Source organism: Pinus tabuliformis, chromosome 8, assembly GCF_031772625.1.
Source record: "Pinus tabuliformis cultivar Carrire ecotype Pingquan chromosome 8, CPIR1, whole genome shotgun sequence".
Lineage (NCBI taxonomy): Eukaryota > Viridiplantae > Streptophyta > Pinopsida > Pinales > Pinaceae > Pinus > Pinus tabuliformis.
The window spans coordinates 1021774014-1021846102 of NC_142294.1; the positions used below are offsets into that span (position 1 = coordinate 1021774014).

The following is a 72089-nucleotide window of genomic DNA, read 5'->3' on the forward strand; positions in this document are numbered from 1 at the left end:
CTAGCCTAGAACTCTAAATAGTGTGTGCTATGTTCCAATGCGTTGTTAGGTTTATTCAGTTCATTTTAGAGTTGATCTTGAATTATGTTTCAGTTTTTAGGCCTTACTGTATGTATACAGCAAATTCTATGATGCAGCTAGAATGAGCGAAATATCCTTTTACTTCAATGAACACCTACCTACAGAAGGGTAGAGATATCATTCCGAAACCAAGATAACCAAGATAAACAAAGACAGTTACTCAATGCATACAGACATCAATTCCTAAAGTGCACGGATACTAATAATGAGAGATTCAATTATTCGCTTTCCAATATGCAAACTTGAAATGCAAATTCAATTTCACTTTCATACACTAAATGAACGCAATCTTTTTGATTTTGATGTCTTTAAATCTAGAAGAAACAAATAAGCAAACAAGCAAGTGTGGAAAAATCCCGGTTGATCCAAACAATCGTGATCTGTGTTCGGTAGTGAAAAGAAATTGAATCAATACCAATGATTGGTTCAATAACAGTCACTAATCAATCAACCAAAAATGAGAAATGGGGAAGGCTCAACCAAACCAACAAGAAAGCTGCAAATGAACCTCGAGCAAACCAGCAACAAAGCCAACTGATTCAAGAAACTTGAAATAATGAACTAGGTCACACAGGAGAAAAATGCAAGATTCATTCAACAAAGCCAAAGAAAGAGTGCCTTAACCATAAACAGTGAAAAACAAGCTACTGAGAAAGCAAAAAAAGTAAGGGACCAATAGGACTCATGGACTTAGGAGGCAGAATTGAAAAAAATCAATTCTTAAGGAATAATCGCGGGTGATACACAAGCAACTAGCGCTGATAAAGAACTAACTGAAGCAACAAAGCGATGTCGTTGCGGAAGTACATGACTTTTCCGCGATGGATGGATTTTTAGATTCGTCGCGACTGTGTGACGTTATTATGCGATGCACAAGATCTTACAAAAGGGTGAGCGCGATGACAACGCGATTGTTAAATTTGAATCCGCAATGATGTTCAAAACAATGACAGGCGAACAAAAACTCCCAAACCAAAAACAATCAATCCTTCAATCAAATAGAGGTATTTCCCAGATCAACCCAGGAAACTCAAAAGACTGATAGTTAATCCCCAAACTTCAAGAGAGACCAAATCAAAATCAAAACAAGAGCAAACAAGAGAAAAACATAGGCCAAACTCCCCAGCGGAGTCACCAATTTGTGATGCAGGAAAGTGTTCCCTCTGTGGACAGAGGCAACCCCTCTAGCCCTAGAGTGGGTCTAGTCACAAACAAGGATAGATCAACAATAACTTTCCTTAAACAATCATAGTTGGAGGCCTACCTCAACCGGTGGTCGATGGAGTTCCGTTGCGCTGCTCCAGCTTCCGCTTCCTTCTCCTAATGAGTGATCAACCTGAAACAATGCAAAGGAAATACAACAAAGCACGTAACCGGGAAACAACGATGATCTATTTACTCACAAAATCAAGAAGTCATGAGCTATCAATTAAATTACATACAAGACATAGGAAAACATCATGGATTGTATTAATAATGAAATAAGAGCAAGCTTACAACCAAAGTCTTGACGTCACAAGCCTTCTCAGAGGAATCCAGCGAGCATGTTCTTCAAGCATTCACTCTTTGAAGATGGATCTCCCAACATACAAATTTCTCTCTCACTCATACATTTTTCACAAAGTTAAGGGCACTTCACAACCTTCCACAATCTATCAACAATCCCACACTTGTCACTCTCACACCAGCTATCTAGCAAACTCACAAACACTAACAACACTGCTCAATCCAAGAATTTACCAACTAGCCAACTATCCAACTAGCAGAGCATAGCAATGGTGAGAGTTTAAATAGGAGAAGGAGTCTCCATGAAAGGTGGAAGAGAGAGCTTATCTCCAAGGAAGGTAGCACAAATGACGGAACTGCCATACCAGAGGAGGAAAGGCGACACAACCTATGCCAACAACCAAGTTTGGAGTCATCCAGAAGGCCGACTGTTGGAACAAATTCGCCCAATCTGGATCATCGTGAGTGCATAACTGAGCTTTAGTGCTGACATCGCTAGTGAGAAATGTAGCTAGTTAGATCATCGCTAAAGATAATAAGTAACCTCATGTTGGAGCATGAAATCGGACCATCGCAGGAATCATATGTACTTCTGCGCTGGCAGCGCGGCTGGACTATTTATGAGCGCCCTTCAGCGCGTATATTAAGTCCATAGTCGCGATGAGGCAGATAAATTAGGAAAAGTGGGTCATTTGGCAGCACAAGAGAGCATTTGTTCAATATGAGCATGTTTGACTTGGACACATGACATAGTAGAAGGACTGGGGTGAAGGCAGTGACAAATAACTGTGTAACACATTGAGTAATTTTTGGAGCTCTTCTTTCACAATTTCCCTAAGATTTGGATTCATTCTTCTTTGAGGTTGTCTGATTGGTCTACTGTTTTCCTCAATATAGATATGATGGATACAAGTCTTAGGATCAATACCTTGCATGTTGGTGTACTCCCATGCAAATGCAACAGAATCTTTTTGTAATATTTTGGTTAGCTCTTCCTATTGTAGTTTCTCCAAGTTTTTATTTATGTTTAATGTCCTACCTGGAAAATTTTCAATTGTAGAGCTACCAAACTCTTCCATAGAATAGAGAGACATCTACCTAGATGACAAGTATTCAATATTAGCTATTTCTTGGAATTGTGCATGATCATATTCTGAAGATGTTACAAAGTTTTCCAATGTGTTCAAAATTTGACTATCTTCACTAATTTCTAACATAGTAAAGAGAGGTTGAATATCATCTTCTTCATCGATCCATTCCTTGTCATCTATTTCTGTGATTGCTTTTGCTGGAGGATACAAACTAAATTTATTTGTTGAATTACCATCAAAAATATACATGTCACCAGATCTACAACTAATAAAAGCCTCAACTGTGGCTAACCAAGGTCTTCCTAATATGAGTGGGTGTCCTCCTAGATTATTCTTGGGAGTTAAAATCATGAAATCAACAGGATATTCCCATGAATCTAAGGAGACTGAAATGTCTTCTAGCACACCATCTAGTTTGATTACTAATCTATCTGCAAGTTGTAGCAAGGTAGGTGTGTAAAGAAGATAAGGAAGTTTAAGTTGCTCCATAGTTTGTCTACTCATAATGTTTATTTCTGCCCCTAAGTCAATCAATGTGTTTGGAATTTCAATCCCATTTATATGTGTCTTGACAATTGGACTTCCTAGATCCACATATTTCTGCATGGCAATCTTTCCCATCATGATGTCTGCTATCTTTCCTACCAGGTGAATTCTTTTTGTTTCTCTTGGTTTTCTTCCTAGTCTTCTGATGCTCAACTCCTTTATTGTCTTGGCTAGAATTGGAATTTCTCTAATCGCTTGTAACAAAGGAATTTTAATACAAACATTCTTCAATTCATCTAGAAAATCATAATTGGGCAACAAGATATGTTTTTCTACCCCTCTATCAATTTGTAATCTCTCAGGAAAACGAGGTGTAGAAGTAGATGCCGATTGCTCAATGATAGGAGTTGTGTTTATTGATTCTTTTTGTTTTTATTTTTCAATGTTTTGGTTTTGGAGGGATGTCCCCTCAAAACTTTTATTGACTTTCAGAGAATCCTCCTTAGAAGTGTCTTGTTCTTGAATGACTATAGAAGGTTTTTCTTTTTCTAATATCCTACCAGATCTAAGTTGAACATCATTAAGATCTAGAGGAGTAATCATGTAAGTTGGAAATTGTTGTCCTTCTACCATGTAAGCATTCTAAGGGTTTTTATTATTAGGGTTTGGCAATGGTTGGGCAGGTAACTGATTTGGTTTTTGTTGAAATGGAAGAAAGAGTTGAGGATTTTGACTTCGTTGTGGAGGTTGTTGTGGAAATGGAAATGAAAGTTGAGGGTTTTGATTTGGAAGTTGTGGTTGTTGATTTTGCTACTGATTTTGTGGGGGAGGATAGCTCTGATAAGATGGAGGACATTGATAATATTGAAAAAATTTCCCATAAAGATTTTGTACCCCTTATGCCCATGGTTGAGATTGATACTGTGTTTGAGGTTGAGGCCAAGGTTGCTACCAAGAATTCCAGTTTGGTGGGGGCTGAAGATACATTGGATTGTTAAATCCTTGATTTTGTGGCCCCTGTGAAGGTCTTCTTGGAACAAAACAAAGAGGTTCTGCATGATTTGGGACTATTCCTCTTGAAAGATAGCCTTAAGACCTGGGATTGAGGGACAACCCTTGGTCTCATGACTTTCTGAATAAATAATACTTTCTACAATTTTTGCATCTAAAGGGCATTCCCTTAGAGCATGTTTCTTTCTGCATTTTGGCAAAAGATGGTTAAAGCATTAGCTTCTGTTTTTTGCTTGTTTTGAATTTTAAGGGTGTCTAGTTGCTCACTAAGGCTCCCTAAAATGTTAGTTTTAAATCATCAAGCATATTGCCAATTTATGCCCTACTTACAGATCCAATTTTAGATTTGTTTGTTCTAACAAGAGAAGGATCTCTCGGCCCTTTCTCGATTTTTGATTTCCCTCTTGAAAGATGAACACATAGTTCTGCTATGTCACTCAATGGAAGTTGCGATATATCTCCTTTCCCCATCATGTTAAGAATATCTATCCATTCATCTATAATGGCCTTTAGCAAAAGAGCTTTCAAAGTTTCTTCATCTAAATTGTTCATTTTTTCTCTTTTCAAATTATAGTTAAATCTCTCAAACAAATCCTCTAAGTTTTCATCTTCTTTTTGCATCATTTTGAACACCTCATCTTTATGGTTGGTAGGCATACAATAATCTAAGTATCTATCCAAAAATTCATGTTTCATGTCATTCCAAGTTCTAATGGACTGAATGACTAACCCCATAAACCATTTCAAAGCAGACCCTTTTAGTGTTGAAAGGAACACTTTGAGTTTTTGAGAGTCTTCTAGATAGTCATAGGTTCTGCACAAGACTTCCAACTCAAACAAAAATGTTTCAAGATCCTCACTTCTCAACCCATAAAATTTTGGGAGGACAGATGGTGAAATGTTTTTCATTGTGGTATGTGTTTCCTCATCCACTATAGGGAATCCAAATGAGTTATATACTTCCCTATTTCCTCTGCCTCCTCCATTATTACCTCTACCTCCTCCATTATTTCCTCTTCCTCTCCCTCTACCCCCTCCTCCAAACAGTGATAATTCTCCATATTGTTCTTTTTCTACCATTATAGTTTCTTCAGAGTCAGTATAGGGCTCAACCTGCAAGGTTATTCCCTCTTCCTATGGTTCTTCTATCAATGGACTATGAGAGGGAGTTCCTACCTTTTCTTCCCCACCGGGTATTCCTAGCTCTTCAACTACAATAGGCTCCCCTATAGAGGTGAAAATGGTCTTCTCTCCTAGGACTATTTTGGTGGATGATGTAGGAGAATCATCTGATTGAGTTTCTGCCCCACGAATTCCAAGAATCCTATGGCTGGGAGTATGAGTCTGGGATGGAGGTGTGTCTTTTCTAACTCTTGGTGGAGTAGGTGGAGTTGTGGGAATTGAAATTATGCCTCTATGCATGTCATTGTTTTGTTTTGTTGTTTTTTTGTTTTTTTTCTATGAATGTAAGAGATAAGGCTACCTAGTTACACTTCCCTGGAAACGACACCAAAATGTTTGGTCAATTTAGTGTCCTAAATTTCTCTACATAAATTATCAATCCGGGTATCGTAAACTGATGAAGTGTAGTGCACTATATATGCTAGATGGCCCTTCCTACTTCAGTGTTTTTGAGTTTTATGTTGTTTTTGGGGGTCTGATCTTTTAATTCCTCATGTTCTGCAATGTACTTAACAAAATCATAAATCTCCTGCTGTTAAGATTCTAGAGAAATGAAATGAGAGCTAAAAGTGCATAAAGCCTGATTTGGAAGTAAAGTTTTAACCAAGAAAATGAAAACAGGGTTTCTCTTCTTGCTATTATGATTTTTTCCAAAACGAGAACTAAAAGGACTTAAGAGTGAAATTACAACTATTATCTAATCAATTACAAAATCAAAGCTTGAATGATATTAAAACTAAAAATGAGATTGCAGCTATATATGATGAACCAAAAATGAAATATTGAAAATGAGATTACAACTATTTTCTAGTCTATTGCAGAATCAAAACTTGATGAAACACTGAAAATGGAATTGCAACAAAACTAAATGAAAAACTATGATTGAAAATGAAATTGCAACTAGTCTATCATAAAAACTAAATGAAGTGTTTTGTCACTCTGCTACACAATTTTGGGAGAACAACCTCCTTGTGATAACATTTTGAGGGATTCATCATTGTTCTAAAACTAAAAATGAAATTGCAACAAAATTAAGTGAAGGACTAAGACTGAAAGTGAAATTGCAACTAATCTACTATAACAGCGAAATGAAGTGCTTTGTCACTCTGCTACACAATTTTGGGAGAACAACCTCCTTGTGATAGCATTTTGAGGGACTCCATACTTCATTATTCTAAGAAAAAGTAAACATAAAAATGCAAAGAAAGACTCATTCATAAATGAAATATTTCACCACTCAGTTTTAAGATGAACCATCAACTGAAAGGGCTTTCAGAAACATTCACTTACAATGTGAGTTACTAAACTAACAACAAAATGGCATTGAACGGTTTAATTCTAAATCTAAAGACTGATGAAAAACAAATGAAATGAATCAATTTATGCTATTGACATCAACTTCAAGCTACTGATAATAAACTAAAAAGTAGTGAAACAAAAGAACTATTCTGTGCTGAGATAAAACCATCTTGAGTTAATAAGAAGATGACACAAGTTGCATTATGAACAGAGTTAGAAAATGGTAATAAACATCATGGAAAAAACAAAGTGAATTTACAGTTAACTATGAAAGACAAAATAAAATGTAAAATGTAACCTTAACCAGTGCAGGGGCCCTCTAAAAAGGTCTCAGATTATAAGCACTTAATCAACACTCCAACAACGCTTCAGGTATCCATGAAACACAATCTTTATATTAAAAGCAGAGAATGAGTTCTTCAAACTACAGAGTGAAAAATCTGAACTTAATACATAAGCAAAAACTAAACTTCTTCTGCTTTCTTCACATAGGTATTTATAGAGAAATTATATAACGGTTTTAAAGAGAGAAATAAACAACAAAAAAACATGTAGGCAGGCAAGTATGCAGAATTATTGTCCCTGGTTGCTTGGAAACATAAATCTTATGGTAATGGTTGTTGGATTCCATTTGCGCAGGTGGCAGATAAAGTTCGTGGCCTCAAGAAACTGCTTCGGATCTCATCACTGAGAAACGTGTACAGAACAAAGTCCTATTTACCATAGGTTTCTATGTTTGACTTCCCTTTGGCCGGAGTCTTCCACGACGATCTAGGCCAGATGAATAGGATATGATCCATGCCTTGCTATTTTCCAAGCTACCCATGTAGTCCTTTTCCCCTCTTGACACCTGAAACCTACAAAAGCGTGGAAGTAGCTGCGGAATAGCCAATTAGCTGCAGAATGTGGCTTCGTTCCATAGCTAAAAGACAAAAACTTATTCAAATAGAAAACATAATAGTATAACATGTAAATCACTGAAATATACTCCATGAGGCAATGTATAATGGTTTTTGATGATAAAGATGCATTTTTCATGGAAAAAACAGAGAAGGAAGGATGAGAAAAGTAGCTAAGGGAAAGGCAGTTTTGGAACTCAACACCAGTATCAACACTTTTCATTTTTAGGGTGTTTTTCACAATTTTTGCACGAAAAATTTGTTTTCACTGTCATTTTTAAAACATGTTCAAAATTGAGCCTAAAAAATAACCTTTCGTTCCAGTATACACCCTTTTCATTTTTAGCACTGTTTTTAATGTTTTTTCGTGGTTTTTGGCCATAGTTCCTATTTGAGTTTATAGTCCCCGTTTCAAAGTTTACATTATTATATGAAGATGACTCTTTTTGGTTTCCCACCTATTTAGGAAAGACCGACAAAAGGTAGCAAGGTCAGCTATACTACCTGCTGCTAAATTTTTGAACCATTTTCGTACCTCTCCACCTAAGCTCTGGGCAAAAAGCCTCAACTTTACATCATTCTCATCTACTTCTTCAAGATCAAAGAAATCATTCATTTTATCTACGTGTTGTTGTGCATTGATAGCACCAGTGCTATTGAATTGGGGAATTTTTATTTGATAATCTTGGCGCATATCATGCAATTGGGCAGGTAAAACCAAGGGGGCATAATGAGCAACCACGTTGGGTTGAACAATGCATGGTCTTAAGGGAGGTGTAGATGTAGGATTTGTGGGAATAGGTCAGGTTATTGTTTGTGTTAATAATGGATGAGTAGTAGAGATTACAGAAGAGGTAGGGCCAATTGATGTTGGATGAACAAATTGGGAAGAGTGAGATGATGTTGCAATAGTAAGAGCAGAAAGTTCAATAGATTGTTGAATATAGGCTTGGTGTACAACTTGATCAAGTGCTGATACAAGATTCTGCAATTTGTCAAAGTCTTGGAGGGCTTGTGGATCCAAATCAAGTTCAACAGATGGTTCTACAGGTTTGTAGGGTTACAGAACAAATTTATCAATTACAGTTTGATCAACAAAACTTTCATATTTGGTGCCAAATAGACTATGTACAAATGCTAATTCAAATTGAATATCTTGTATGGTATCGAGGTTTTCAGGAAGGGAATTCTCCCTAGAAAGGGGGCTATTACTTCCTTGACTTTCAACTAAACTTCTTTTCCTTAGTATCTTTTCAGTATCATCCAAAATTTTAGGAGGTTCTGGATCAAGATGAGATCTGGTGTAAATTCTTTCTGGAGCCAAATCTTAAAAGTGAAGAACAACCTCTAATCCTTTATTTCTAAAATTTTGATCATTACTCTTCTTGAAATAAATTTTATAAACTAGGGAAGTTTAACCTTATGAAAATGAAATAAAGGATGGTTTTAAGTCCCCAGTATGGTCACCAGAATGTTACTTAGAAATCTGAATTGTTCGATCCCTAGTATGGTCACCAGAATGTTAGCACTCTATAATTTTCCAAGGTTGCAGAAGAAAATCACAAAAGTAACCACAAACCACTTTGGAAGCTGGGATGTAGCCCTATGAGCTTCAGAGAGGGATCTCTCTATGAGATTTAACTTTGTTGTATTTAGATATTAGGCTAGTTATGAGGGTTGGGAGTTTGATTTTAAAATTGATTGGTTGAGTGCTTGAACCTTCCATCGGGCTATGGAGTTTACAGTTTAAAAGGGTTTTGTTTCAACTTTTAAAAGGAGTTTCATAGGGCAAGGTAACTAAACTAATCGAATCATTTATATTAAAATGAAATGGAGTGGAAGAAAAGATATAAGTTCAATTGAAGTTAAAGAGCAATTAAGAATTCCTTAACATGATATCAGAAGAAAACATTGAAATTATCTACAGGCATAAGCAAAGGGTATTTTTCAATAAATTTTGTTCATCGATTTTTTGTAAAACAATTCAAATTAAGAAAACATAAGTATGGAAACAAAGAAATAACACATCAACAGTGAGAGAATCACATCACCAGATAGTCTAACACATGAATCTTGTGAAGAATGTCCTTTTTATCACTGACGAACCCATAAAATCAAAATAGTACAACAACATTCTGGAATGCAAAAATCCAAGCAGAAATCAACTCTTGATACTTCTAAAAGAGAAGCATCTATAAGATATTTACAAAAAATCTTGTCAAAACTGACTAGGATTTATTTAGGAATTCCTAAACTGAATCTACATTAACTTATTACAAATATTTAGGAAAATTTGAACTGTCTGAAGTGCTCGCACTAAATATGAGGAATTGCTGACTGTCTGGCCCTTTGAATCCTGTTGTGTTGTTGATGCTAAGCTGTACAACCAAATCCCCTGCTTACTTCAGTAATTCACATAATTTATCCCAATGCTGCTTAACTGGGATAGTTGTCTGCAGTAACTTTCTATAAACCTCACCCACTTTAGTGTATTTAGCAAAATCCGGTTTAGAGGTAAATATATGCTTAATCTTGTACTGGATATCCAAATCATATGTCAACTCTTCCAGTAATTCTTTTCCTGTCATGCTGATCCTTCCTCCTGTAACTTTAGAATTGTCTTTAGCCTTGGTAATCAATTTCTCATTGTAATCGGACCACACATTGAGCTTATCATTTATTACTAATAAATTAGGAAGTCTCTTTTTGTAGAGGGCTTCCAGCTTGTTGAAGAATCTATGTACGGCAATGTCCATAATCTTACTCTTTTCTTCAAGTTGCCTCATCAAATTTCTCTTAGTCAACAACTTTTTAACTTCTACTATATTTTTTTTCTATCTTCAATCTCTAGCGCTTCTAATTCCTCTTTAGTTTTAGAGTTAAGGAACTTTATGAGCTCAGTAGCTTCACTCAGTTTGTCACCCAACTATTTTTTGACTTCTTCAATGGATTCATTAGACCTTTCGATCAGTTCCTGTTGCTCAAATATGATTTATATTGAAGGCCAAATATCTATCATATCTTCATTGATCCGTTTCCAAATATTTTCTTTGACCTGGGCCAAGGTATTACCCATGGCAGTGTATTTTTCCATCTGCTGCAATCTCTGGGACAATGTTGGGGATTTCTGCATCTCTATCATGAGAGAATTCTCATGTCTATTTCTATTCTCTTGTAGGACTTTCACATCCTATCTTAATTTCTTTATTTCTTCTCCCTGTATAGACATTTTTTCCAGGGATCGAGTCAATTGAATTGAATCATCTGCAGTTGAAGAAGGAGGCATTGTGCAGGAAGATGTTCCTATTGTTATAGATGGTGTAGGGATAACTGTTTGAAGTAGGGATGCAATTGGCACTCCATCAAGAGGAACCAATACTAGTTGAGAACTCTACTCCTTCTCTTTGATCAACTTGTCCATCTCTGCTTCCATCTCCTTGATCTGTGCACTCTACTCCACTAGTAGCTTCAACATTTCTTCTTTCTATAACTATGTCTCTCCTAACTCCTTTTCCTGGGGATCTTTTGTTGCAGGCAACTTCAATTGTTTCTTCAGGGATGCTATGTCAACATTCTTCTTCTTAATAAATTCTTACATGGCCTTTGAATTACTAGGATCAAAACCTGCTTTGATCACTATTTCCTCCAAATATTTAATTATGTTGTCTTTGGAAAGAGAGGAAACTTTCTCCATTTTGAGCTGAACATTGTTCAAAGAAAGTTGTAGTTTGGAAGCAATCAGGGAAGTTTGTGTGAAGGTCAAGTAGACCATTTCTCCTGTTTCCCTGTGCATGTCCATCTGATCCAAAGGATGAACATCCTTTTCCTCAAACTCAAATGTAGTCTTCTTGAAGTCAGCTACTGATTTTGGTTGTGGAACCTGTGCCTATAATAATGCCATATGCATTCTCACTTTCTTTGGGTCATAGGCTGATATGAGCCTGTGCTAGATTGAGGAAGACTGCTTCCTAAATTGAGCAGAGATGTTGTCATGAAGGGCTTCATTTCTCTATTTAATTTCTTTATATATTTGGAAAATATCCAGCTGCCTCTATTCTGTGAATGTCTCTGGTGTATGAGGTGTTGTAGTTGGAGTCTCTTTATTAGTCGAGGATGATGGAGAATCGGTAGTACTGCTGTCAAACTTCAAATTTTGAATTCCCAAGAGCATAATGGTACCCTGTGTTTCCTATAGTAGTGGCAAATATATCTTAGAACTTGTCTTAATCTTCTTTGTATATATCTTGAATTATTTGGCTAAGACTTATGTTTCTGAAGGAGAGTCCTCCTCCCTTGTTCTCTTCTTGGTCTTTTCTCTGGGTATAGGAGTCTCTGAGGCCGTCTTAGAAAGCACCTACTCTTCGGCCTCCTGCAATGTCTTCTGTACCTAATTTTGCTGGTTCATGTACTTCTCTATTTCTGGTCTTTAGGTATGCACATAGGGAGTTATCTTATGTTCCAGTCTTAGCTTAGAAGTTACCCCAAAGGGGTTATAAGACCATGTAAATCTAAGAGGGAAATTCATTTGTTTCAACAGGAGGTCTGCTTCCTCTCTTACTGCTATATTGTTACAAATAAAAGGTCTTATCTGTGTCTTAATTCTGAATTGAGAATTCTTCTTAGCTACAACAAAATGGATGCTGCCTTAGTGGATTATTTTCCTCATGCACTCCAAGGAAAATACCCTCATTAGAAGGTACTTGGGCAGCTTATATGGTGGAAGCTCCAAGCCATAAACTCTAATCTCTGTAAGTGATTGGTGTAAATACCAATCTCGTGTCTTCACATGTTCACTGAGATGTAACACTTTTTGAATATCCTCATTGATTCTTGGAATTTGCTGGCCACTCAGCAAACAAGTTGCTAGATACACAAACTTATCACCAAACTCTTTAAAACTGAATTCCTATGATTTTGTTTTGATGGTGGAGGCCCAGAAAAGAATGGACTGAGGCTCTGCTTGTTAATTGAGTTTCTGCAATGCAAAGGGAAACCTGTATGTCTGGAAGAAAATGAACATGTACATAAGAATGGAAGAATATATGAACATTCCTTCAGTTAGGAACTGAAGGAATTGTTCACGAATTACATGTGGAAGGAAGTGATCATAGTCAAAGGTGATTGATAGTCCTTCTTCTGTAGAAAGGGTGGATAGAAAGCCTAAAACAGGCTCATCTACCCATTCATCTGAAAAGTAACCAAGTAGGTAGGACAAGACATAGATGATTTGGCTGGTTCTTTGGGGGAAAATATAAGAGAGATAATGGGGATTTTTCTCGGGGAGTTAAAAATCTTCTGGTAGGAAGACCTCAAAAATTCTGGCTCTTTGGGGAAAGGTGAGTTTCTGATAAATTTATTTAAGAGCCTCAAGGGAAAAGGGAGTTAGGGAGTCACTGTAAGGGACCTGTAACATTTGGTTTATACTTTCATAGGTAATGGTGAACATGATTTCACCATTAAGGGAGATGATAACCCTCTTACTTGAGAGATAAGAGGCATGACAGTTGAGGAAGAATGCGGGGAAAATGAACAAGGGTAGTCTAGGTCGCCAGAGGTTAATCTCGTCATAATTGTTAAGGTAAGTGTCAAGAAACTAGCAATGTAATTCAAAAAGGTCGAATTCACACTACGTTTCAGCGATTTTCTAATCTCGATCAATTAGGGGGATGTGGCCTAAATCCGCAGGGGGAGCAAGCATGGGGTTTACCAAAATGGCAGTTTTTGGGGCCATCGTGGTAGCATAATGAAATTACAAAGGATGAAAAACGAGATTTGTAGAGGGTCACTATTAATTTCGTAGGAAAAACTTGGAGAGAATTCCTTTGTGGGCAGTCACTGATATGCAAGAAAACAAAGGGCTCAGGAGTAGTGTAACAGTAGGAAACTAAGAAAAGGATGTGATGGTAGGAAACAAAAAGGCTTTATAGATTCATACATGGATCGGGATAGTTGGATAAATGGTTGTTCGGGAGCTGCATTTACTCAGCGACAGGGTGGAGGCAACGGGAGGGAGTCGTAAAGGTAAAGTGTAACGGTCATCGACGTAGTGACAATGGATAGGCAGATGAAGGCATGGGAACATTGGTAGGAAGTGATAGGTAGGAAGGGCTACATGAAAATAGGGGATTAGAGGTGGAGCAGAAGCATAGGGTGACGTAACCAGAGAGTGGATTGTGGCGAGAGTGGGGAAAAACGCTTTCGGATGGGGATCCAAGCAGTATATGGTATTAGAGGGGGGGTGAGAAATGATGCGGGGAGGACACTTAGTGGCGGGGAAACCACTTTTAGGACCTCCCTTCCTTTCCGATAAAGAGAAACATAGTGTGGGGGGGGGGGGAAGAAAAGGCCTTAGATCCATTGGATTAAAACATGATTGTGATTGGGGGTGTGAACTTGTGTAAGGTTTATCACCAGTGGGATCAAAATATTATATTTTGCATATCTTTTTTTACTATAAGGTCCAAACTTTGGAAAAATAAAAATATTACAAATAGCCCTCCTTGAGATAAATTTCACTTTTTCCTAAACTAATCTATCTTAAACCAATTATGGTGCATTAGAAGTGCAAACCCTGATTTATTTTTCCATTTTAACGAACTACAAATATCTATTCAAACAAATAGACTAATATAACAACTGCATTAATCCATATTAAACTATTGGATTAATTTATTCACCTATTATACCTATCTAATCTCAATCAAGATTATACTATTTGGCTAAGTTATTCACCCTAATCTAATTGACATAAATTGAAATTTGTTTGAACATGATTAAACTGTATGTTTCAAACAAAAAGAAGTATTGTGGCATTTTAAACAAGCTACACACAATTTCATAAATTTATTCTCTACAAAATTATTGTACTATCAGTGGCACTTCAACTGGCATCACTTACACATTTTTCATTTTTTTGTGGGGTTATTTTATCATTTATTTTTTCCTTTTCTATTTTTTCTATTTATAGACCCTCTTTTCATTTTTTTCATTTATATATCTTTTTTTGGAAATCATTTGTATAATGCAATATTATTTACAATTTGAAATTCTAAAATAAATCATTCAATCCTATAAATTATAGGACACTGATAGTGGCTCCAATTGGGGATGACACTCTCCTTGTGAGGTGTTAAGAACAATGGACTAGTAGCCTTGAATCCTTGTCTTCAGTGTTTTACTGCATCTGATTTTTTTTGTAGTTGTTGTAATTATGGTGGCAAAATGACTAAAAGCTCAGGGCCTTCACCATGGACTTAACTTTCATCCAGAAGCTACCTAATATTAACAGTACAAAGGAAATGGTATCTACAATGGGTAAGACGAAAACTGCTTTTATTCCTGAAAAACATAATGTTTTGGCATCTTGCCATTGACAGGTCCTCCAAGTAGCTTTGTTCCATCAATATTATTAAGAAAAAATGCATTATTCTCTCTGTAAGCATGAATTATGTAAGGTCCCATCCATAAATTATCAAACTTGCCATTTTTTCCTTTCTCTTCTCTTATGGAATCCCATTTCAGAACATGATTTCCTATCTGAAAATCATATGCCTTAGTTCTTCCGTCACATATCTTCTTAATACTTTCCTCGATCAACTGAGTTTTGTTGTGAACTTCTTCTCTTGACTGTTGCAATTGAATTGTTTGCTTTATTCTTCTTTGTAGATCATTTGGTTCAACCTCTAATTCTTGAAGCATTTTCAAAACAGGAATTCCCAACGAAGTTGGAAAAACAACATCTATTCCATAAACTAGCTGGTATGGAGACATGTTGATTGACTTCTTGGTAGTAAGTTTGTCTGCCCATAATGCATTTACGAGCTTATTGTGCCATGATTTATTGTTATCCTGCAACAAATTTTTAATAATATTAACCAAGATTTTGTTGGAAGATTCAACCAATCCATTTCTCTGAGAGTAATAGGTTGTAGAATGTCCCAAATTTATCTGATATTTGTTGCAAAAATCCACAATTCTCTTTGATTTGAATGCTGCAGCATTATCTGTAATGATTTTCCTAGGGCATCCAAATCTTGAAAGGATATTGTTCTCTAGGAATTTAATAATTACTACATCAGAGGCTTTCCTAGACGGTATGGCTTCTATCCATTTGGTAAAATAATCAGTGGCTGTAAGAATCCACTTATGTTGGGAAGAAGAGGAAGGGTGAATTTCTCCTATAAAGTCAAGGCCCCATTGTTGGAAACGAGTTTCAGCTGACATGGGCTTTAAGGGTAAATGCAATAGTTTCCTTTTGCCTTCAAATATCTGGCATTTATGGAATAGGTGACTTTCTTTTGGACATCAAAAATAAGGTTGGCCAATAAAAACCTGATCTTAGGATCTTGTTGGCAGTATTCTTTTAGTACAGGTGTCCACCAACATCTTTCTAATACATATTTTTATCCAAAATACATCATTTCATAGCTTTGAGTTTAATGAATCTAGCTTTTGTTTTAGTCAAACCAGGAGGAGCTTGTAAACAATGTAGAACAAAAATAATGTCTGCATACTAGGGAGAGGTAGCAAAAGCTTCTTCTACCTGTGGATTCGCTTGCTCATCTGGTTCATTGATTATTTCTAGAAAATTTATATCCAAAGCATGTAAATTAGATTCAACCATTTTTGCTAACCCCTGACCTTTAATGAGTTTGGTAGGTCTGATTTCAATGTCATATTCTAAGATAATGGAAATCCACTTACCCCTTTTCCCATCAAGGTCATTTTGGGTTAGTATATCTTTTACCACTGCATTTGGAACAAAGCCAATTATATGTGAATGGAACATATACACTCCAAAATATTTAATTTCTTTTACCACGGCAAAATCCTATGTTTCCAGGATATCGTATTTCAATGCAACATATCTTAAGGCTTTACTAAATAAAGCAATTGGTTGTTCATGGACTTCATTATTTTTCTATAAGAGAACTGCAACAATAGAATGCTCAAAAGAAAATGAGAAAATGAGAAATTCTTTTGTAAAATTTGGACTAATCAACATAGGAACCTGAGTTAAAGTCTGTTTTACCTTGTCAAATGATTGTTTAGCTTCAATGTTCCACTTTACCTCTATATATTTCCTCAACATGTTTGTTATATTCTTTAAAATCTCTACTAGATTAGGAATGAATCTCCTCAGAAAATTGATCTCACCAATGAAAGATTGAACTTCCTTTACATTTCTAAGGGGGTTAATTTTTAATATAGCTTCAATTCTATTGGGATCTATTTTGATTCATTCCTTTGAAATGATGTGTCCTAATAGTTTTCTTTCTTGTAAACCAAACAATGTTTTCTTTGGGTCGAGGGAAAAAATATCCTACATTTTTCAATGACTCTCCTTAGGTGAAGTAAGTGTTCCTCATCTGTTTTCGAAAACATAGTGATGTCATCAAGATATATGACTATAAAATGACCCATTTCATCCGCAAAGGTAAAGTCCATTTCTCTCTAGAAAGTGGCACCAACCTTCATTAGACCAAAAGGCATCTTCACATACATAAAAGTACCCCAAGGTGTAGTAAAGGTTGTATTTTCTTGGTCTTTAGGGTGTACTAACCAGAAAAGCCATCTAAAAGTGAAATTCTACTAGATCCAAACAACTTTTGTAGAATGTGGTCCATCTTGTGCAAAGGGTAATTATCTTTTAAAGAGGCTTTATTTATATTTCGTAAATCAAAATAGAGTCTGATTTCTCTAGTCTTTTTCCTAGTTGGAACTAAATTAGACAGGCATTTAGAATATCTTAATGGCATTATGATCTTGGCATCATAAATTCTTTTGAACTCCTTTTCAATTAGAGGCATAAGCATTGGTTTTATTCTCCTTAATTTTTGTTTAAAAGGCTTGTGGTCCTCTTTTAAGGGAATCTTATGTTGTATAATGCTGGCGTCATAGGATTTCAAATCCTCATAACTCCATGCAAATACATCTATGAATTATTTGAACAAGTCTATGTACTTTAGCTTTTCTGTTGGGGGTATAGTTTTTGACAGTTTAATCATTTAGGTTCTTTTTTAGTTCCAATGTTATATTCCTCAACTCTAGGTCCAGTAGATTCAATTTTAGGCTTCCTGGCTATGTCATTAAAGTCAAACAAATCTTATAAAGGGGTCAATCCTCTAGGAAAAACATTGTCTTTCAACTGTAAAATTTATGATTCTTGTTTTCTTGATCTATCTCTTTCAATTCTAATTTAGTCACACCGTTATGTACAATATCTTCTAAGTCAAATTCTGTATCTATATTAGCATCTTCAAACTCATCTTTGGACTGCAAAAAACTTTCAATCTGGGCACCATTTCCAAAAACCTGCTAGTATCTAATGTTATCTAGTACAGTAGATCTGTTGTTTACTTCAACAGAGTATATTCGTGAGTAGGACAAAATGGAATTTACATGTACTAGCTGAAGTAGAAAGACCATCAGGCAAGATGTTTTTACCTCCAGGGACCACAAATAGACTATATTCAATGAAAGATTCCATAAAATCCAAAACAATGTTCCTATAAGCTCTCATCCTTGGAAGTTTAGTAGAATATTCCCCTTTAATTTGTTTTATTATTAATTCATAATCTCCATGAATTGCAATTTTCTTTGCACCCAACTCCTTTAAAATTTGTAACCCTATGATTAAGGCCTCATACTCTGCTTCATTATTAAAACATAGGAAATTCAATTTATAGTAATGACCCTCTAAGTGATGATTGTGTGAATTTGAAACCCATACGCCTACCCCTGATCCTTCTTTACTAATAGCTCCATCAAAACTTAAATTCCATAAAGTTTCATCTGAGATATCCTGTTCACTGATTAATGTTTGCAATTCCTTAGTGTGACATAATGCAATGTTTTGATTAGGAACTTGTTCCTATGTATTATCATCATTATACAAAATAAATGAGTCAAGGTCTGAATGCATTGAATATAAGGGATAATTATGAGGTCTCTCCTGAGTTGTGACCATGAGTTTCATGAGTTTTTCCCTATATAGTCTCATATTATGAACAAATATTGGAATTGTAGCATAGTTCATATCCATTTTGAGGGTTCCCTGGAGTTTAGCTCCCCAACAAGGAGAAAGAAGCATGCCATATTTAGGAGGTATGTTAGCAAAAAATATGTCCATTGCCACACTTTGGCTAGTATTTGCACTAAGTTGACACATAAATCCTTAATAAGTCCAAGGCACTTTACTTGACTAGAATCAAATGAATACAAATGTTTGTATCTTCTAGTGATATATAATCCCAATTTTTCCATGATTACTCTTGGCATGAGATTGTGAGAGGCCCCTGAGTCAAGCATAGTGTTGTGCAAGATTTTATCATGAATGTTTAAGCTAATGTAAAAGGGAGGTACATCTCCATCTTGGAGTTTACCATCGACTTCTGGGCCAAAAAATATTTCAGGTTCATCATCTGATACATTGATTGTATCAATATTTTCTCCCATGCTTAAAGATTTCATTACTTGTGATCTGTATGCATTTTTGTTCATTAGTTCTGTTAGAGGATTGGGTATTTTGATCTTTGCCAATTCATGTTATATACTAAATGATGTCTGAGTTTTTTTTTTTTAATTGCTAGCCTCTTGTTTATCAGCCAAATCCTTTTGGGATATGTCTCTTTGCTGGCTAGTAAAGGGATCATTAGTTTAAATTGGTTTGGATGTAGTATCAGGTACTTTTTGGGGTGGGACCTCAATGTTCTTTTTACCAAGAATCTCAATGTTTTTCTTAGCAGTTGTATCAACTGACTTTTTAGTTGGAGTATCAGGTGTTTTCCCACTCCTCAGATTATATTTCTTATGAACTTCCGTAATTTCATTTTCAGAACCTTTCTTATACTCTTCTGATTCCTCAAGATCTAATTTATCCACGTCATGAGCTATATCTACCTCCTCATCTGTATAGTTCTCTTGGAAAGGAGGTCTTACCTGCTCATCTGGACCTTTTAGGTCCCTTTGTTTGATCTGGAGTTAGTTTCTCCTAAAATTTGGATTTTCTGATTTGACCAATTTGGTTTTCTTTAGGAAGAGCCCTATCAGTTATGCTTATTATATCCATCATTTTCTCCACAGTTCTAAGTAGATTATATATTTTAGAATCAGTGGTAGAATAAGATGAAAGTTCCTCTTTGATAGTAACCCTTCTTTCAGCTTTTAATTTTTCTATTTTGGCTAATAAATTAGCCTCGACTTTAAGGGCATTAACTTGCATTTCCTCTAAGGTAGTGGGGTCTCTTTCTCTTAGTTGATATGCCATATCAACATGAAATCCTTCTGGGAAATGAATAAGGCCCAAGCCCAGGGGAGGTTTAATGGTAGATGGAATTGCATTGTAAACGTTATTAAACCTTTATAAGTAGGACTTCGGTGTAAATCACATAAAGAGAGACATTTTTCGACGTGTTTCAAACCAACCGGTGTGGTTCATCGTCAGGACAAGTTGAAGAAACAGATCCAGCTTAACAAGTTAAATAGTCTGAGCAGAGCCTCCAATGGCTAACTTGACCAACGACTAGTTTGACTCTAGGATCGGGGTCAAAATTATTTTATTAATTTAATTAGTAATATTTAGGACCAATCCCAGTATTCTTCTACAGTCCCATTAGGTCCTCTCTTTAGATTTTTATATTCATTCAAGATCTGAAGAGGAATCTTTTTGGTTTCCAACCTATTTATGAACGAATGATGAAAGGAAACAAGGTCAGTTATACTACATGCTACTAAATTTTTGAACCATTTATGTACCTCTCCACCTAAGCTCTGGGAAAAAAGCCTCAACTTTACATCATTCTCATCTACTTCATGAAGATCAAAGAAAGCATTCATTTTATCTATATGCTTCTTTGCATTGATAGCACCAGTGCTATTGAATTGAGGAATTTTGATATGACAATATTGGGGCATATCATGCAAATCGCAGGTAAAACTAGGGGGCGTAACGAGCAGACATGTTGGGTTGAACGATGTGTGGTCTTAAGGGAGGTGTAGATATAGGATTTGTGGGAATAGGTTGGGTTACTGTTTGTGTTACTACTAGATGAGTAGTAGATACTACAAAAGTGGTAGGGTCAATTTATGCTGAATGAATATATTGGGAAGAGTGAGATGTTGCTTCAATAGTAAGAGTAGAAAGTTCAAAAAATTGTTGAATATGGGCTTGGTGTACAACTTGATAAAGTGCTGATATAAGATCCTGCAGTTTGTCAAAGTCTTGGAGGGATTTCTAATCCAAATTAGGTTCAATAGATGGTTCTATAGGTTTGTTTGGTTGCAGAACAGATTTATTAATTACAGTTTGATCAACAAAACTTTCAGATTTGGTCCTAAAGAGACTATGTTCAAATGGTAAGTCAAACTGAATGTCTTGTATGGTAACGAAGTTTTCAGCAAGGGAATTTTCCATGAAAAAGGGGCTATTACTTTCTTGACTTTCAGCTCAACTTCTTTTCTTTAGTATCTTTTTAGGATCATCCAAAATTTCAGGAGGTTCTGGATTAGGATGAGATCTAGTGTAAATTATTTTTGGAGCCAGATCTTAAAAGTGAAGAACAACCTCTTATCCTTTATTTCTAAAACTTTGATCATTACTCTTCTTGAAATAAAGTTTTATAAACTAGGGAATTTAACCTTATGAAAATGAAATAAAGGATGGTTTTAAGTCCCTAGTATGGTCGCCAGAATGTTACTTAGGAATCTGAAATGTTTGATCCCCAATATGGTCACAAAAATGTTAGCACTCTGTAATTTTCCGAGGATGCAGAAGAAAATCACAAAGGTAACCACAAACCACTTTGGAAGTTGGGATCTAGCCATACTAGCTTCATAGAGGGCTCTCTTTGTGAGATTTAACTTTGTTTTATTTAGATATTAGGCTAGTTATGAGGGTTGGGATTTTGATTTTAAAATTGATTGATTGATTAAGTTCCTGAACCTTCCATTGGGCTATGGAGTCTATAGTTTAAAGGGGGTATGTTTCAACTTTTAAAAGGAGTTTCATAGGGCAAGGTAGCTAAACTAATTGGATCCTTTATACTAAAATGAAATGGAGTGGAAGAAAAGATATAAGTTCAATTGAAGTTAAAGAGAAATTAAGAATTCCTTAACATAATATTAGAAGAAAACATTGAAATTATCTACAACCAGAAGCAGAGTGTATTTTTCAACAAATTATATTCATCAATTTTCTGTAAAATAATTCAAATTAAGAAAACATAAGAATGGAAACAAAGAAATAACACATTAACAGTGAGAGAAGCAAATCACCAGATAGTATAACACATGAATCCTGTGAAGAATGTCATTTTTATTATCGATGAGCCCATCAAATGAAAATATTACAAAAGCGTTCTTGAATGAAAAATCCACACAGAAATCAACCCTTGATACTTCTAAAAGAGGAGTATTTACAAGATATTTACAAAAAATCCTGTCAAAACCCACTAGGATTTATTTAGGAATTCCTAAACTAAATCTATCTAACTTATTACAAATATTTTGGAAAAATTGAACTGTCTGAAGTGTTGGCACTAAATTTGTGGAATTGCTGACTATCTAACCCTTCGTATCCTATTGTGATGTTGATGTTGAGCTGTACAACCAAATCCTCTGCTTACTCCAGTAATTCACATAATTTATCCTAGCGCTGCTCACTTGGGATAATTGTCTTCAATAAATTTTTGTAAACCTCGTCCACTTCTGTGTATTTAAAAAAGTCGGTTTAGAGGTAAAGATATGCTTAATCTCGTACTAGATATCCAGATCATATGTCAACGCTTCCAAGAATTCTTTTTTTGTCATGTTGATCCTTCCTCTTGTAACTTTAGAACTATCTTTAGCCTTGGTGATCAATTTCTCACTATAATCGGACCACGTACTGAGCTTATCATTTATTACTAATAAATTAGGAAGTCCCTTTTTGTAGAGAGCTTCCAGCTTGTTGAATAATCTTTGTACACCAATGTCCAAAATCTGACACTTTTCTTCAAGCTGCCTCATCAAATTTCTCTTAGTCAGCACCTTTTTGAATTCCAGTATAGTTTCTGTTCTATCTTCAATCTCTAGCTCTTCTAATTCCTATTTATTTTTAGAGTTAAGGAACTTTATGAGCTCAGTAGCTTCACTTGGTTTGTCACCCAACTATTTTTTGACTTACTCAATGGCTCCATATACCTTTCGATTAGTTACTGTTGCTCAAATATGATTTGTATTGAAGGCCAAATATCTATCATATCTTCATTGATCCGTTTCCAAATATTTTCTTTGACCTAGGCCAAGGTATTACCCATGGTAGTGTCTTTTTCCATCTGCTGCAATCTCTGGGACAATGTCTAGGATTTTTGCATCTCTATCATGAGATAATTCTCATATCTATTGCTCTGCTCATGTAGGACTTTCACATCTTGTCTTAATTTCTTTATTTATTCTCCTTGTATAGACATGTTTCCAGGGATTGGGCCAACTAAATTGAATCATCTACATTTGCAGAAGGATGCACTATGATGTTATTTTTGTTATAGATGTTGTAGGATACTTGTTTGAAGTAGGGATGCAATTGGCACTACATCAAGTGGAACCACTGCTAGTTGAGAATATTTCTCCTTCTCTTTGATAAACTTGTCCATCTCTGCTTCCATCTACTTGATCTGTGCACTCTGCTCCACTAGTAGCTTTAGCATTTCTTCTTTCTATAACTTTGTCTCTCCTAACTACTTTGCCTGGGGATCTTGATTCACATGCAGCTTCAATTGTTTCTTCAGGGATGCTATGTTAGCATTCTTATTCTTAATAATTTTTTCCATTTCATTAGAATTACTAGGATCAAAACCCGCTTTGATCACCATTTCCTCCAAATATTTAATTTTGTTGTCTTTAGCAAGAGAGGAAACTTTCTCCAGTTTGAGCTGTGATTGGACATTATTCAAAGAAAGTTGTAGTTTGGAAGCAGTGAGGGAAGTCTGTGTGAAGGTTGAGTAGACCATTTCTTCTGTTTTCCTATGCATTTCCATTTGATACAAAGGATGAACATCCTTTGCCTCAAACTCAAAGGTAGTCTTCTTGAAGTCAAATCCTTATTTTGGTTGTGGAACCTGTGTCTATAAGAATGCCATATGAATTCTCCCTTTCTCTGTGTCATAGGCTGAAATGATCTTGTGTTGGATTGAGGAAGAATTCTTCCTGAGTTGAGCAGAGATATTGTCATGAAGGGCATTCATTCCTCTATTTAATTTCTTTATATCTTTGGGAAATATCCAACTTCCTATGTTCTGTGAATGTCTCTGGTGTATAAGGTGTTGTAGCTAGAGTCTCTTTAATAGTCAAGGATGATGAAGAATCGGTGGTACTACTTGTCATAGCACCATTTACCACTCTTGGTGGATTTGATGCTTTGGTTATGGCCTAGGGCGACCCTTCCTTTCCAGACTTGGTCCAAATTCTAAAAAGTAGTGTTTTACTTCCCATACGTTACTTTTCCATGTGTTAAAAGTGTGTACATGCGGGTCAGTATATACCCAACCCGCATATATGTGTTAAAACACTAAAAAGTAAATAATCTCCTTAAATTCAGACAAAGTTTACAAGTTTTACCTGTTAATCACCTACTATAGCCCATGGCCCAACTGTTTCCCAACTAAAAAATCTAATTTGGATAATTATAAATAAACCTCCATGGGAAGGCCTAAGGGGAGAAGAGATGAGATATTGATATTATAGTTGATTGATCCCTGATCAATTCTAAAGAAATCGATGTGCCTCTTGCACTCCCAAGTTATAGGAAACCTTTGTTTCCTCTTTTGAGATGTCCTTCATCCCTCTTATGGCATCCTTGTGTGTATTGATGGAGGGAGATTGCTGAGGTCGTGGTAGGACGGATCTAGAGGATGGTTCCACTTGGAGCTGGAGGAAGACTCAAGTTGTAGTTTTCCACATTTCGTTTTGATTACATCAATAAAGAAATGTTGTTATGTTCCTGATATTTATTGTTTTTATGCATTAATCCTTGTTATTCTTTGCTTATAAATCTTATGTTAATGCTCAATTACTCATTTTCTTATATGATCTAACACATATATCATGAACATGATTTCTATTATTGTTGTTGTATATTCTTTGCTTGAATAAGTTACAGGTTTTAAAGGGATCGGAAGAAGTAGAGGGTTTGGACCCTATGGGATTGGCCTCGAACATAGGAACTCCGAGTAATGCCATTTCTTCCCACCTCAGTAGTTTAAGCATTTATACTGTTTGTCCGCACATTTCTTTTTGTTGTATTCCCTCCGCTCTATTGGGGTTTTCAACCCAATACCCTAGGATGTTTTCACTCGCAACACTATTGTCAAACTTCAAAGTTTGAAGTCCTGAGAGCACAATGGTACCATGTGTTTCCTCCAATAGTGGGAAATCTATCTTAGAGCTTGTCTTAATCTTCTTTATATAGATCTTGAATTATTTGGCTGATACTTCTATGATTGAAGGGAAGTCCTCCTCTCTCCGTCTCTTCTCGGTCTTTTCTCTGGGTGTAGGAGTCTCTGAGGCTGTTGTTGAAATCACCTACTCTTCGACCTATTGAAATGTGTTCTCTACCCAATTTTGTTGGTTCATGTACTTCTCTATTTCTGGTCTTTGGGTATGCACATAGGGATTTGTCTTATGTTCCAGCTTAGCTTAGAAATTACCCCAAAGGGGTCATAAGACCATGTGAAGCTAAGAGGGAAATTCATTTGTTTCAACAGGATTTCTGCTTCCTCTCCTGTTGCTCTACTGTTATAGATAAAAGGTCCTATATGTGTCTTAATTATGAATTAAGACTTCTTCTTAGTTGCCATAAAATGGATGTTTTCTGAGTGGATTATTTTCTTGATGTAATCCAAGGAAAATATACTCATTGGAAGGTACTTGGGTAGCTTATATGGTGGCATCCCTGAACCATAAACTCTAATCTATGTAAATGACTGGTATAGATATCAATCTCTTATCTTCACCTATTCACTGAGATGCAAAACTTTTTGAATATCCACATTGATTCTTGGAATCCATTGGCCACTCAGCAAACAAGTTGTTGGATACAAAAACTGATCAATAAACTCGTTAAAACTTAATTCTTGTTATTTTGTTTTCTTCTGATGATGAAGGTCTAGAAAATAATGGATTGGGGATCTCCCAAAGGGAACCCTATCTATCTGGAAGAAAATGAACATGTAAATAAGAATGAAAGAATATCTAAACCTTCATTCAATTAGAAACTGAAGGAATTATTCATGAATTACATTTGCAAGTAAGTGACCATAGTCAAAGGTGATTGATAGTCCTTCTTTTGTAGAAAGGGTGGATAGAAAGCATAAAATAGGCTTATCTACCCATTCATTTGAAAAGTAACCAAGTAGGTAGGACAAGACAAAGATGATCTGTTTGGTTCTTTGGGGGAAAATAGAAGAGGGATAAGGGGGATTTTTCTTGGGGAGTTGAGAATCTTCTAGCAGGAAGACCTCAAAAATTCTGGCTCTCTGGGGAAATGTGAGTTTCTGATAAATTTATTTAAGAGCCTCAAGGGAAAAGGGAGTCACTGTAGAGGACCTATAACATTTGGTTTATACTTTTAGAGGTAATGGTGAACAAGGTTTCACCATTAGGGGAGATGATAGCCCTCTTACTTGAGAGATAAGAGGCATGACACTTGAGGAAGAATTCGAGGAAATAGTAGGACTGGGGGAAAATGAACAGGGGTAGTATAGATTAACAGAGGTTAATCTCATTAGATTGGTCAAGGTAAGTGTCACAAAACCAACAACGTAATTCGAAAAGGTCAAATTCACATTGTGCTTTGGTGATTTTATAATCTCGGCCAGCTAGGGGGATGTGGTCTAAATCCACAGGGGGAGCGAGCATGGGGTTTACCACAGTGGAAGTTTTTGGGGCCATCATGGCAGCAGAATTAAATTATAGAGGATGACAGACAAGATTTGCAGACGGTCACTGTTAATTTCACAGGAAAAACTTAGAGGGAATTCCTTTGTGGGTAATCGTTGATAGGCAAGAAAAAAAAGGGCTCGGGAGTAGTGTAACAATAGGATAGTAAGAAAAGGACGTGATGGTGGGAAATGGCAAGGCTTTATAGATGCATACATAGAGTGGGACCATTGGATAAACAATTGTTCGGGAGCTGCATTTACTCAGCGATGGGACAGAGGCAACGAGAGGAACTGCCAAGGTAAAGTGCAACGGTCGTCGACGTGGTGGAAAGGGATAGGCAAAAGAAGGCGCGGGACCGTTAGGGGGAAGTGATAGGAAGAAGGGGCTACGTGACAATAGGGGATTGGAGGCGAAGCGTAAGTGGGGAAAACCACTTTCAGAGGGGGGTCCAAGAAGTATATTTTATTAGAGGGGGGTACAAAATGATGCGGGGAGGACACATAGTGCGGGGAAACCGCTTTTTGGACCCCCCTTCCTCATTGATAAAGAGAAACATAGTGGGGGGGGGGGGGGGTAAGGCATTAGAGTCATTGGATTAAAATGGGATTGCGATCGGAGGTGTGAACTTGTGTAAGGTTTACCACCAGTGGGATCAAATATTTTATTTCACATATTTTTTTAACTATAAGGTCCAACCTTTGGACAAATAACAATATTACAAATAGCCCTCCTTGAGATAAATTTAACTTTTTCCTAAGCTAATCTAACGTAGACCAATTATGGTGCATTATAAGTGCAAACCCTGATTTATTTTTCCATTTTAAAGGACTACAAATATCTATTCAAACAACTAAACTAATCTAACAACTGCATTAATCTAGATTAAAATGTTGGATTAATTTATTCACCTATTCTATCTATCTAATCTAAGTCAATATTATAATGTTTGGCTAAGTTATTCACTCTAAAATAATTGACATAAATTGAAATTTGTTTGTACATGATTAAACTATATGTTTCAAAAAAAAAAGTGTTGTGGCATTTTAAACAAGCTGCACACAATTTCATGAATTTATTCTCTACAAAATTATTGTAATATTAGTCGCACTTCAACTAGAATCACTTTCACACTTTTCATTTTTTGTGGGGTTTGTTTATCATTTCTTTTTTATGTTTCTATTTTTTCAATTTATATAACCTCTTTTCATTTTTTGTTTTCATTTATATCTCTCTTTTTGGAAATCGTTTGCAGTATGCAATATTATCTACAACTTGAAATACTGAAAGAAATCATTCAATCATTATTTTATCCTATAAATTATAGCACCCTAATAGGAATTAGTCATCAAAGTTAGTCATCTGAATTTTGAGTTTATTACAGTCATTTTATAAATATTTTGAGAGAGCCCTCTCAAATTAGAAGGACTAAATTCTAGTTCAAGTGGTCTGAAATAGTTACACTTGGTTGGAGATTGACACAACCCAACCTGTTCTAGCGTAGTGATAACAACGTCATAAACCCTAAATCAACCAAATCTATTCAATTGATGTTTCCATAGCTCATTTTCACATTCGATCTTGGAGCTCTGGAATTCCCAAGGAGATCAAGGAACCTTCGGTGTGATCGTCCTTTCTTTTCTGGGTAAGTCTTGCTTTTATAATATTTTGTTATTTTTTCTGTCACTTTTGTTTGTTTAGCTTGTGAGAGTGTCGTTTCACTCATTTTTTTAATTTACCGTTGGTTTTTTAACTTGTAGAAGTGTTGTTTTAATTTTTTCATTGTCTTTCCCAAGTGTCGCATGCATTACCCAGTTTTGCAATAAAGGTCGTCGTTGCGAAAACTCTCTCCACATGCTTCATTTTCCTTTAGTTTGATCGATTACTGCACTTGTTTCAATTGCATGCATCATCACTCAGTTAGATATTCACTCATAATCACACCATCCTTAAGATCTAGTCGATTTCACACTCCCCTTGGGAAGATTTGGGCTTCCTTAGCCTAGATCTCGTTTTCCCGGCATGCACTGTGCATTTTTGGAGTTCAAGGTATTGGCCTTGGCTTCTGGAATTGTGTAGAGGTTGCTTAGGCCCAGCTCCAATTGTGCACTACACAGTTTCAGGAGCCAGCTCCAATCCTTAGCCACTCAGACTACGCAATGCACAGTCTCACCTGGCCTGTGGCCAAACTAAATTGCGCATCGGGCAATTCCAGTCAGCAAGACCTCCCCATTTACTGTTGGGACTGTGCAATGCACTATTCTAGTAGGAAGCCAGTCATATCTGTGAACCAGGATTGCATAATCCCTCCCAACACTAGCCCTTTTTGTTTCTTGGTCTATTCTTGAAGTTGCTTTTGGTTTTAAGCTAACATTTTCATGCCATGAGTGTCTTCTTTGTCTCCAGGTACAACATTTTTCAACATCTCTCTCGCCGTTACAGTTAACATGGCCTCCAAGAGAGCTGAATCAAAGGATATTTTCAAGAGTAGTACTGGGGAAGCAGTTGAGCGGGTGTCAGTGGACTTGTAAGTTTTTGTAGACACTCAGTTGTTCATTGAGAAAGGCATGAAGTTGACATGGCAACAAATCAAGGATACATTTGTAGAGACCTTCAAGGAAGACTTAGAGGATTGACAAGTTTATATCAGTATCCAACCATCAGGATTATACAAGGTTGCATGCAAGTACCTCGCCTTCCCATCTGCGGACATCATCCACTGGATTTTCTCATGCACAGATCCAAAGACTATGACATTGAGCATTGCCAACAGGATAGAGCTTGCCACCTTTAGGGTGCAGAACTATCAGCAGATGTATCATTTACCTCAGCCAGTGAACTGCATGGACACACTTTTCTATGCCACCCATAGCTTTGTGAACACTAGAGATATTGTCAAGCACTGGGTGAAAGAGCCGTCAAAGTTCAGAACGACACCCAATCACGTTTTCAAGACTAAGTCTCTCAGGAAGGTCTGCTAGTTATTTATCATCTTTGCTTGTTGATTATATGGTCAAGAGAGCATGAAGACCTTTCCTGAAGGTTGGGTGGTTGTGTTGGACCAGTTGGTCAATGATGGAAGGCCATTGAATTTTTTAGACCTATTTTCTCTTCAATTGAAAGTCCATGTGACTAACACCCTATGGTGATGTAAAATTATGAGTGCAGACACAAACAATTCCTCTAGCGCGATAATGGGTCTAGCCACAACTGATACATTCTATGGAATACTTCCTTAGGTTATAACAATTTAAGAGGGCCTACCTCTTAGTATGCTTATCCTATTTGATGATGTCCTTCCTTGCTCGCTCTAGCTATCTCTCGTTTCCTTCTTCAAACACTTGAAACAAGTAAACAACAACAAACAAAAACCGTGATAATAGACAAATTGTAATTCAACCTACTTAACAAGTCAAGAAACATTAAGCCATGAACATGTAAGATGACACATTATGTAGGAAATCAATCGATAGTTACATATATATTAAATCAAGAAGAGATTACAACCATTGTCTTGACATTGTCGTTCTCCTCCGACAAAACCAGGTTCCCATACACTTCTACTAGCATTCCATGATGGCCTCAACAATAATAGTTTTAAGGCTCTTCCCTTTAGGCTTCACACTAAACCAAATTCACACTTCTCCCTCACACAACTAGAGAGCTACAACTATGAATAGCTTGATGTTTACTCCAAACTTAATTAGCACTAGCACACCAACATTAACACTAGCTTGTGCTTGGGAAAAAGGGAGGTTTATATAGCATGAATGGATGGGAGATGGATCCTCTTCTCATGGGAGAAGGTCTTATCTCTTGAAGTAGTTCCATCATTAAAGGGAAAAGGAGCCTAAACTGACATCCTCAACCCAATCCGGCCAAACCATTTACCAAACTTCCGTTACGAAACTTCTAGAGTTGGATGCTTCGGCTCTTTATTTAAAAAACTTTCCATAAGAGGACTAACACGAATGGAACAAAGATCAGTCGCACTGGTCAGTTCTAGGGATAGTGTTAATCCCTACATATCGGTGAGATGAGGACAAGGGCCATTAGCGTCGGTCTTGTAAACTAAGAAAAACAGAAGATTTTGGGAAAATGGTGCAAAAGGGAATTGTTCTGCTCATGAAGAGGGGCACAATGGGAGTTTATTCATGAAGGGAAAGCATGTAGAGTTCATTGTAGAGGTCCTCTAGGATCAAGGAATGAGGAGTATAGGGACAGTGACAAAATTCTATGTAACAGATGCCACTAAAGCGTGAAGGTCGAACTAGAGTGAGGGATGAAATAATTTATGAATCAGTGCGGGGAACCGTAGTCTGTCACCGGAAAACATGCAAGAAAGTACATATACATATACATAACTAAAAAACTCTATCAAATGATACATGAATTGTGGTATGGATGCAACCATCTAGAGTATGTCATGTGAATGGATCTAGGTATGGGTGCAACCATCCGTTAAAGAGGATCATAATGAAACCAACATATGGTCGCAGGCATCCAATAATGAGAAGGATCACATATGATAACTCATGGTATGGTCGCAACCATCCATCTGAAAGAGACATGTATATCCACATAATCATGTCACACCACTTCGCAACTTGGACTTCGGTACTCTGAGCCCACGGTCTTGCGCTCCAACATGACCCGATCAAAGTACAAATCCTAACATGTGAATAGATGTGTTGATGTCGAACATGCTAGAAAGTCTCTTGATTACCAATCAATGATGTAAATTGTTAACAAGCGTGAGAGAAACCACCAATAATGACAATGGTCCTCAAGGTACTATCAGCACAATCCATGGAATGTGAATAGAGGAACTGAAGTCGAAGACTCGTGAAATCACTCGATCGAAAGCCAATGATGTGAATTTGTCATTTAGTACGAAGAACTTTCCATTAGGGCATGCAAGCTTTAAGTTACTGGAAGGGAGTCTCTTGGTCAACTTCTCGGATAATGAGTTGAAGTCGACAAGAAGCAACCGTGTCAAAGGAGGGCCATAATGTATCCCACATCATCAACACAAGACAAAGGGATGCAAAATGATTTTGGATGATAAAGAGAATCAGGGGTAAGTGTAATTGCAGAAGGACAACTCTTGAACATATCAGCGACACAATTGGAAGTTTGGAAGCTTTTCGATCCATAGGATCGGTGGTCATGATGATGTGGTAGAGATCAAATGGAAGGAAAAAATGAACGGCCCAACCTAGGAAGGTCAACGATACAAAGAAGGATATCCCAACCCGACATGAAGCAGAAAGTGTCATGTTCAAGAGTGAGCTGCCAACACAACTGATTAGATTTCCAAATTCCCCCCCTCCATTTCTGGTAGGTACCCCAATTATTTTTAATTTCAAGCTTGAAGGGGATAACATATTCTTTCACTGTAAGTTCATCCTTCGGACAAATCCAACCTAGTAAGTTTAACGAGCCCTAGGAAGGAGAAGCTCATGTTCGTCATGATGACGAATCTGATTTCATTTAATATTTTAATGAGTCTGACAAAGGTGTAACTCGGTATCTTTTTCATGTTTAGAGAGTTTGAAAAATACACGGAAAAGAAGAATCCACATGGTCCCTTTTCGTACATTCGTGTCTCTCGAGCCCAAAAAGGTAGAAAACGATACTTGAGAGAACTGCTTGACCATTTCAGTCAAGGAGTATATTTTTCGTAAATAGTGCATCCCAACTCGAAAAAGGGGTAAAATTATACTAGGTGCACAATGTTTCGCATCCGTTAACAAGTTCGAAATGATAAGGGCTCGACTATCTTTTTGCTTTTAAAGGGTTAGAAAAGAGCTTGAAATCGAACCCCCCATTTTATTCTCTTTTATGAGTCAAAAGGGAAAAATACTCGGCAATCATTTCATATGAGTTTTATGAGTCGAGAAAAGAGCTGAAACATGACTCGGCATCATCATTGAACATCCATCACCTGTCACTACACAAAAAAGGTAAAGTGCATTATCCAATTGTTAAGGTAAAATAGGTCAAAATATTTACAAAAACCTAATATTTTGATGAAAAACTGAATAAAAAGGAGGAAAATTAAATATTTTTTACCATTTACCATTTACCATTTTACCTTGTTGTGAAAGACTTTTTACTCACTTTTTCCCTAATTGTTTTAGAGCAAATTGTGGGAGATCCGAGAGGTCATTTGTCGAGCCACTAGTTACAGGTAAGAGCCAAAGCCCTAAGCTTCATTTTCATACCATTTATTCCTATTTTTAACCATTTTTAGGGTTTTTGAGGGAGGATTTATAAAAAAAAAATTGCCCTTGGTGGATGCAACTTACGAGCACGTAATCGCACTGGCCGAGGGTAATTAACATGGCCTATCACGCCGTCGGCGCAACTACTTTTAAAATAGGTGCATCGATGTCGTGAATAGGGAAAAACTCTATTTCCTCTTAAAACCAAGGTTGAAACTTGAAATTTATGAGCCAAAAATGATTGTTGACACAAATCTATGGCTTTTGCAAGAAAGAATCACCGAAAATGGTAGACTGGAAAGAATGGGAGCACAAGGATGTGGACACCCATGTACTAATTGATCTAAATTGCTTGGAAGCTTTGAGGGCATGTGGGCTCCTCAAATTATTTCTCACACTAGGGATGCGGGCCCAACCTGAGTTGCTTCGGTACCTCATTAGTCCCTGGGACATAAATCGAGATATATTCATCATTGGTGACCAAGAGCTAGAGTTAGAAACTTCAGACATACATTTCATCACAAGACTGTCCCGAAGAGGGGAACCATTCAACTTATATGGGTCACGACTGATTGGGGAAAGCATATCCATGTTGCTTGCCGAACATTTTCCTGAAGCCCTCAAATCTAAGAGTGGCAAGATCGAGATTTCCACTGTGTGCTACTGTTGACTATCAATAGAGTGGCGGGGTCGCAGGTAGTGCATAAGACTAACAAGTCGAAATTCCTGTATGCCATCGACTGCACTGCACCAACGATCTTCAACTGGGTGGAGGCCATGAAGATCAACATAAAACACCAGCTGACCAAAGCCAAGTTGGGGAATCTGAAACAATTTTGCTTCGGATCTATACTAGTGACCTTTTTCTTGGAACGGGTATCAATGTTCCAATACCAGTTGACTGAGGTATATCCTCCCATGCCACGTGACCCGTGGATGGCTCGCTGGAGTTGTTTGATGCCCAAGATCACTGGGGTCAGCACATGTCATACAGACCTACATTCTTTTCATGGCTACGATGATAGAAGATCGTCATGGAGGATTGGTCATACAGTGGCACCAACTTCCGTGGAGAACCGGACATGCCGCTACCAGATGGAGAGGATTTTGATGATGAAGGTAAAAAATCAATTTTTAATTTTGTGATTTTTTAGTTGTTTTTTATATATATGTGTTTATAGCATTTTTCTTTGTTAATGCAGACGTTGGACCAGAGCGTCCTGTTGGAATGTCCTCAATAGCCAAGCGCGTCACCCGCCCGATTGATGCTGTCGCTCCTTATCAAGAGGGGAGTGACAATGAGGAGGAGATCGTGAGGAACCTTGAGGGGTTGACTCGTGGTATCCCAGAGTATGCTCGGGTGGGGAACATTCCTCACCAGTACCAGAGATACACGGTGGGAGTATCGGATCAGATCCGTCGATTGCTGACTCGTGTTGCACGAGCCGTGTCGTGCTAAGATGATCACCATGATGATTAGTTCCTAGGTCCAACATTTACACTTTTTGAGGCCTGCATGCCACGAATATATGAGGTCTGCAAGCTGCTGATGTTATTTTGGACACACATATTATTTTTTGGGTTTTTGATGTATCAAACATATATATATATATATATATATATATATATATATATATATATATATATATATATATATAATGCTGTATTTTCTTGGTTATTATGGTACAAATGGTTTTTTTATCTTTTCACATGTTTCGTAAATGTTTATTCAACACATAATTAGCTAAGGCATCTGTCAATGTATTCATGCGTCTAGGAATATGATGATATGTAATATAATCAAGATTCCTTTCCAGTAGATGAATACGGAGATACATTCTCAATATTTGAGGGTTTTTTACGAAATTTTGGCCATTGTATTGAAGGACGACAAGCTATGAATCCAAGTTGACAACCAACTCTCGAATGTCAAAAGCAATGGCTTCTGACAACAGTTCGATGACTGCACGGTATTCAACAATGTTGTTAGTTGTACGACCTAAGCAGATACCTTGAAGATCAATCAACTCACCGTCGAGATCATAAATAACCCATGCTGCGAATGATAGGTTCCGGGTAGTATGGCAAGCACCATTAGCAAAACCGATGTGGGGAGTCACAAACATCTGCAAAGTAAGGAAAAATAGTAAACATGAAAGTTGTTTGAAACTAACACACTAAACCACACTGCACAAAAATGAATGACACACTAATGTACACAAGTAACCATGCAAGATGACTTAAGCATAGTACTTCTTTAGGTAAAGCCCGTTTCAAGGCTTGTCTAGATGATTTCCTTCATAATCAATAAGCTCATAGGCCCCTTTTTGCAAAACATGTTTCAGAATGTAGGGCCCATGCCACATGGGTTCGAACTTGCCTACCCCCAGCTTATCATTAGCTTGGTCGTACAGTAAGACCAAATCATCCTCATAGAATGCGCGAGGGGAGACTGACTGATCGAAATGGGGCTTGACCCATTTCTTTTATGCTTCGATAACCAAAGCAGCGAGACAATGAGTCTCATCCAATCATTCTAAATATAAGAGGCACTCTTCCTGAGGTGATGTTTCGGGGAGAATTTAAATAGCTAGCTTGAGTGAAGGGATCTCGAATTCAATCGGCAATGTTGCTCCCAACCATAGACTAGCTGAAATGGTGTGAAACCAGTTGCGTGTTTGGTTGATGTTCGGTAAGCCCACAGAGTTGAAAAGAGCATGAGATGCCAATTTGACTTGTGCATCCTAATAGTATGTTGAAGCATTGTAACCAAAACCTTGTTCACGGCTTCAACTTGGCCATTGAACTGAGGGTAACACGGGGTTGAGCCATCGTGGCGCAAACCCAATGCGCATGCCAGCTCAACCATCATGTAATATATGAAATGGGGGCCATGGTGTATGACAATGACTTGAGGTACGCCGAACCTAGAAATAACATGATTGAAAAGGAATTGAGTCGTCGTTTTATCGTCTGCAGAGTATGTAGGCATCGCTTCGACCCATTTGGTGAAATAATCCATAGTAACGATAATATAGCCATGCCCCCCCGCCGAATGAGGGTTACAGGTCATATAATTGATGCCCCATTTGGAAAAGCGACCAACGGTAATGACAGGGTGTAGGTGAGTGGGTGGGGCGCGCATCTTGTGTTGGTAAATTTGGCATTCATGACACTTGCAAATAGCAAGGATGCAATCATTGAGAACTCTTTCAGCCTCCTCGAGAGCAAGGCATCGACGAAGAACTGAATTGACACCGACATGGTATAAAGTATCACCAATAATACGGTAGGGTTGGGAGTGATGCTGAATCCTTCGGCGATCATCCTTAGTCAACATGGATTGAAACGTGGACGTCTGGAGATACACGATGATATCACTGTACCATGGATCAAGGGTGCTGATAAAGAAGAGAGTTTCATCCAGGAGTTGCTCATCTGCACCAGTAGGGAGAGACTTAGAAGGAAGGGAACAGATCAACTTGGTGAAAACAAGTGACTTCTTAGATTTGGCACGCATCTTGCGTTGGTAAATTTGGAATTCATAGCACTTGCGAACAACAAGGGTGCAATCCTTGAAAATGTACGGCCAAAAATAACCAACACGAAGGATTTTTGGAGCAATAGCATAGCTAGACATATGACCACCACTACTTCACGTTTTGAGAAAATAAACTAATGAAAAATGCATTCCAATTCCTAATTTCCTCAAAAGTACATTTCGAACAGTCCTTTCAAAACAAAAAGAGTTCTTTTCCTTTACAATGCTAATGCAATCCTAGTCCTTAATGATGCTGACTACTGTAGCATACTAATGCAACAAACTAGAATTTCATACTTTTTCATGAAATGAAGAAATAATTTTTTTGCATACCACACTTTAATGAAAAAGTTTTCGAAGCAATTAGCTCTTCAAGCACATGAAAACATGAAAAGAGAGACTCGTCCAGACTAATGAAGTATCGACTTTACCAAAAACAAGACAAGCAATGTAATCCATGCCTAAAAAGAAATGTTTAGACAAGCAAATGAAAACTTTTCAAACTTGTGTAATGGAGGTCAAAGTCGTAACTAGACCACAAACAAAATGCAAGGAGTAAGTACACCAACAACTCAACTCACTGAGTTCACAATTAGCTAAATGGATGACAATTTAGATGACATAGGGTCACTATTCACTCAATGACTCAAGAAATCAATCAGAAATATGACAAACCAACAAGCAAACAAAACCAAATGACAAGAAGCTTTGTAGTTAGGGAGAAAACGGTCTAAAAGGCTTACGGGGTGGAAATCATGAGAGAAAAACACACTAGCCAAGGTTGGGGGCAAACCCTAATCTTCACTTACGGGCATTGGCACGACAGCCTAACTGACAACAAGTGCCATAGGGAGGTCGGCGCTACAATTTCTCAGCATATCACATTGATCAATGTGACTGTAAGAGAATTAAGTGCGCTGAGCGAGGGAGCCAAGAAAAAAATAAAAAAAAATTAAAGTTGGGACCAAATCTGCTACTATGAATTTCAACCTCAGACCAGTAAGCAAAGGAAAAGACACAGAACCAAAGGGAAAAAGTGGAACTAGAAAAGTTCACACAAAATCATGAAATCTCAAACAAGACAAACAGAAGGATTGGCTCCCCAGTATGGTCGCCAATTTGTGGTGAAGTAAAATTATGAGTGCGGACACAAACAATTCCTCTAGCTCGATAATGGGTCTAGCCACAACTGATACATTATATGGAAGATTTATTTAGGTTAGAACCAATTAAGAGGGCATACCTCTTAGTACGCTTATCCCGTTTTATGATGTCCTTGCTTTCTCACTCCAGATATCTCTCTTTTCCTTCTTCAAACACCTAAAACAAATAAACAACAACAAACAACAACTGTGATAATAGGCAAGTTGTAATTCAACCTACATAAAAAATCAAGAAACATTAAGCCATGAACATGTAAGATGACACATCATGTAGAAAATCAATCTATAGTTGCATATATATTGAATCAAGAAGAGATTAGAACCATTGTCTTGACGTTGTCGTTCTCCTCCGAAAAAACCAGGTTCCCGCACACTTCTGCTAGCATTCCATGATGGCCTCAACAATAATAGTTTTAAGGCTCTTCCCTTTAGGATTTACAATAAACCAAATTCAAACTTCTCCCTCACATAACTAGAGAGCTACAACTATGAATAGCTTGCTATTTACTCCAAACTTAATTAACACTAGCACACCAACATTAATACTAGCTTGTGCTTGGGAAAAAAAGAGGTTTATATAGCATGAATGGATGGGAGATGGATCCTCTTCTCATGGGAGAAGGTCTTATCTCTTGAATTAGTTCCATCATATAGGGGAAAGGAGCCCAAACTAACATCCTCGGCCCCATCTGGCCAAACCATTTATTACACTTCCATTATGAAGCTTCTAGAGCTAGAAGATTCGGTTCTTTATTTAAAAAACTTTCCATAAGAGGACTGACGTGACTGGAACAAAGATTAGTCACTCCGGTCAGCGCTAGGGACAGTTTTAATCCTTGCATATTGGTGCGAGGAGGACAAGGGCCATTAGCACCAGTCTTGTAAACTGGGAAATTTTTTTTTTTTGGAAAATGATGCAAAAGGGAATTGTTCTGCTCATGAAGAGGGACACAATGGGATTTTCTTCATGAAGAGAAAGCATGTAGGGTTCATTGTACAAGGGCAGCTACAAAATGTTGTGTAACACACTTGAAATCCATCCAAGAATGAGGAAGTGAGGTTCTACATGTACGCATCCTTACTTGATGCAATATGTGCCCAACATCAGTTTCCTGGAATGAGCTAGACATGGAAATCGAAAGAGATTGTCGTCAACATTTATTGCAAGTTACTTTCTAATTGTATCTACCAAGGAGTTATGGTGAGGTTGACTGACCATTTCATTATCCCATTGTACAAGTTGATCTTCGAGCATAATCCACCTTGCATGTCTCAAGAGGCGATGGAGGCAATACTTGACATTGTAGATTTGTATGCCTCACTTGGTGGCACCTTCATTAGAATGTTTGGCGGAGAGAAGTCTCTTCATGTTCTACCAAGGTATGCAATGGACAAGTTGGTCATGCAAGAGGTCTCATATCACATCTCCACATGGTTATCAGGAGGGTTGCATAGGACGAAGAAGGCACCATGGCCCACTCTTCCTTTGTGGAATTAATTGTACGAGATTAAGAGCTTGAAGGATGCAAATTTCGAAGCTAAGGAAATAGTGAAGTTTGAGTTCGAAGCCAAAGACTTTAATTTGTATCAGCCCCATGGTATTTACAAGAACAATTGTGTGAAGGTGTACTATCCATGGATCCACAGTACATTTCCATGGCATGGGGAGGACCCTTGGAGGTACTGCTACAATGACTCCAAGCTCCATGAGCCGGTCAGTATAACCACAACTTGGAAAGTTTGTCTATAGGTAGAAGCAACGGAGGAAAAAATAACAACAACAACAATAAGCTGGAATCAAGCGTAGGACAAGGGCAAGAGGAAGATTGCCAAAAACCCAGAGGCAGAGCAAAGTTACAAGATGAGAGCATATCTTATCTTGGAGAAAGAAGCTTTGGAAGTAGAGTCAAAGATGGAGAATCGACTAAAGAGAGCAGAGTGAAGGAAGAGAGAAAAGTAAAGGCTGAAGGAAGCGAAACAAAATTTTTAGGAAATGGAGAAGAAGTTTAAGCAAGAGCAAGACTTGAGAAGGAGAGAGAGGGTAGAGAAGTAGAAACAAGAGGAAGAAGAAAGGGAAGGTGTGATGACAGAGCAAACAACACCCATACATGTTGAGGAGCCAAAAAAACTGCCAGCCGAAGAAGAGGGTGAACAGATGCAAGATCGGGAGCTTTCTCACAGTCTAAGAAACTGATTGAAGTGACAAACATAGAATTGGGGCGGAGCCATAGGATCAAGACACTAACCTCATGCCGAAAGCACCCGAGGTCACCTCTTATTCTCCTCCACCTCCAGTGTCAGAATCATCCCCGAGCGAGCAAGGAGAGTTTGTTCTCCTTGATGATTATTTGGTCATGGATGTGTACAATCTATCATTTGATGAGTTGTAGAAGAAGATTGTACAAACATGGAGAAAGTAATCTCCAGATGATCACGTGTCACCTGCATTCATGAAGGAAAGGGTGATAGTGCCAAATGTGAGAAAGCATCAAGTTGCCCTTGTCGATGCCACCTTGGCTTATGCAGGAGCCACGAGCTCAAATGTTAAGTTCATGTTAGCTGAGAATGAACAAATGGAAAAGAAATTGTAGGTAGACAGGCAAGAGAAAGAGCCCTATCAGTTATTATTATTCTATCCATCATTTTATCCACGGTTCTAAGTAGACTATCTATTTTATAATCGGCGGTAGAATAAGATGAAGGTTCCTCTTTGATAGTAACCCTTCTTTCAGCTTTTAATTTTACTATTTTGGCTAATAAATGAGCCTCGACTTTAAGGGCATTATATTGCATTTCCTCTAAGGTAGTAGGGTCTCTTTCTCTTAGTTGATATGCCATATCAACATCAAATCCTTCTGGGAAATGTATAAGGGCCATGACAAGGGGAGGTTTAATGGCAGCTAGAATTTCATTGTAAACCTTATTAAACCTTTCACAATATTCTTCTACAGTGTCATTAGGTCCTCTCTTTAGATTTTTATATTCATTCAAGATCTGAAGAGAACTCTTTTTGGTTTCCCACCTAGTTAGGAAAGACTGAAGAAAGGAAACAAGTTCATCTATACTACCTACTGCTAAAGTTTTGAACCATTTTCGTACCTCTCCACCTAAGCTCTGGCAAAAAGCCTCAACTTTACATCATTCTCACTACTTCACGAAGATCAAAGAGATCGTTAATTTTATCTATGTGTTGTTGTGAATTGATAGCACCAGTGCTATCGAATTGAGAAATTTTGTTTGATAATCTCGGGGCATATCATGCAACTAGGCAGGTAAAACCAGGGGGGCATAATGAGCAGCCATGTTGGGTTGAATAATCTGTGGTCTTAAGGGAGGTGTAGATATAGGATTTGTGGGAATAGGTTGGGTTACTAATTGTGTTACTACTGGATGAGTAGTAGAGATTACACAAGAGGTAGGGCCAATTGATGTTGGATGAACAGATTAGGAAGAGTGAGATGATGCTACAATAGTAAGAGTAGAAAGTTCAACAGATTGCTGAATATAGGCTTGGTGTACAACTTGATTAAGTGCTGATACAAGATCTTGCAATTTTTCAAAGTCTTGGAGGGCTTTCTCATCCAAATCAAGTTCAACAGATGGTTCTACAAGTTTGTAGGGTTGCAGAACAAATTTATCAATTATGATTTGATCAACAAAACTTTCATATTTTGTCCTAAATAGACTATGTTCATATGGTAAGTCAAACTGACTATCTTGTATGGTATCGAGGTTTTTAGGCAAGGGATTTTCCGTAGAAAGGGGGCTATTACTTCCTTGACTTTCAACTAAACTTCTTTTCCTTAGTATCTTTTCAAGATAATCCAAATTTCAGGAGGTTCTACATCAGGATGAGATCTGGTGTAAATTCTTTTTGGAGCCAGATCTTAAAAGTGAAGAACAAACTCTAAACCTTTATTTCTAAATTTTGATCATTACTCTTCTTAAAATAAATTTTTATAAACTAGGGAAATTAACCTTATGAAAATGAAATAAAGGATGGTTTTAAGTCCCAGTATGGTCGTTAATGTTACCTAGGAATCTGAAATGTTAGATCCCCAGTATGGTCGCCAGAATGTTAGCACTCTGTAATTTTCCAAGGTTACAAAAGAAAATCACAAAGGTAACCACAAAGCACTTTGGAAGTTGGGATATAGCCCTACCAGCTTCAGAGATGGCTCTCTCTGTGAGATTTAACTTTGTTGTATTTAGATATTAGGCTAGTTATGAGGGTTGGGAGTTTGATTTTAAAATTGATTGGTTGATTAAGTGTATGAACCTTCCATCGGGCTATGGAGTCTACAGTTTAAAAGGGTTATGTTTCAGCTTTTAAAAGGAGTTTCACAAGGCAAGGTAGCTAAAATAACTGGATCATTTATATTAAAATGAAAAGGAGAGGAAGAAAAGATATAAGTTCAATTGAAGTTAAAGAGCAATTAAGACATCCTTAACATTATATCAGAAGAAAATATTGAAATTATCTACAGGAAGAAGCAGAGCGTATTTTTTAATAAATTTTGTTCATCAATTTTTTGTAAAATAATTCAGACTAAGAAAACATAAGTATGGAAACAAAGAAATAACACATTAACAATGAGAGAAGCACATCACCAGATAGTCTAACACATGAATCCTATGAAGAATGTCCTTTTTATTACTGATCATCCCATCAAATCAACTCTTGATACTTCTAAAAAAGAAGTATTTATAAGTTATTTACAAAAAATCTTGTCAAAACCAACTAGGATGTATTTAGGAATTCCTAAAATTAATCTATCTAACTTATTACAAATATTTATGAAAAATTGAATTGTCCGAAGTACTGGCACTAAATTTGTGGAATTACTGACTGTCTGGCACTTCGAATCCTGTTATGATGTTGATGTTGAGCTGTACAACCAAATCCTCTCCATACTCCAGTAATTCACATAATTTATCCCAGCGTTGCTCATTGGGGATAGTTGTTTTCACTAACTTTCTATAAACCTCATCCACTTTAGTGTATTTAGAAAAAGTCGGTTTAGAGGTAAATATATGCTTAATTTCATATTGGATATCCAGATCATATGTCAACGCTTCCAAGAATGCTTTTCCTGTCATGTTGATCCTTCCTCCTGTAACTTTAGAACTGTCTTTAGCCTTGGCGATCAATTTCTCACTGTAATCGAACCATGTACTGAGCTTATCATTTATTACTAATAAATTAGGAAGTCCCATTTTGTAGAGGGATTCCATCTTGTTGAAGAATCTATGTATGTGTTGTACTCTGTAACAAACCCCCCATTCAATATATAGTAATAGCTAATATTAAACATATAAATGGGGACCCTTTTTAAATTTTTAGTCTTTGAAAAATAAATCCTAACTCTAAGAAATTTCTTTGAAAAATCTTAGAAAACAACCCAAGTTTAGGATCCTCATCGCAAATCGCAAATTGCATTTTTTCATATGATAATCATAAACACCTTAAATAAATTGCGAAATGTGATCAAACATCTACTGCGACATTCCGATCAAAACGCCTTAGCAATTCGCAATCACATTTCGCAGGAGTCGCAAATAAATAAGCCATGCCATCGTGTCATTCATTAACGATTTGTGAAATGCGATATTCACAATCGCATTTCACATTATAAACAGGAAACGCTATATGACATCGTTTAAAAAGTTGTGATGTGCGAATAAAGCACCAAGCGTGGGAAGTCACTGTGTTTTAATATAATAATGAAAGGTTTGACAAGTTAATTAATGTTTAGCGGCCCAAGGAGAGGTAACGATGTTTCAAGTTATGGCTAGTTAACGCTGAATATCTCATTCGAAACCCTCCCACGATTCAAACTCATTTCAAATAGTTTTCAACCTTAATTGCCCTATATTGTCTACGCTGAATATATCTCTTCCATTTCAGGCAAGCTACAAAAGACATGTCATTGCGGAAAGTGATGCAGAAACAGAAAAAGAAGAGCATTACAGAGTCCGAGATATCATAAATGTCTCCTATATTATCTGATATGGTTTGCAATGTCCATGGGGGAGCAACAGCTTGGGAGTTCATATACAACAAGCTTGAGGATGAGCATCCCAAGGTTACTGTCACAAAAGCAACGATTGACTCAATAAAACCTTCGGGACTCCAATTCAAGGATGTTGCCTATTCTTTCATTCACAAAATAGGAGCGAGAGCAAAAATACTCCCATACACTGATATGATTAGATGGTGTTAGTAAATTATATATACTACGGAGCAATGGAACACATAAAATATTGCAGAAATATAAACACAGAAAACGCATAAAACAAGAGAGACACAGATATACATGGTTCACCCAGTTTGGGCTAAGTCCACGGAGAAACAACCAGTCCTTTCTTTTATATTATCTAGCAAACTGAAGAGATACAACCTACAGTAGATCCGCTATAACACCCTCTTTGCTCTCAATCTCCTCTCTCTTTCTCACTCAAAATACAGATCTACATAGACACAAAACAATTCCCTCATATATAGTGAGGGGTTGCCTTCTAGGGAAAAAAACCCTAAATTAAACATAACTTCTACCGTCAGATCTCCGCCTAATGAACGACCCAAATTGACTGTAAATTACTATACTTTTACAAGGCAATTTTACATCTATTCTTAGCTTCAGGGGCGCTGCCCCCAAAACGCCCCGCCAGGGGGGGCTCCCCAAAGGTCGCAGCTGCCCCCCCTGGATCCCCCCTTAGCGAATATTTTACTAGTGACATTGCCGCCCCATTTCGAACTCGGGTCTAATGCAGCAATACCTTTGAATATAGAAGATAATCAGGCTCCACACCCAACAGGTGGGTGGTGGAAAACCTCACTATTGAAGATAGGCAATTCAAGAACTCGAGAATGGAGATCATGAGGTCATTCAAAGTGGAAGACCTGAAGCAAATGTACCATATACCTGACCCTCAGGACATATATGATAAATGATTTGTGGCCAACTTCTCAAAGAAGAATGAAAAACCTTTCAAGATGATCCATGACTTGAGGGTACTGGAGAACAAGTTCAAATTTGATAAAATGGGTATGTATCATGTAGCCTCTTTGGCAAACCCCTACAACTATGCAGCTGCTATGTTATGTAGACTATATGAGTTACCTAATAATGTTAAGTTTTCCATAGAATGGATTCCTTTGATTGATTCCTGTGTCAATTCCCACATTATGAATTGGGCCACCATCCTATCTGATAACCTAGCCACTATCATCACTGAATATCGATAGAAGAGATCCTCCTCTCTAGAGAACCTTCCTCCATTCTATTTCAGTGCCTACATCATGGATGCCATCTGTTTCTACACTAAATTCTAATCATGGGTTGGAAATGGACCTTGTAGGACCCCTACCCTATCCATATCAACCATAAACAAATTTGGGAATCCCATTATGTACCCCATTTTTATAAAATATTCCATGTTGTTATTTTACGATTGCATAAATTAATTTTCAATAAGAAAGCCCCAAGTTTTCCAAAGAAGCCACTACACATCTTCTCGCAGTCGACAAATAAATTGTTGAAGAATGGTTTACATTAATCAGGGTTTTTGGTAGTACAACAGACCCACATGTCCTCCCTTTGTATGTATTTGATAAATTATTAGCAAGATAAATAGCCCACCAGAATATGGTAAAAGGCTTGACCAAGATCCTATAAGAAAACAAGAAGTTATTATGACCATATTTTCCTATTAGGTGCAGTTCCTTTTCATTAGAAAATTTTAACCATGTAATCAAGGAGTCAGTAAGCCTAGAAAGCCTCAGGCTCCATATTTTTCCAAAAATGAAATTTGATCCAGACAAGATAGCATATAACATCACTACTGCAGTAAAGATCAATCCTTATAACCATGAGGCTAATGATTTTGAATACCTTTTACAGTTGGCTGAATCCTTCGAATAATCATTCTAATGGGCAAGGACAAATCTAAGTCCTAAATATTTTGAAAGATTTCAGGAGTTCAGAAAAAAAAGGCTCGAAATAATTTCATTGCATTTGTTAAAAATCGAGGACAAGCCTATGCCCAGTGTGACTGTCAACAACGAGGGACCTAATTCTTGCATAGAGTCTCAAGTGGATACAAGGAACATATTGGATACAGGGAAGGCCCAAGACACCGAGAATATAGCATAATCTAGTAGGAAGTAAGTCGAAAAGTAGGGTATGAGCACCCCACCTAAAGATATTAGTTTTAAGATCAAAAGCAGAAGTTTGGAGCAATATTGGGATCATTTCAATAAGAAACTACAAGACACTTCTAGGACAATAGGTGCCCGGGAAACTACGGAGTATCAAACTCATTTGCATGTTCAGAAAAACACAGTCTGAACCGATGGATGAGCAAGTGATGATGTCTTAGTAGACTGAAATCATTCCTGCTCTGCCCACATTGGAAATTGTCTTAAAGTTGACTGAAATCCCTCCTCTTGATGTGTTCTACAGCCCGTTGCACAAGGCTATAGTAAGGAGACAGAGGAAAAGGAGAAGGACAGAAACATGCAAGCTCCCACCTGGGAATGAGTCGATGGACATAGTCTGGAAGGATATCCCTTCCAACCCAGTTGAAAAATTGACCAAATTGTCATAGTTTACAGGAGCGTATGCAACTGCCACCATGGAAAAATCTACTGAGTTATCTGTTTTGTTGAAGGAAAAGGAAGAGAAGATTACATAGCTCGAGCAACAACTCAAAACAGAGAAGGCAACTGTGAATAGGCAGGCCGCTGAGTAGCTAGCCCAATTGCAATAGAGCATGGAGGTGTTGAAGATAAGCCATGAAGCAAACATATTGGCCAAAAACATGAAACTCCAAGACTTGCATCAAGCCATGGGAAGATATAAGGATGTTCCTATTGTCGTGGAATTCATCAAAGAGGCACTAGAGCTAAATTCTCTCTTATTAAAATAGCAAGAACATTTTTGCCAAAATATGTCACATATCGCTCCTTATCTGATCACTAGTGACCAGCTAACGAATAAAGTGATTTCCCAGAGAAATGAGTTTATTGATCTAAACAAAAGAATCTCAGAGTTCATCTAAAGGCAAGAAATGGAAGAGGGAAGGAAAGCTAATATGCATGAGATCGAAGAGGCACATAAGGCCATTCTATTCACGGATTGGGATGCAAGGATCAAACAAGTTGAATTAGAAGTGGAAAGAGCTATCGAGGTGTCAAAGAACATAGTAAAGGTGGTAAACCACACTTTGTTTTCCACCAACCTAGTGAAGGAAGACAACCTGAAAGAACTTCTCGATTTAAATGACTTGCATAAAATATGGAAGGAAAGAGCAAAAATCCAAAGGGAAGCAATCACAAAGGTAGCAAAGAATGACTGGGAAGCATATTGGCAATACCTTATCAAGCCACACAGCCAAATCATGACCCTTAACTGCTCACTCCATTCAACTCAGCGGATGCTGCCACCTCTCACAGATGCAATTTTCGTAGCATAGGTTAGAACACAGTTTGGGGCCCCTCCTCAAGTCAAGCCAATGGCCGATATATGTGATTTGAAAGACAAGGTGGCAGAGAGAAAATCATCATCATAGCCTCTGCTCATCAAGTCAATTTTTATTTTTGGAGTTAGTTAACTAGTTAGGAGGAAGGTTGTTTGAAACCTCCTCAAATTTTTGTATAATATATTTTTGAACATTAGTTAGAATAGTATTTATACCCTTCTCATGCATTTAGAGAAGGGTCCAAATTTTATCAAAAACATTTGCAAAGAATGCACTTTTGTAAGTTTGTGAATGCTTTGGTGAAATTATGGAACATGATCATTTCTTTTAAATATCAGACTACTTTCCTTTGTTGATGCACTATTGTATACTTGGAAGATAATTTGATCTGAAGAAAGGAGTTGATCTATGTCATTAGTCAAATGAGCAGAACTTCACATATATGGTACTTCTATCTTGTATGATTAGTCATGTTTCTATTTAATTAGTGACAACACTTTATTTTCATGAATTGTATATGAGATATGTTCTTTCTGTTAAGCGTTAATTGCACTACTGTATGACGCCTAGCTGAAATGGTTTATTTTCATATATAAGTCATCATATATGCGATATAGTTTTTACATTTCTTTGACTAACTATTTAGTCAAACAAATTATCTCCACACGTGATCATCTCTCTTTTATATGTGATTGATATTTATTATCGCATGTCAAGCACATGTCTTTTTAGATCACATATTATACAGAAATACCTGGGTTTATATTAGATTAAGTTAGCTAGAGATTTGCATGATAAAATAGGTAATTTAGTTATCACTATTCTATTGCAATCACTTGGAAACCACCCACTATCATTTTAAAACCCACTATGGGAAACTGGTCCCATCATCCCCAGTGGGAGCCACCACTTTAAACATAAAAGGAGTTGTCTTAAGGTGCGGACCGGGTGGTTATCCCCCATGTTGAAGTAGCAGAAATTTGAGGCCTCAACATTTTGGTGCTAGAAGGAGGGCCATCCTACTATGAATGGCATATAAATCTAAAGTTCAATCGAAAAACATTCATAAGAGTCAAAACCCCTTCACCACTTCTACACCTTCTAGATCTCATTCAAAATCTTCGGATCAGAAATATGAAGTTGTAGAAACATCTCCCGAGTCTCCCGAGGTTCACTCTTTGATACATAAATTGGAACAGATATCCATTCTGCCAAGAAACCAGAGAGGCCCGAAGATTTTGAAGAAAGTGTTACTTCCTTATTATGAGACACTGGTGTATTAACTAGATTGCAAAGTGAAAAGCTTGGAGTAACTCCTTTTGAGTTTTCCATCCCTCCACGATGTAGGAAAGTTATCACATCAAGGTCTAAATTAGATACCAGCGAGACCACATCACACTTCCTTCCATTCACCTCTCCATTCACTTCTACTCAATCCACTTCTCCAAATAGTACTGCTACTAGTAGTACTAACCCAATAGTAATTTCTTCGCTATTTATTCCTACTTCTAGATCAAACTTCCTATCTTCCTAGTCTCTGATTCAAGTTATGACCAATCAACCCGCTCAACCTTGGACAAATCCTGGTGTTGTTCTAGTTGCTAATCCAAATGCTCTCCCAACAAACCCAGAAAAATGGTTACCTAAGTACCATCCTGATGATGGTCTTCCAGCTGAAGAACATCTAAATAACTTTATGTTAGCCATGAATCTTAATGGAGTAGCATATGAATATTTTCTAATCAGACTGTTTCCTTATACCTTCCAAGGATCTGTTGGGTCTTAGTATTTTTCCCTTCTAGTAGGTTCAATAAGAGACTGGGATACTTTTCAAGAAGTATCTCTTGCAAAATTTAGTGATGATAGGACCATAGCATCCTTAATCAATGATCTTTCTAACTTAAAAGAAAATTTAGATGAAAGGATCAAAGAGTTCAACTCCAGATTTAACAAGTTACTAAACAAAATATTAGCTGCCTCAAAACTTGCAGTAGATGTACAAATAAAATGGTACATATCCTCCCTTCCTTCTAATATTGCAATTTTGTAGATAGAACCAATAAGGATACCCTTATTGAAAACATGAAAGAAGCCCTATTTGTAGAAAGAAGAATTATAGCTTTAGAAAAGAGATCATAGACAGATGAAAGGAAGTCAAAGAAAGTGACATTTAAGGATGATTGAAGAAAGAAAGCTTCAAAGGACCCTTTCGATCTTGAAGGCCTTCAGAAAGTGTTAAAGCCCATGTCCAATGAAATGGTTGAAATCAAGAAGAAGGTTGCAGAATCCTCTTCTCCCAAGAATTTTTTTTTCTCATTTAAAAGAAACCCTTCTTCTGCATCACAATCGCCGAATACTATTTCAAATGTCAAATCTGACCAAGAAATAGAAGAAGACTCACTAGCCGAAGAGGAAGCTGAAAGGGAAGAAGAAGTTGAATTAAATGGAATGTGGGATTCCATTCTTCCAACTAAAGAAGAAGCACAAGCTATCCAGTAACTACAAGAAGTAAAAACTCTCTTGACATGTCTATAACAAATCAGAAACAAAAAATTGCTAGTCCTGTAAAGGAGAAAACAGTAAGTAAGATGTCTAAGACTAGTCAAACTGATCTTATTCCACTAGATCCTCCAAATGCTTACAAAACATTGGTAATCTCAGATGCAGTCGAATATAACATAGTCGAATATATGAAAAAGACGAGAGGAAACATTTCATTACACAAACTCACTAAACTCAAGAAACAACAGAAAATTCTATTAAGAGAGTTAAAAGTAGTTCTTGTATCCCCTCTACCATATGTTGTAGTTACTCAAGTTGCCTACGATATGGGAAAACCTCCCTCTTCTTCAAATAACGTAAATCTAACACATTTAGTCCTAATAGGTGATAGTTCTATCTCTCATACACCTCCATTTCTTCTTACTTATGAGATTTTCAACAGAAATGTCCATAATTTCCTTGTTGATTAAGGAGCCTCTTCAAATATTATGCCAAGGACTGTGTGCACCAAATTGAATATTACACCTCAAAAATCTGCAGTACACATAGTTCAATTGGACAGGACAAAACTAAAGGTACTTGGAGAAATAGCATCAGTTTCAATTAGGCTTTCCTCTAATTTAAAAGTTTCGTAGATAATCGATATTCTAGTGGCTGATATCCCCTAATTTTATGGTTTAATTTTAAGTAGGGATTGGTATAAAAAGTTGCATGGATACTTTGAAACTGATTGATTTCACATGTGGTTGCCAAACAATGATAAACCAAACCAAATCAGAGTAGACCGAGAAAAGTTCATGAAATACACAATCACTGATCTCAAGGGAAGAAATGAACCTATTGCTTTCATCGATAATATCATTGGGAATTACTTAGTTGAGTCATTTTTGGGATCTTTTAATGCCCAAAGGTATCCCTTCCTGAATGATGTTGTAGTGTCTCAAATAGGGAATTTTTCACAAATAGATGCTTCAAAGTGTGTAAATATAGTAGATAAAATTTTAGATAATTCATTATTTTGGACTCTCTATTTTGATGGTTCCAAATCTGAATATTGTGCAGGTGCAGGATGTATTTTAATCAACCTGTAAGAGAAAACCATGTTAGCTTGTATTGAAGCTGGATCATCTGATATTTTAAATTTGTAAGAAGATCATCCTACTGCGCTCCTAAGGCCAAGAGTATAAGATGAGCAAAATGAAGAGGTACCACCCTTCTATGTGAGTTTAAACATCCATGACATGACACTACATATTGAAATTTTAGATTCAGGGGCATCACACAATCGTATGCCTAAGGTCATCATGGAAAGATTAGGTTTATACATAAGCAGGCCATATAAAGACTTATTTTCTTTTGATTCAAAAAGAGTGAAATGTATAGGTCTAATCAAAGATGTGGTTGTTGGTTTAAGTCAAATTCCTACTAAGACTATACTAATGGATATTATTATGGATGATATTCCACCAAAGTTTGGCATGTTGGTATCTAGATCATGGGCTGCCAAAGTCAAAGGAAACATTCCAATGGATATGTCCTATGCTAGTATCCCCGTTTTTGGTGAATAAAGGAGATTATACAGAGAGTCTAGGATGGCATATATGGTCAACAACAAATACAAACCTCAAAACTTTCCCGTATATGCAGTGGAGACTAAATTGGGCTCATCTATACTCTTGAATGAAATCACCAGCAACACCGAAAACCAACATGTAGAAAAGGGGCAAAAAGTTGGAGAAATTAATAAGAAATGATGGTGGCACATGAGCTTTGATGGTGTTGTAGGAAGAGATGGAGATGGTGCAGGTATATGGATAATTAGTTGAGGAGATGAAAGTACATTTTCTCTTATAAACTGAATTTCGTTTGCACAAATAATATGGCAAAGTATGAAGCATTGGTTTTGGGTTTAAAAGTCTTGAAAAATTTAGGTGCTAAGAAAATATCTATTTTTGGTGATTCTAAATTGGTCATCAAACAAGTTAACAACACCTATCAAACCAAGGATGTTAGAATGAGAGCATACAAAAATATGATTCTTGAATTGCTGGAAAATTTTGAAGAATATAATTTGACCATCAAGCCTAGAGAACAAAACAACGTTGCAGATTCTTTGGTTGTTCCAGCAAGTCAATTTACAATTCCAATTCATTCCAAAAATAAATATTAAGTTGAAATTTGGCTTAGGCCTGCTATTCCTAATAACATAACAAACTAGCAAGTATTTGATAATGACCAGCAAGTTAGAAATTTTCAAGAATTGAAAGAAGAATTTGAATCTCTTCAAGTTGACTAGCAAAACATCTTTGCTAAATCTAAAGCCAATACCAAAGTTTTCCAGCTCAAAAACAATTGTATTCCAAAGGGACCGATTCCTCTTGGGAAGTTATTTGACCAAAATGATGTGGCCAAAAACCCTAAGGTAAAATATGATGATGAAGAGGTTGAAACTTATAATCTTGGTACTACAGAAAATCCAAAGAATGTAAAGTTATCCAAATTTCTTTCTCTTGGGGAAAAACAAAAATATTTAGATTTGATGAAGAAATACATAGGTATTTTTGCATGGAGTTATGATGATTTAAAAACCTATGGTCCAAAAGTTATTCAACATACAATACCAATAAAATAAAATGAAAAGCCTTTCAAGCAAAAACTAAGAAGGATAAATTCATTTCTTTTCCCATTGTTTGAAAAGGAGATCAAAAAATTGTTTGAAGAAAAGATCATAGTTCCATTGAGATTTTCCAAGTGGTTGGATAACCTAGTGCCTGTGAGAAAGAAGAATGGGGAAATTAGGATATGCATTGATTTCAGGGACTTGAATAAAGCTTCATTAAAAGATAATTATCCACTTCACAAAATGGATCATATATTATAGAAAATTATAGGATCACAAAGGATGTCAATCCTATACAGTTTCTCAGGCTATAATCAGAGATTGGTACATCATGATGACTAAGAGAAGACAAATTTTACCACACCCTGGGGAACATTTATGTATGCAAATATGCCTTTTGGGCTTATGAATGCAGGGGTAACTTTTCAGAGAGGTATGGACATTGCATTTGCAAATGAGATAAACATGTTGGTAGTGGTATATTTGGGTGATATCACTGTATTTTCTAAAAAAGAAGAAGATCTTCTCAAGCCCTTGGAGAGAGTTTTTCAAAAATGCAAAAAAATCGGTATTTCTCTAAACCCTACTAAGAGTATGTTTGCTTTGACAAAGGGAAAGTTGTTGGGTCATATTATATCAAAGGAAGGAATTAAGATTGATCTAAGTAGGGCTTCTGGTATCCAAAATATTGGTTTTCCCGGAACTAGAAAAGAAATCCAATATTTTTTAGGCAAAGTGAATTTTATGAGAAGATTTGTTCCTAACTTTGCAGAAATTGTGAAACACATCACAAAGATGCTTAGGAAATATTGTGATATTAAATGGACAGCAGAGGATAAAAATTCATTTGAAGAAATAAAAAAGGCTCTTACTTAGGCTCTAGTCCTCACAAATCTTGATTTTTCAAAGTATTTTTTGGTTTTTACTTTTGCTTCAGAACACACAATCGCTGGAGTATTGTTGCAGAAAGGACAACTAGGTTATGAACAACTTGATTCATTTTTCAGTAGAACAGTTGGAAACTTTGAATTGAAATCTAACATCATGGAGAAGAAAGCTTATGATTTGGTGAAAGCTCTTAAATATTTCAGGGTGTATGTTATTCATTCATACATTGTTTCTTATGTACCTAATGTTGTAGTAAAAGACATATTAACTCAAGCTAATCCATATGGTAAAAGGAGTAAGTGGATTGCTACTCTGCTAGAGTATGATTTGGAAATCAGGCCTACAAAATTGGTAAAAGGACAAGGAGTAGCAAAGTTGATGACTCAATCAATTTTTCACTGTCTAGATATCAATTTTGTAGCAGAAAATTTAGATACAATCGAATATGAAGAGATGATCCCTGTTGAACAAAAGTTTACAATGTCAGATTGGTATAAAGATGTTATCTATGTACTAAAAATTCATAGATATCCTCTTAAACTAAAAAAATCGAAATCCATATTTTTCAAGTTGAAATCAATGAGATATTGTGTTTTGAATAAATGTTTGTATTGGAAATGTTCGGGTGGAATACTTCTTAACTGTCTATTGGAAGATGAGGTTGAAAAGGTGATTGAAGAGTTTCATAAAGGTGATTGTGGAGGACATCATTACTAGATAGAAACAAAAAATAAGATACTCAGAGCAGGATTTTATTGGCCTTCAATGTTCAGATATGTATACAAAAAGGTTGTTGTTTGTCATGAATGTCAAATATTTGAAGGAAAAATGAAATTACTCTCATTTCCCTCGAAACCTGCTTTTGTGGAAGCCCCTTTCCAGCAGTGGGGGTTAGATTTTATTGGCGAAATACATCCTACATATTCAGTCCAACATCGGTGGATCTTAACAGCCACTGATTACTTCACAAAGTGGATTGAAGCAATTCCCACAAGACAAGCTATAGATGCAGTCATTACTCAATTTCTGGAAAATAACATCATGTCAAGATTTGGTTGCTCCATGAAGATCATCACTGGCAATGCTCAGGATTTCAAATCAAAATGGCTGGTAAGTTTTTGTAACCAGTATAATATCACTCTTGGTCATTCTATAACTTACTACCCCCAAGATAATGTCTTAGCTGAATCATCGAAAAAAAGCCTAGTTAGAATCATCAAAAAGATTTTGCAGGAAAATAAAAGTTCATGGAATTTAAAGCTTAAATTTTCTCTATGGACTGACATAATGTGTACTAAAATATCTATAGGAGTTTCTCCATATGAATTAGTTTATGGAACTGAAGCTGTTTTCTCTATTTCTCTTGGAGTTCCAGGCATGAAACTGTTGCAAGGACTAGAAGAAGAACCAAATGTTATCCAAAGGAGGACCAACCAGCTAATTCCTCTACAGGAAAAAAGAGAAGAAGTTTACAACAATCATCAAGAATCTCATAACAAAATTAAAAATACTTTTGACAAAAAGATCAAAGAATAAAATTTAAGTCCTCAAGATTTAGTTTTGAAGTGGGAGGCTAAGATTGAAGATAAAGGAAAACATGTCAAGTTTGAGAATCTCTAGAAGGGGCTGTATAAGATTTCAGCCTATCATGGAAATAATACATTTATATTGCAAGATATGGATGGTCAACTATATGAAGGAGGACTGTTAATGGCAGGTTTCTTAAACATTATATCTCTTGATCTAGTTGGAAGAAACACCATAGTTTATATTCCAATTTTTTATTTTTCTCATTTGCAGGTGTGGATGATATATTTGACAAGTTTGAGCCCGAATTTAAGGCCATTAAAAACTTGGAGATTATGTCGTCAATTTTCAGTTTTCAATAAGGCAAATGGTCTACTGGTTCTTTACTGCACCACAGGGGTGCAACATCCCCATTGGAGCCATTATTATCCATGATAACCCCTAGAAATCATCTTTAGTTTGATTAATCATTTGCATCTATCTGCTTCTTTTTTGAAAGAGGTTGTTGTGCTTTGCAAATTGGAGATTAAAGGAGAAAGAACGTGTCGAGTTTAAATTGTTTTGGAGAAATTCCCATAATCTATAAAACCCATTTATTTCACGAACCCCATTTTTTCCTTTGTTTTTTAAACTCTAGCCGCAGTGACCCATTTTTAACTCTAGCCGAAATCCCTTTGTATATCCAACTCTAGCCATATTTCCCATTCGCCTTTGAAATGTTTTACAACATTCAGAAATCATGATGAAACCCTTTTTAAGTGCCTAGACCCACAAACCATAATCACTCTCGACCCCTTCCCTTTTTGTGATACATATCCGCCTGTGTCCCTTTTTAACTTGCGATTGCGATATCACATATCGCAAATTCTCTCCTCCATCGATATCGCAAAGTTATTTCCCCACTCGCCGATTGTGATAGTTCTCTTCCTGTCGATTGCAATAAGTCTCGCTCGCAGATTGCAATAACTCCCCCCCGGGTGATTATTATATCGCAATTGAGAATCACACAAGTCGTAAGTCCCTCTTTCACCAAAGTCCCTTCTGACTTGCGATTGCGATGGACACGAAACATTATGTACTATGGTTTTTAAAATTTCAGTTCCAACATATATAAAAATCACCACAAATCAGTGTAAAATCCCCTTACGATTCCCCGATGGCGATGTGCGAATCCTGATTTAGTATGTGATATTTTATGTATCATGCTTTATTGTAGTTTCATGTCTGGACAATTAACAAGAAATATGAAATATGGTAAAAAGGCCCTCTCCTGTATTGGGATTGCAGCACCAACAGGCCCGGATCGACGACCCAGATTGCATCGGCTCGGATCAACTGCCGATATCAATGAACATTAAAACGTATATTTTGCTTTCACTCAGTGGGAAGGTGAGGTCATTTTTCGGCGTATATCCAACTTCATGGCCATCAAACAGAATGTAGAGAAATCATGACAACAAGACACATAGGGTAGTGAAGACACTTTCAAACATGTTTTAATCAACAAACAACACGTCTACCAGTAGGAAAAATAACATTGCTTATTTGAAGCCCCGGAAAGAACACAAGAAGAATCGAAAGGCCAAATGTTCTGAATTTCCATAAATACAATGCCAACATGACAAACAGTTGCAATTTTCCTAAATTATTGTAACAATTAGATAAATTATGTTTAGATGTGACTCCTATTTGTATTTAAACTCTATTAAAACATAAAATCCTTATGAAAACTTTGTTAGTTAGAAGAAAAGTAGAAATGGGTCTCTAGGACAGTGAATTGAATTTAGCCTAGGTGGGAAGATATGTAAAGAGATCTTTTCTCTATAAATAAGTAGATTTTCGACTCTGAGGAGGATGGATGGAGAATGTGAAGAACTGACCTTCTGTAATATTTTTATCTTTTAATAGAAAATCTGCAACAAATCTGTTTTTGTACCTGAGATTCATGTCATGGCTTTTATGGGTTTTTATCATATTGTTTCAAGCTTTACATAGTATCTTAATTACTTGGAAATCGTGTCAAATTGCTCCAATTTTACTATATATAACTGTGGGTGTTCATTTGTATCAGTTTCAAATCAATAGATGCCTCATCTTCCATTAAACATTTTTGTTGATCATAATTTGTTTTAATTTGACTCCATGCCCAATGGTGGCAGTCATCACATTTTTATTCACCTACAAAATCACAGAAAGAGATTAGAGTTAGTCATCTAAATTTTGAGTTTATTACAGTCATTTTATAAATATTTTGAGAGAGCCCTCTTAGATTGGAAGGACTAAATTCCAGTTCAAGTGGTCTGAAATAGTTACATTTAGTTGGAGGTTGACACAACCCAACCTGTTCTAACCTAGTGATAACAATGTCATAAACCCTAAATCAACTTAATCTATTTAATCGATGTTGCCATAGCTCATTTGCACATTCAATCTTGGAGCTATGGAATTTCCAAGGAGATCAAGGAACCTTAGGTGCAATTGTCCTTGATTTTCTGGGTAAGTATTGATTTTCTAGTATTTTGTTGTTTTTTCTATCACTTTTGTTTGTTTAGCTTGTGAGAGTGTTGTTTCATTCATTTTTTTGAATTACCGTTGGCATTTTAACTTGTTTTAGATTGTAGAAGTATTGTTTTATATTTTGCGTTGTATTTCCCAAGTGTCACATGCATTACCCAGTTTTGCACTAATGGTCATCATTGCGGAAACTCTCTCCACATGCTTCATTTTACTTCAATTTGATCGATTCATGCACTTGTTTCAATTGCATGCATCATCACTCAGTGAGATCTTCACTCAGCATCACACCATCCTTCAGATCTAGTCGATTTCACACTCCCCTTGGGAAGATTTGGGCTTCCTTAGCCCAGATCTCATTTTCCCAGCATGCAGTGCGCATTTTTGGAGCTCAAGGTCTTGGCCTTGGCTTCTGGAATTGCGTAGAGGCTGCCTAGGCCTGGCTCCAATTGCGCACTGCATAGTTTCAGGAGCCAATCCTAAGCCTTGGCCACTGAGCCTGCGCAACGTGCAGTATCACCTGGCATGTGCCCAGACTGAACTACGCATTGTGCAGTTCCAGTCAGCAAGACCTCTGCACTGATTTTCACGAATGTGCATTGCATTGTTCTAGTAGGAAGCCAATCACCTCTGTGAACCAAGATTGTTTACTCCCTCCCAACACTAGCACAGTTTGTTGGTTGGTCTGTTCTTGAAGTTGCTTTTGGTTTTAAGATAACATTTTCATGCCATGAGTGTCATCTCTATCTCCAGGTACAACAGCTTTTCAGCGTCTCTTTAGCCATTACAATTAACAGCCAATCATCATGAATCATAAGGATATGAATCAAAGAGTATATTGTCGAGAGTAGTATTGGGAAAGCAGTTGAGCAGGTGCTAGTGAACTTGCAAGTTTTTGCAAACACTCAGTTTTTCATTGAGAAAGGCATGAAGTTGACATGGCATCAAATCAAGGATAATTTTGTAGAGGACTTCAAGGAAGACTTAGAGGATCGACAAGTTTATATCAATATCCAACAATCAGGCTTATACAAGGTTGCATGCAAGTACCCCACCATCCCATCTGCGAGATCATCCACTGGATTGTCTCACACACAGATCCAGAGACTATGATAGTGAGCATCGCCAGCAGGATAGAGATTTCCACCTTCGGGGTGCAAAAATATCAGTATATGTATCATTTACCTCAGTGAGTGAACTTCATGGACACACTTTTCTATGCCACCCATAGCTTTGTGAACACCAGAGATATTGTCAAGTGTTGGGTGAAAGATCCATCAAAGTTCAGAATGACACCTAATCATGTTTACAAGACTAAGTCTCTCAGGAAGGCCTGCTAGTCTTTTATCATATTTTCATGTTGATTTTATGGTCAAGAGAGCAAGAAGACCTTTCCTGAAGGTTGGGTGGTTGTGTTGGACTAGTTGGTGAATGATGGAAGGATATTCAACTATTTGGACTTGTTGGCTCTTCAATTCAAATTCCATGTGAGTAACGCCTGAAATCCACCCAATAATGAGAAAGAGAGGTTCTACAGGTCTGCATCCTTGATGCAATTTGTGCCCAACATCACTTTCCTGGCATGAGCTAGACATTGACACCGAAAGAGACTGTCATCAACATTTATTGCAAGTTACTTTCTGATTGTAGCTACCGAGGAGTTATGGCGAGGTTGAATGACCATTTCATTATCCCATTGTACAAGTTGATATTGGAGCAGGATCCACCTTGCATGTCCCAAGAGGCAATGGATGCAATACTTGACATTGGAGATTTGTATGCCTCACCAGGTGGCACCTTCATCAGGATGTTTGGCGGTGAGAAGTCTTTGCATGTTATACCAAGGTATGCAACGAAAAAATTGGTCATGCAAGAGGTCTCATATAACATCTCAACAGGGTTGCATAGGACGATGAAGGCACCATGGCCCACTCTTCCTTTGAGGATTGGATTGTACGAGATTAAGAGCTTGAAGGATGTAGATGTTGAAGCTAAGGAAATAGTGAAGTTCGAGTTCAGCACCAAATACTTTAATCTATATCATCCCCATGATATTTACAAGAACCATTGTGTGAAGGTGTACTATCCATGGATCCATGGTACATTTCAATGACACGGGGAGGACCATTGGAGGTACTACGACAATGATTCCAAGCTCCATGAGCCAGTCAGTATAGCCACAACTTGGAAAGTTTCTCTGCAGGTAGCAACAACGCAGGAAGAAACAACAACAACAACAACAATAAGCAACAAGCCAGTGCACAACAAGGGCAAGAGGAAGATTTCTAAAAAATGAGAGGCAAAGCAAAGCTACAAGATGAGAGCATATCTTATCTTGGAGAAAGTAGCTTTGGCAGTGGAGGCAAAGAGGGAGCATTGACTAAAGAGAGCAGAGCGAAGGAAGAGAGAAAAGAAAAGGCTGAAGGAAGCAAAACAAAATTTGTAGGAAATGGAGAAGAAGTTGAAGGAACAGAAAGAGTTGAGAATGCGAGAGAGTGAAGATAAGCAGAAATAGGAGGAAGAAGAAAGGCAAGGTGCAATGACAGAGCAAACAACGCCCATACATGTTGAGGAGCTAGAACAACAAACATCTAAAGAAGAGGGTGAATAGATGTAAGATCTGGAGCTTGCTCATAGAATGAGAAACTGATTGAAGTGACATGCATAGAATTGGGGCATGAGCCATAGGATCAAGACATTGACCTCATGTCGAAGGCATCCGAGGTCACCTCTCAGTCTCCACCACCTCTAGTGTCAAAACTAGCTCCGAGCGAGCAAGGAGAGTTTGTTCTCCATGATGATGATCCGGTGATGGATGTCTACAATTTATCATTTGACGAGTTGTAGAAGAAGATTGTACAAGAATGGAGAAAGTACTTTATGGATGACCACATGTCACCTACATTCATGAAGGAAAGGGTGATAGTGTCAGATGTCAGAAAGAATCAAGTTGCCCTTGCCGATGCCACCTTAGCTTATGCACGAACCACAAGCTCAAAATTAAAGTTCATGTTAGCTGAGAATGAACAAATGGAAAAGCAATTGCAGGCAGTCGGGCAAAAGGAAGAGCCCTATCAATTATGCTTATTCTATCCATAATTTTCTCCATGATTCTAAGTAGACTATCTATTTTATAATCAGTGGTAGAAGAAGATGAAGGTTCCTCTTTGATTGTAACCCTTCTTTCAACTTTTAATTTTACTATTTTGGCTAATAAATTAGCCTCGCATTTAAGGGCATTAGCTTGCATTTCCTCCAAGGTAGTAGGGTATCTTTCTCTTAGTTGATATGCCATATCAACATCAAATCCTTCTGGGAAATGTATAAGGGCCAAGCCCGGGGAAGGTTTAGTGGCAGTTGGAATTGCATTGTAAAACTCATTAAACCTATCACAATATTCTTCTACAATCTCATTATGTCCTCTCTTTATATTTTTATATTCATTCAAGATCTAACAATGTAAATTTTGAAACGGGAATTGACACTGTTACCTAGTTCGTAGAGATAGCAAGAAAGTGACCCGATTTTGAAAAGGGGCGATGCATAACACACATATTTTTTTTAGAGCATAGTTTTTGGCATTTTAAATTTTTCTATGTACATTACGTTTTAGAATGTTAGTGATTTGCATGCTGACTTTAAAAAGTGGTGATTCTGCACCAAACCCTTTTTTTTAAAATACCTATTTTTTGACTTTAAATTTTCTAATGTATAAAATGTAAATAATTATTTTCTAAATTTAACAATTTTTGAAGTGGTCTTCTTCTTCATATTTTCTTGTTTTTATTTACTTTTTTTTTTGGAGTGAGGTTTTTATTGTTTTGCATATTTAAAGAAAAAGGTCGATATTTTGAAGTTTCTGTATTCTACATATTTATACATCGTTAATTAATTTTTAATTGCACATGAAATAATTGTCTTTAAAAAACAATAATTTTTAACTATTGACATAAAAATAACCATTTTCAACATAGATATAACTAAAAAATTACACACAACAGGGTACAAATGAATACCATTACTACCATCGCCCATATATAGAGCAGCATTATCATAGGGCAGAGAGCCCTTGATCACTGGTTATTATGTCTATTTTTGAGAAATGTAAATTTGACTTTGTATATATTTTATTTCACAAGACATATATGTGGATCTTAAATGCCCTGCGTGGCATATGTATAGGCTTATAACAGGCTCCTCTTACAGTTTTTTGGAAGATCACCCTGCATGGTGAATCTGAAAGGTACTTAGCTTTTTGGTGAATTTTTGAAACAATTCCTTAGAGGCCAGAATGATACGGAATATGCAATAGCATCTACAATATGTAATTTTTCTAAGTCTTAATGAAAAATTACAATTTTTCCAGTGGAAAAAAAAAAAAAAAAAATTACACATTTTGATCATTTTTTGTAATTTTTGCTAGAAATGACATGTCAAAATCACAATTTTTATAGGAAAATTTTAAGTAAAAATGGTTTTTAAATTTTATATATATATATATATATATATATATATATATATATATATATATAAAATTTCATGTCAAAAAAAAATAATAATCACTGTTTTTTTCAAAAAATAATGATTAACATAAAAATTAATGTGAAAATCACATAATATAAATATTGAGCACATAACAACATTAATTGAATGCTTATTCTTCTCATAAAATGTCAAAGTCAAAAAATTACAATTATAACTAATTAACAGTTACAAAAAATTGAGCTTGATTTCCAAACATAACTTAAATTTAATCAACAATATCACGTAATCCAAACTCTTCATCCTCTAGAGTTTCATGATTGTCTTCTTCCACAATATTTTCTGCTTCATTTTTCTCATTTTCCTCTTCTAATGGATCTTTTTTGTCTGCAAATCTCCAAATGTATGCCTTTCCAATCATTCCAAGTAATGGTGGTTGGGGTTCTTTTGCCTTTTTTGCCACACGTGATTCACTAAAGTTCCCTTTCTTAAACCCAATTTCTTGCAATGCATCTAGAAGAAATTGAAGAGAATTAATTCTTTGTTGAATAAAATTGCACTGTATTGGATCTTTTTCAATGGCAATGCTATTTCTCCTTTTTTAAGGTAACATGCTAGTGTTGTACCTAATTATCAAGCACAAAAAAAATAATGAAGTAAATTAGTACAATGACATATAAATTAAGAAATAAGATATTGAAATTCAATTCCATATAATAAAACTTACCTGAGCCAAAAAATAAATCCAAAACTCAATCTCCTTCATTTGAACATATGTCTATAAGATAGTTAATCAATAACTGTGGTTTTTGATAAATATTAACTATCTCTCATTTTTCTTTTTTGTCTTCCTATGTTAGTTTTCTCACAACAACATCATAATCGAGTACTTGGCTATGACTCTTTCCATCTACTCGATTACAAATAATAGACATAGCTATCATCTTTTTCCCAACTATCAATATGGATGAACTCACAATCATTTATAAATGGTTGATCTTCACGGTTAAGAATATTTGAATTTTGCCTATAACATGAAATAGTAAAAGTTCAGTTAAGTTGTACATAAATGAATTTTTTAACATTAATCAAATATACATTTTCAACGTCTTACTATGTACGTTGCATCCTTGAGTTTGTTTTCCCCTTAAAGCCTGACAATAACATTGCCAATTGTGTGTCTGAATGAAATGTCACAAATCTCCAAAATGGTGATGATGTGACTTCTAGAAATCCCACAACCACTTTACTAAGAGCTTGATAAGTATAAGGGCCACTATCACAGTCAATGTTTGGAATATTGAAACCATGGGGAATATCTGCAATAACTAGGGCATAATCCCTTTTAGGTATCATTTTAGCAATGTCTTCACAGTCGCCTTGTATTACTTGATATTGAATATAGTCAAGCCCATTCCAAATGAAATGAGTAAGAGTTGGATCAAGTTCAACATTCTTAAGACGTTGCTTCTTTAGTCTTTTGATCTTAATTTTTTCAATAAAGGTTTTGAAACTATCTAGTTCCATTTGCATCCTTCCTTATCTTTAATAAAACAAACAAATATAAGTGTAAGTTATAAAATAAAAATAATATACAAATCAATAAAAATGAATGTATAAATCAACATACCTTTTTAAATGCAAGATAATTTTTTTTAATGTTGATGTGGAACTTGAATCTAGATAGTTGTGTACAACATCATCCGAACTATCTTCATTCAACAATTTAATCATTTGTTCTTGTATTTTCATGTAAACTTTGTGACTGCATAGATAAAGTCAAAAAAGTTAATATAATGATATGTATAACAAATACTACCAAGAACAATATGTTATATTTAAAAGAAAATTATAATCTAGAAATAAGTAAAAATAATTCAATAAACTTACTTTTGAAATTCCTCGGACATTTCCTCCAATGATAATTCCCCTGATCTCGCACGAGATAACATTTCTTTGAAAAAATTTTCATCCTTCACTCCTTGAAATGCTCTCCAAGGTGTGATAGTCATATCTTCTGGAAGCTGCTTCATTTTAGGACCTGATTTATTGTTGCTACATATCAATGGTTTAGACCTTTTGACCTTCTAGTTTTTAATGCCAATGTTCTCCCACATGCTAAAAATATTATTAATCAATTCCCATATTGCTCCAGTTCTAAATGCCAACTGGAAAAGGTTATCAATACCTATGAATAAATCAGTATTTACTCTACTGCCTTTTGAATTGATTTTCTCCTCAATTTGATAGCCTATTTCCATACAACATTCCTTTCAAAAATCTACAGTAACATTTAGCTTATCCCCACCACATTTTTCTTCAAATTCACTATGAATAAATCTAACCCTTTGGATGAAAGTCATAGAAATCCTGTATTCATCATCTGAATTATGATCACATGCCACTAACTTTGCTTATGTATCTGATAAACTAGAATAAATGATACATTTCGTTGTTTCAAAACATGGGTTATTGGGATATTCCTCCATCAATTGTCTTTGAGCTTCTACAGAATGGTTCCCCCCAAACACATAATAATTGTATTAAAAACATTTTGGCTTATCAAATGCTTCTTTGTTGGGAACTTGATCTGGATCAACAAGAAGCACATAATTAACCACATGAGCATATGGATTGTACCTCATCAATGTCTTCAAGTTGTGAACATGCAGGTGGTGTGGCTTTCTGATTTGATATTTACATTTTCCTTCACTTGTGTTATAGATTTGTCTCACATTAAGCTGAAAAGTACGGCCACCCTCAATTAAGTTTCTCTTTGTCAAGTTCTGTCGAATGGCATTTTGTTTTGTTTTAATAATGCCATCCTCTAAATCAGCTCCTGGTGTAATGATTTCTCTGCTTTCTCTTGAAGTTTCACTAGGATCTTGACTGTTGGTAATGACTACTTCAGAATGTTCAACTTTACTTTTCTTCCTCATAACATTCTCATCATTAACTAGAACATATTTATTCTTAGGCATTGTTACTTTTGGTCTTTTACGACTCTTCTTCTTTCTAACACCAGTTCCAATGTCATCCTCAGTAACAACAACATATTTTTCAGTGTTAGTTTCAACTTCCTCATCTTCAAAAGTAACTTGTCTACCTTTGCTAGATTTATCCACTAGAGGCATTTTTTCTGATCCCTTGGATGTAGTTTTGTAGCATCATGAATTATTACATTTTTCTTGTTTGCCATATATTCTTCTGACACTGAATAGAAATTGCTAGCAACTTTCATAATACCATTCTCTATGAAATGAATAACTCCCAACATAATTGAACAACTTTCAATAAAATTATGCCAAACAAAATATCGTCAATAAAAACAAAGTTATAAAAATATAACAAGACAGTTACAAGAATGCAAAACACAAATATAAATAACAATACTTACGATATTTTGTTTCATCTCATTTACGATTTGTTTACCCAACTTTGTAAATACCTTTCTTGTGTCATACAATGAATATGATAACTGGTATTTAATCCTTTCATGTGACTTGGGTGGTTTTGTAAGTATGTAAACTACTTCATTGTCTGGTACCGAACACATGTCTATTACCTTTCCTAGCACCTCATAAGTTCCATTATTGTTAGGTATATAAACATATAGATATATATGCACATCTTTTCTTTCTCTTTCTTTCACATACTAGACATGTTAGAGTCGGTCTAGTTATCCCTCCGTCAGAGATCAAAGCTCTTTTGCATTTCATGATTAGGTGTCCCATCAGTTTTTGATCAGTTGCATTTCGTTAGGCATGCCATAACTCTGATGGAGCGGTTTGTGTCATTCATTCCCCTCGTGCTTGGCACTATTGGTTCAGGCCTGTTTATTAAAATAAGTCTTCAAAGGTCATTTACAATCATGTTTTAAATTTTGAGGTCTTAGGTCTATGGTTGAGTCAATTTTGTCTTGAAAAGTCTTAGAAGACCAGCAGGCCAGAGGGATGTCTTTGATAGATCATCACTTCAATAATTTTCATCATTGTACAGCTGAATTAGGACTTCTCTTCAAAACTCTATTTTGAAGATAAGTCGCCATCTCATTTTTGTAAAAAATTCTCAAAATTTTCAGTTCTTCAATCGTTCAAGTGCAGCCTTGGTCTCCTTTGCCAGAGCATATCAGAGCTATCCCTGCAAAAAATTATCAGAGAAAATCATTATTTCAACCAATTTTAAAGGGGAAACCAAAAAGGTCAAAGCCTATTAATTTTGAAAAAGTGTCAACAACCAAACATAAGAAAATGGGTTTTGGGTTAAGCAAAAATTAACAAGGAGTCTATATGAAGATATTTCTCCTCATTTGCAACCCATTCTACATTCCAAGAGCAAAGAGCATTTTTCTAAGGCGATTTTGTGAGTTTGTGAGTAAATTGGGCTGTTTCCAGGGCGTGCTACACATCAGGTTGGGCGCGCGATGCACCAGTGGCGCGCGGCGCATCAAGATTTTTTGCAAAGTTTTCATCTTCAGCTCAGGAAACGAAGCCAGTTTGACCAGTTTTGACTTTTGATGGGATTTTTCACCCTTCTTGATGTAATTAATGGAACTTTATGTTGACATGACATTTATTTACTTATTCTAGATGATTCATTCATAAAATAGCAAAAATTTAACAAATGAATTGGTTTCCTAGCTTATAGAGGCAAGTTGTTTTGACTGCCTAGATTGTAGTGCTTTATTTAGAATTGGTTGAAACAGCTCCTAGGATGATGAGCTCGACCCCTAGAGGCAAGGGAATGTGTTAGCTTGCCTATATTATGTATTTTCTTAGTAATTTTCAGGGTTGGACTCTTGGGAAGAGCTTGATACACTATTGTACATATTTTATCTGCAATTTTGGCAAAGGATAGACCAGGGATTTGCAGCACTATTTGGGATTCATGTGGCCTTATGTGTTGATGGTGTGTTTCTCTCAGTACTTGTAAGTTGTGTATGTGTACCACTTTCCTTATTTAAATCTTCTGCAATTAAACAAATGAAGTGTTAAGTTAGAATCCATAAATTTACTATGCTCTGCCTTTAGGTTTGTTTAATTTTCCATGTTTTCTTCAGTTTAAGGAGAATCCTCGAGACTTCCTTGCTCTCCTTAGCTCCTCACCTGTCATGTCTATTCATTCAATCACTTTAAAGGCATCAAAACAATCACCTATCTTGCCCCAAGTAGACCTCTGAAAAAGTTGTGCCTCATCCCCACACCCAAAATTGCCTTTCCCTTGAATTCAACAAAACTTCAAAAAATAAATTCCATAGTCCTTGTACTTCATACCTAGCCTAAAATTAGTCATCAATTCAGTCATCTCGAGCCTCTTTGATTACCTTTTTCTGAGATTGACCCGGAGAGAGCCCTCTCTTGTCCTCGTAGGGCTAGCTACGAGGCTGAGCGTGGTTTAATGTTGCCTTGAGTTTTGCCTTCCTCAGCCTGGGGCAGATTCGAGCGCTAACAAGACATTTGCTAGAAGTTTCACTTCTTTTGATTTCTTCCAGTATGAAATCATTTTCTTATCGTTTGAGGCACTTGAAATATTTGTAGCTATCAACTCAGGTTTGATTCATTCAACCATGTTTTTTGAAAATCCACCTTTAACAGTCTTTGGTCTAGAAAGATTCACAAAAATCTTGTTTGATGCCATTTTCCTGAAAAAAGACACATATAGATCACTAAATTACCAAAAAATAATAGCTTAAACTAACAAAAAAATGATAAATGATAATTAATTTAGTAAAACATAATAATTTAAAAAATACAACACACTGTCGCCCCACCCCAGAAATTGGTCAGCCACCCGAGCCGGCAACTGGAGGCAACCCCCTACCACACACTAGCGGCCCACAAACTGCCCCCCCCTCCCCACTGCAGCCCCCCCCCCCCCCCCCCCCCACCCCCCCCCCCCCCCCCCAACCCCACCCCAGCCCACCCAAATCCGGTAGCGCCAGCCCTCCGCCCCACCCAGGTAGGCCGATTCCTGGAAGCAGCCAGCCTCCGTCCCACCTGGGCGGTCCAACAGCCCATCAGGGAGGCGGGCTAATTCTCGAAATTGGCCTGCCACCCCAGTAGGTCGTTGCACCGCCTGGGTGGGGCGAAGGCTGGCCGCCAGCCGCCCCCCACCCACCCTCGATGGCCTAACGGCCGGCTAGGGTAGGGTGGAGATTATCGGGCCCACCACGCCCACTGCAGACATAGTGGGTAAATCTGTCCCACAAAAATTTTTAACTTCTAAAAAAAATTAAATTTCATTAAACTTATTTAATTTTAAAATTTGCACAGCAGAAAAATTAACTAACCTTTCAAATGCGATAATCCTTTGTTGAATATGTTGTTGATAGAAATGTAACTGCTCCACAAATTCGCTGCAAGTCATTTAACGAACCTTGAAAAGCTTGATTTCATGTGAGGAATAATGATAATGAAATTTATTATATAGAGGAAATTACGAAATTGTTTTACCGTACTGTTAATGTGGGATTAATTTGTTTTTATAAATTTTAACTTGTTAATTTTGTTATGGCGATATAGGAAACTATGATAAATCGAACATTACGAAATTGTTTTACAACACGGTGAATGTGGGATTAATTTGTTTTAGAAGGTATAATAATAATAAAAAAAAAACATTTAATTGTTTAGTAAATATTATATAGTTTAAGTAAGGAATTAATTTAGGTAAAAGATTTAGTTTACAATTTTAATTTTAAAGATTTATTTCATAAAAAAAAATTAGTTAAAATTTTTCAATAAATTGTAGAAGAAAATAATGGAGGGAAATGCATGAAACAATTTTTTTGGAGGGAAATTTTCATTCTTTAAGCTATATATTGTCATTAGGAGAGTCTTCATTTGTATCATTCAACCTCTTCTATTTGAAAGGCATGGATTCTTTTGATAGTGAACTTTTGTTTTGTGAAGCATCAACATCTTCGTCGCGTAACAAATCTATTCATATTGATGAATATAATGGAAATTCTTCCACTATAAATAGAGATTTTATACAAGATGAGTAGAGAGCAGCACTGATGAAATATGGGATGAAAAATTTCAAATCAATAAAGAGTCATGGTTTCCACTTAGTCCTAATCCTATGGATTATGAGAGCAACAATGATGAAGAATTTCAAAAGAATGGAGTGTCACGATGTCCACTTAGTCATAATCCTATGGACTATGAGAGCAGCAGTGATGAAGAGCATGATGATGAATTTCAAAACAATGGAGTGTTACGGTGTCCACTTAGTCTTAATCCTATGGAATATGAGAGCAACAGTGATGAAGAGCATGATGATGAATTTCAACTGAATAGAGTGTCATAGTGTTCACTTAGTCCTAATCCTATGGACTATGAAAGCGGCAGTGATGAAGAACATGATGAATAATTTCAAAAGAATTAAGTGTCACGGTGTCCACTTAGTCCTAATCCTATGGACTATGAGAGCAACAGTGATGAAGAGCCTGATGAAGAATTTCAAATGAATAGTGTCACAATTGCCACTTAGTCCTAATCCTATGGACTATGAAAGCAACAGTGATGAAGAACGTGATGAAAAATTTCAAATGAATAGAGTGTCATGGTGTCCACTTAGTCCTAATCCTATGGACTATAAGAGCAGCAATGATGAAGATTTCAAATAAATAAAGAGTCGCAGTTTCCACTTCGTCCTAATCCTAAGGACTATGAGAGCAGTATTGACGAAGGACAGGATGAAGAACTTAGTCCTAATCCTAAGGACTATGAGAGTAGCAGTGACAAAGAAGATGATGTAGAATTTTCAGTAAGTAAATAGTCACATTTTCGATGTAGTCCTAATTCTATGGACTATGAGAGTAGCACTAACAATGCACATGAGAAAGAATATCCAATAAACATCAACTCAAGTTTTCCATTTAGTCCTAATTCTAAGGACTATGACAGTAGCACTAAAGAAGGGAAAGTTGAAGAATACCCTCCTAGTCAGTATTTCAAAAGCACAACTGATCATAGTGAGGAAAACATTACTCAGAATGATGATGAAAATGCTTATACAAATGATGATCCAATGGTGGATATGTTGCCAGGAAATATTATATTGAGGAGTAGGAGCAGACCTTTTCGTATCAATCCAAGATGTTCTAGTTATATAAGGGGTAGATCAAAATATTTGATGAGAAGAAGTTCTATCAATGCTCTCATTTCAAGTGAATGTTGTCAAAAGGATTTCTTGAAACATAAGGATTTCATTTGCATTAGAGAAAATGAAGAGATATTTATCAATGAATAAAATCATGCAAAATTCATATTTAGTTGGGTGCATGCAATCTACATTGTCAAGTTATGATTATCATATTGGGTCTTTATTTATCTGTAGAAAGGCTTTCAAAATGTTTCATTTGATGGGTAATTTTCGTCTCTCAACAATCCAAGAAAATTTGGAAAAGGATCCCACATTTTATTCAGAAGTACGTCATAAACGACAGTTTGGGACATTATCAAATATTGCAATGTCTTGGATGAAAGATTTATTTTAAAAGCATGGAAAATGTATGCCAAATACAGAGACAATACATATTCCCGATAATTTTTCAAGACGATAAACCTACAACTTGTACAAAGAATATGCATAAGGTTCTGAGGGACATGGTCGGTTTATTACATATCAATTTTGTGAAGGTATGGAAGAAAGAATTCAACAATTCCCGTATTCCTAAGATGAAAAGGATGGGGATTTGCAGTACATGTGCTTCTCTTAAATAAAAAAGGGATAAATATGAAGGGTTAGAAAGAGGTAAGCATTCATAACTTTAACTTTTAAAATTGTATTGTCATCAACTATGAAAACATATTTCTTAATGAATTTCTTTTATGTTGTAGATTCCATTGTCAAAGAACTTCGGGAGCATCGTGAACAACAAACAAGTGAAAGGAAAAAGTTGTACAAGCATCAAAAGAAGTGTTATGATAATCTGAATACATTTTTGGGTTTGATAATTGATGGTATGGACCAGAAGAAAACACCTTTACCACATTTTGTTCGCACACCCAAAAATTTGTAGGAGGAAAATTTTATTTAGTATCACTTGGTCAGTTGTATGGTATTCAATGGGAAAATGTCGCCAAGGGTGTACTTCACAGCTCTAAATATTCATAATGATGCAAATCTGACAATAACCATAATTCATGATGTGCTTTCTCATTGGTTTAGTAATCTTCCTGAAGTTTTGTTTCTACAGTTGGAGAACACTTGTCGTGAAAACAAAAATCAGGTTGTTTTATCTAAACATGCTTGTTGAATTGATAATTTTTCAGAAGGTAAAGGTTGGTTTCCTTCTTGTTGGGCACACTCATGACCATATTGATCTAATGTTTAGTTGTTTTTCAGTCACATTGAGAAGGAAGGAAGTTGGGATGTTGCCATCATTAATTGAATGTATTTAGAAATCATACATGGCAAAGCCTACTTTTGATGTGTTGGAAGACATTGTTGACATGCGAAGGTTTATTCTGGGATTGCATGGTGAGGAGAAATGCATTGAACAACTTAATGACATTAGCTTCCAACATCAATTTCGTATCAAAAAAATTGATGGGAAAACACCAATATGGGGCAAGAAATATTCAACTACCACAAAACAGGCACCGTCATCAAGTTTGGAATTTTTGAAGTTCATTCTAGATCATCCAATATTTGCATCAAAAATATTGTTATTACAATCAGTTGGTGAAGTTCATAATGCACCCAGATAGAATAGAGATATAAATTATTCTGATTTCCTAGAAGAAATTAAAAAATGTATTAGATATACATAGAGTACTTTGACATTGCTGATACAGTTTTGTGGGAGTCATTTTTCAATAATCAAAGTGATATCATTTCAAGAACAACAATGAAGATATACCTTTGAAAAATCCATTTATTTGGCCACAAAATGTGTCAAATGAACACGAGGAAAGAAACATTGTTGAACATCAACAATCTCAAGGTATTATTAATTCTTCACAGGCAGAGGAAAGAGATATGTATATTGGTTCCAGAAGATTTCGTGCACAACGTGAAGCTATGGAAGACTTTGGCAGGGGTTTAGTATAGGATATTAAGGCGGGTTTCATGATAATAGTGCTAGCAGATGGAGATCCTAATGGATATCCATTATGTGTTGCTAAGGTTATAAAGGTCTCTATAGAAAATGAAGATGTTATAGGTGTTGAAGTACATTGGTATGCCACAAATACACACCCATTCAATGGTGTGTATAAGCTAGAGATGGTAGTTGATAAAAAAAATTGGCGGAAAGAGAAAAATAAAGGGTACAAATATAAATCGTCGCTGCACAGACCTTTTAAAATTGGAGGATGTTGACATACTTGTTTATGACTTCAATTTAACTAAGAGAGGAACTCTTCGTTTCAAGAAGATAGAGATTCTTAAAAGGTTGTTACCAGAAGGAACAACGTTGAGATGGGAGTCTGCTGAAACTAGTCACAGATCCAGAATAATTTTGAAACCTGAAATGGTGGGCATGCATGTGGACTAAGATGGGGCACTAGTTGATGAAAGAGAATAATATGGAACATCTTCGTCTACATCCAATCATTCATCTGAATATGTGAATTCTAATGTTGTGCAAGAAAATATGAGTGATTTTGAATAATTGTCTAAGACAATTTATATAACTGATGTTTGTATCGTATCTTGAAAT

The 72089-nt window shown here is 36.4% G+C and overlaps 1 protein-coding gene across 1 annotated transcript; it reads right to left on the minus strand.

Moving 5' to 3' along the window:
- Positions 1-14887: 14887 nt before the first annotated feature.
- LOC149238861 (uncharacterized) lies at positions 14888-42618 on the minus strand. The gene is made up of 3 exons (XM_089369686.1): positions 42252-42618; positions 16098-16303; positions 14888-15403 (listed from the first exon to the last, which is right to left on the minus strand). Exons 1-3 carry the CDS (start codon positions 42616-42618, stop codon positions 14888-14890), a joined length of 1089 nt encoding a protein of 362 aa, XP_089225812.1.
- Positions 42619-72089: the final 29471 nt, after the last annotated feature.

What these genes read in the sequence shown, in the direction of transcription:
- LOC149238861 (XM_089369686.1), bottom strand. Translation starts at nt 42,618, where the DNA reads ATGGGACTTCCTAATTTATTAGTAATAAATGATAAGCTCAGTACATGG. An exon ending in AGGATTCGAAGTGCCAGACA is followed by an intron (nt 16,304 to 42,251) that starts GTCAGTAATTCC and finishes TTCCAAATGCAG; the next exon opens with TGGTAAAAGATATACTAACC. An exon ending in ATGAGCAAGCGAATCCACAG is followed by an intron (nt 15,404 to 16,097) that starts GTAGAAGAAGCT and finishes AATTTGTTGCAG; the next exon opens with GATAACAATAAATCATGGCA.